At 36.2% G+C, this 72089-nt stretch overlaps 4 protein-coding genes and 1 long non-coding RNA gene across 5 annotated transcripts; 3 read left to right on the forward strand and 2 right to left on the reverse strand.

Moving 5' to 3' along the window:
- The first annotated feature begins 2627 nt into the window (after positions 1–2627).
- LOC107816848 (uncharacterized) lies at positions 2628–3787 on the forward strand. Its single transcript, XM_016642593.2, has 2 exons — positions 2628–2919; positions 3020–3787. Exons 1-2 carry the CDS (start codon positions 2755–2757, stop codon positions 3626–3628), a joined length of 774 nt encoding a protein of 257 aa, XP_016498079.2. The 5' UTR covers positions 2628–2754; the 3' UTR covers positions 3629–3787.
- Positions 3788–4641: 854 nt separating this feature from the next.
- Positions 4642–8585, reverse strand: LOC107816855 (uncharacterized). The gene is made up of 4 exons (XM_016642598.2): positions 7760–8585; positions 7077–7337; positions 5988–6860; positions 4642–5396 (listed from the first exon to the last, which is right to left on the reverse strand). The coding sequence occupies exons 1-4, from the start codon at positions 8187–8189 to the stop codon at positions 4915–4917; spliced, it is 2046 nt and encodes a 681-aa protein (XP_016498084.1). The 5' UTR covers positions 8190–8585; the 3' UTR covers positions 4642–4914.
- Positions 8586–31143: 22558 nt separating this feature from the next.
- Positions 31144–39849, forward strand: LOC107816853 (uncharacterized). The gene is made up of 3 exons (XR_001655061.2): positions 31144–31636; positions 38406–38473; positions 39571–39849. It is a non-coding gene; the product is annotated as an uncharacterized LOC107816853 (long non-coding RNA).
- Positions 39850–56088: 16239 nt separating this feature from the next.
- LOC107816847 (uncharacterized) lies at positions 56089–56873 on the reverse strand. Its single transcript, XM_075250900.1, has 2 exons — positions 56562–56873; positions 56089–56415 (listed from the first exon to the last, which is right to left on the reverse strand). Exons 1-2 carry the CDS (start codon positions 56871–56873, stop codon positions 56089–56091), a joined length of 639 nt encoding a protein of 212 aa, XP_075107001.1.
- A 3502-nt stretch (positions 56874–60375) lies between these two features.
- On the forward strand, positions 60376–63338 carry LOC107816852 (small ribosomal subunit protein uS15). Its single transcript, XM_016642597.2, has 5 exons — positions 60376–60547; positions 60654–60726; positions 60821–60959; positions 61061–61247; positions 62855–63338. The coding sequence occupies exons 1-5, from the start codon at positions 60525–60527 to the stop codon at positions 62886–62888; spliced, it is 456 nt and encodes a 151-aa protein (XP_016498083.1). The 5' UTR covers positions 60376–60524; the 3' UTR covers positions 62889–63338.
- Positions 63339–72089: the final 8751 nt, after the last annotated feature.

Consider the following 72089-nt stretch of genomic DNA (forward strand, 5'->3'; position numbering starts at 1 on the left):
CCCGAAATCACAATGTCTATGACAACAAACAGCTCCCAGTACACATCCCCTCCCTACTTACTATTGCAATCCAAATCAATTACCTTAAATATGTACCCCACTACCAAAAATAATAAAACTCAACCTGTTTCTTGGACACGACCTCCACCGGCTAGCTATACGCTCAATATTGACGGAGCTTTTGATACATCAACTAACAAAGAAACACATCACATACAAAATATATACAAACTATATATAAAATATATACAAAAAACATATTTGTATAAATTTGTATGAAAATTATATTTAAGTTATATGACGTTGCAGTTATTTTTAATGGGGTAAAAATAATGTATGAAAATTATAGATAAATTGTATACTATATAATTAGTTGTATAAAATTAATTACTATTAGTTTATATATTGCTGTAGATGTATCGAATTTGAATATTTCGGCATTCAACTTGTTTGGTTTAGGTGCTGTCTATCGTTAGTGTCTCTATTGCTTTGGTTTGGCGCTACTTTCTGATTCAAGCTATTAAAACAGTTTTATAAGATTTGGTTCTCAATTATGTTTTGAACTATTTTACGTCACAGTGGTTAGACATTATTGGAATTGTTATACTATAGATAAGGTACTACTGGAACGAGGAGAGAAAAAAGATAAAGGTATAATTGAATCTCATAATTTAAGGCACTGATATGGATTGTATATGGAGAGAGGTGGCAGTGAATAGGGAAAGAGGAGATGAGAGGGAAAAAAAGAGTGTAACTGAATCTCTTAATTTAAGGCACTAATAATGAATTGTATATAAATTATAAGCAATTTTTATTTAGGGCGGGTAATATACAAAATTAGGACAATTTTAGTAAATAAGGGTGTGTTTGGTACGAAAAATATTTTCATGGAAAATGAGTGATTTTATCACTTATTTTTCCTTGTTTGGTTGGTGAGTTTAATGATTATTACTTGAATTCTACTTTCCTTATCCTTCTTTAGCTTTTGCTAATTTATCTGCTAATGTTAACTTTGAATCCAAAGTACCCATTGCCGGAAAACGAAATCAGACATCTTTTTAAGCTAGCGTTTGGCCATAGATTCCCAAATTTATTCTGAAAAATCTGATTTGGGTGAAGTTTGATTTGAAGATGAAAATGTGTTTGGACATGTGCTTTGAGTGAAGTTTGGTTTGGAAAAATATGAAACATGACTTATACCCACAAGTTCTAAAAATTATCACAAATATCCAATAATATCATTATCAATAACATTCATTATATTATCTCAAACCATAGTCCTAAACATAAATAAATTTGATACACAATTATCGTTTTTATAATGAACTACATGATACACTATCTGATAACCGAGAAGACGAAGCAACATCGTTACAAAATAATAAATTGTGGGCTCTTTTATAAAATACAAAAGTTTGGAGCAATTTTAAAAAAATATAATAGTGATATTTTGGCCCAAAACCAGCTATTGAGCTGGTTTTGGGATTTGGGATTTGGGGTTTGGCCAAAATGTAGGCAAAATCTATGGCCAAACATGTGTTTGTCAATTAAAATCCAAGTTTATTTTGGCAAAATCTATGGCCAAACGGATCCTAAAAATTCACACAAACCCAAAGGAACTAATGTGCTGCTTTACTTTTTTACACAAAAATAACGTTGAAATTTGTGCTCCATAACTAAATAGAAACTCTTTCTAAAACATGAAAATAAAGTATTCATTTTATTGAAATAGAAGAAAATATTTTTTCTACATCATGAAAAGAAAATACTCATTTTGTTGAAATGAAAAAAAATACTTTTTACTACATTATTTTGTTGAAACGAAAGAAAATACTTTTTCTACATCATAAAAGAAAGTATTTTTTTTTGTTTTATTTAAGGTGGAGAGGGTGGGGTGGGTTGGTGGGAATGAGGAATATGATGGGGAAGGTTGAGAAAGAATTTTGGAAAATATTTTCCCTTCGCTTGATACGGAAAATATTTTCTTCCAATTGGAGGAAAATGAGTTCACGAGAAAAATATTTTCCAAAATATTTAGGCCAACCAAACATTAAAAAATTGGAAAATATTTTTCGAAAAATATTTTCCTTCATATCAAACACACCCTAAATTTCCAATATTGTATAGGAATGAAAAAATCACTAAGTTTTTATCCTAAAATCCCTTCACTATAATTGGAGTGGTATTACAATCCATCAAACTTATCTATAAACCCAGCAACCTACAATATTGAATCTTCAAACAAGAACCTGGTTTTGGTTAGCAATTAGCACATTGTTTATCCCTAAAAACATGGTAATACTGCGTAATGAAGGAAGTTTCAACTGTCACCCCCTCTAAGTACATTACAGCTAATTAGCACAATTTATTCCACACCAAGCTTTTGCATCTGAAATGTAGATTAAAGGAGTCCATGTCATTCTTTTGTGTATTTTTTATTTGTTAATGCAGTCTCCACGAAGGTTGCCTTAGGTCAGTCATAACATGCTGTTCACGTTACTTTATACCAACAACTTGTAATAATTGAAAATAAATCTACATAAAATAATTGAAGCTCAAAATCTTACGACCTAGCACTATTTTCCAAAATTAAAATCTTCTATTTCTGAATCTAGAATTCCATGAATATTAAAGAAAAAGCCGTCCTTTCTTATTAATATCCAGTATATTTTATTTTGTAACACCAACTTGAGAGTTTTTACTAATTAAATTCCACATGGACATAGGTTCTACCTGCCCTATATATAAATGTAGATGCCTTACCAAACTAACCCAAGCAGGCTTAAATACATCTCTAGCTCTCTGCTTCTTTCAAAAATTGGAAGAAAAAAAAATCAAGAGAAAATTACAAAGAAACAGAAAATGGGTTGTTGGTCTGCTGAAAATGCCACTAAAGCTTTTCTCAAAACCATGAACATGGTAAGTACAATTATGAACTTATCATATCTGAAATCTGATATACATTTCAAATGATTTTTTCTCCTCAACTTGTTACTAATGTTATGTTGATCTGATTCAGGGAAAGAGAGCTACAGAACCAAACGGAGCAGAGTTCATCTCCGCGCTCGCAGCAGGAAATAATGTACAACTTATGGTAGTTGCTTGTGCAAATGTTGCAGATTCCACCACCCTTGCACTTGTGGCAGCAGCTCAACAAACAGGAGGACGCGTAATTTGCATCCTTAACGGCGTAGAAGAATTATATCTCTCCAAAATGGCACTAGGCACAAATTCTAGTCACCTTGAATTTGTTGTCGCTAATGCTCAGAGTCTAAACATGCTGCTGCCAAATTACTACAAAGATGCTGATTTCATAGCTGTGGATTGTAATATCCAAAAACATGAAGAGATTCTTGAATCGTTGCGAAAACATAGGAGGGAAAAGAATACTATAGTTTTGGGATATAATGCATTTTGCAAGGAGTCGTGGAGGAGTAGCCCTTTGCGTACGCAATTGTTGCCTATAGGAGAAGGGCTGCTGCTGACCAGAATTGGTGCAAAAGCGAAAAAGGTGACGGCTCAGGGGATGGAAAATAGAGGACATTGGATTGTAAAGGTAGATAAATGCACAGGGGAAGAACATGTATACAGAGTAAAATCACCTCGAAGGAGAGTGGTTGAAGCCTAAATCTATTGATACATTATAACTAGTCTAATTTTAGTAGATTGGAATTGTAAATAGTTATTTGATGTACAAAACTTCAGCTATCATGGATAATAACCAAAGATTCAAATATGCGGGAGGAGAAATTTTGATAAATATAAAATGTAATCCAGTATTCTAATCTGATAACTTTGTGGAGACATAAATGTAATTACCCAAATCAGTTAATATTGATCCGATGCTAAAAATGGAGAGGAAATTAGGAAAGAGAACTGTCAATATTATTATAAGTATCTGCAGTTTGACAGAATTTCTAACAGATTTCTGAAAAGACTCAGCAAATGACAAAAGATTGATCAAACAAGCTCAAACTTTACTCAATTCATTTCAATCTTCAATTCGAGTAGAATCACTCAACTTTGTTAATGGTATGAAATTTTACCTCTTAGATCTATCATGTGAAAGGCCTTGACAGTTTTCATTAGAAGGACTGACAGGGTAATTGCATTAAGTAATCTCTTTTCTTATGAGAACTACTAATCATCCTCATGAATAAGCTCTAGTCTACCTTAAGAAGATAAGGGGTCAATAGGTCTCGGTGCAGCTTAGGCCCCATATCCATTAAAGTATTAGCCAGTGTTTCTTTCCGCCGATTAGATCTGTGGAATCCAATCTTAAAGGGAAACTCCACTCTAGGATCGAGATGTTTTGACCCACCCGGATATTTGGGCTAATCTTTTCGTGTGGACTGTGGAAATTAATCTTTTCAGGTTATCTTAGTGAAAGAAGTATAGTAGGAGCAAATCTCCACATCATATATTTGTTTGTACGATGACAATCACTGAATTCAAGCACAGCTTTATTGGGCCAAAGTGTGCCCAAAGCCGCTCCAAACGATATGGTAGTCCAAAAAATGTTACCACGTCAGTCATCATATATTGAATAATTGAACCCCTTGCATATGAGACTCAGGGCACAAGATTTCAGCATATGGACAAACGACAAATGAAAAGTACAAAGCAATGATACTAGGTAAATGGAGGAAAATCCTTCTTTTTACAAACAGAATAATAATAATCCATGAGAAAGACAGGAAATTCCTCCAAACTGAGAAATTCTAAGGTTAAATGGCATACAAGATACAGACATTCACAAAAGAGTCGAGGTTCACGTTCAAAGAACTTCACGAACTATATGTGTAAATCCACTCCACCCCAATACTCGTGCAAGGTTAGTAGGAACCTATCTCCAGCTAATAAGTTAGGAAAGAAAATTTGCCAGAGCCAACAAATGGAAGAAGTTCATTAGCATTAGGAAAAGATAGCTAAATTACCAAGTTCTCGTACGATTGTTTCCATGGTTGGTCTCTCCTCTGGACATTCATGTGTACATAACAAAGCAATATTTGCTAGTTTTACTGCTTCGGGGTCAGAGAACCTTCCACGGAGATTCGCATCCATCAAGTCATGGAGTTTGCACGACTCAGCAGCAGCACGCATTGAACTGGTGAATTTTCGCTTGCCAGAGAGAATTTGAAAAATTAGCACTCCAAAGGCATAAATATCACTCCTCTCCGTAAATCGGCCTGTAGTAGAGTACTCTGGAGCTAAATATCCCATGGCAGCACTGGCCTTGAGTGCTGAAAAGACGATATCATTTGTGAGAAGCTTATGCAGGCCTGAGTTTGAAAGCAATGGTTTGAATCGCTGGTCAAGGAGCACGTTCTCAGCACAGATATTTTGATGCACTAGAGCTGGCTTATTCACCTTGCACCCGTGCAAATACTCGATCCCTGCTCAAGAAGATAACAGATGGATTAAAGGGCAGCCCCTTGTTAGATCCACTCTACAGTAAAGTGCCCAACTCGAGAGTTGTATTAAGTATTACGCTTGTTTTTAATAGCACAAATCAATATAAGAGAAAAACCTTACACTTTAAGGTACGCCCGTGCTAGTAAGACAGATAGATAAGACTTGAAACACATAGTAAAAACTACATCTATGATCCAACACAGTCCTGTATAAAATCTTGATATGCAACTAACTTCCTTTTTGTGATTTTTAGCTGAGCTAAATAGTACAGGGGGAGCAAGTCAGAAAGCAGCAACAATAAAGGATCTCAATGTTTCATGATCTGGCTGGACAAGAATACATATGAATGCTTATTCTTTATCCATTAAGACATGAAATGCCTTTTCTGTTTTCTTGGGTTTAACCAAACCGACTTTTAGTAAGAAGCATGCTTAACATCTTAAATGTTAAACAGTTTCTGCTCATAATACCACTCAATGTTGAATTGTTGATGCTAAGTACTCAAAAAGTAATATAATTTCAAAGTGATGCACTTTAAATATAACAAAAAAAGAGTTTATTCAAACACTAACCTTTTGCGGTGCCACTTATGATAGATACCCTGGTGGACCATTCAAGTGCACGAGCGTCATCCTCCTTCACATCTAGGTAATGCAACAAGTTACCTCTTGGAACAAAATCATAAACGAGAAAACATTCTCCCCTGCTTTTAGAGCAGCAGAAACCTCTCAACCTAACTAAATTTTCATGTCTCAGAGACGTCAAAATGTTTAGTCCTCTTAAAAACTCGGCTTCCTCTGACTTGCAGCTAATTTTGGTAAGTCTCGTAACAGCAACAAGTGATCCATCTCTTAGAGTCCCTCTATATGTAGTCGAAAAGTTGCTCTTAGCCAATCGATTCTTATCAGCAAAATACTGTGTAGCTGACTCCACCTCTTCCAAATTGAATCTGTAGCTCTGCAAAACCTCTTGGGAAACTCCACCATAACGCCGACCCTCAGCCAAAGGATCCCAACCACTCGAGTACTCAAGACTAACTAGTGGAGAACCGTTCTTCCTATTAACCTCCTTAGCCTGGTCAGTACTGAGACGGCTATCACACATATCAAGTCCACCTCTGAGTTTCTGGTTTCGCCTTCTATAGTGCGTGAAGGTAAGAACTCCAATAGCAGATGCAATAACAGTAACCACAATAACCCCTACAACAACAGATGCCTGTGAGGTTTTAGATGACTTTGCACAGCCATTTCCGCTGCAATTTAGATTGAGATTAGCTGTCTCTGGAATATCTCTTGTTGATAAACCACTCGAGCCACCTCCATAGGGCTCTGGTCTATTAGGATTTGAGCGATCCAAAGAGGTACAAACCCTCAAGGACGGGAAACCTACTCCGCATAGTCCTGGATTGTTCTCATACTGAAATCCTCCAACTAATCTCTTCAAAGCTGCAGAAACCAGAAAATAAAATACCAGATAAGATATAATTTCACCACCGCCAACAACAACAACAACCTAGTATATTCCCACAAGTTGGGTCTGGGGAGGAGGGTAGGATGTATGCAGCCTTACCCCTACCCCTTGAAAGACAGAGAGGTTGTTTCCGATAGACATAAGATATAATTTCACCAAACAAACATAATGTAGGGGAGAAATTTTATTACCAAGAGGCACATTGCCAGAAAGCTTGTTGTTTCGGATATCCAAGGCTTCAAGAAGGGGAGCATCCGCGAGTTTTGAAGGAATTGAACCAAAAAGATGATTAGAACTCAAGTCCACCCTCATCAACACTCCTAACTCCCCCAAGCTAGCGGGGATCGCCCCAGTTAACTGATTTGATTGCAGAGCGAGGACATTGAGCTTCTTTAGAGTCCCTAGTTGAGTGGGTATGCTACCACTGAACTGGTTATAGCATAGTTGCAAAACTGTACAATCCGAAACAAGATAATAAATTGATAAGAAACAGACTCCATAATCGAAATGAGGATGAAAGTAAACACCCAAAAACCAAGATTGATGCCACCTTTACAGTGGATAAACTACTAGAGTGAACTTTTGGGGGGGGGGAAATTAATCTTTAACAATTCCAAAACTAGACCAAGTTTCAACTTGTGAAATCAAGAATTTATATTTTAAAATGAAATAATATCAAAAATTTCAGTGAGAAATCAAGTATTAACAGCAAAGCTCCTAATTTTTCCAGCATGAGCTCAGAACATTAGAAGAGAAATATAGATAACTAACAAGGAAACGTAAAAATCGTTTCTTTTTATCACAATGCTACTTAAAAAATGCTAAAAAATCAAACAAAACATAAGGCATAAAGAAAGAAGTTTCTAACACTAACCTTGCAAGCTGGACATATTACCAAGTTCAGAAGGAATCTCACCAGAGAGATTATTGACATTCAAATACAGATCAGTAAGCTCAATCAAACTTGAAATTTCTCTGGGTATTTCTCCATACAAAGAATTATAATGCAAGTAGAGTCCCGTCAAGTGAGAAAGCCCACTAATGGCTGGCGACAGTTTCCCAGAAAGCCTTTTACCTTGAAGTGAAATATTAGCCACTTGACCTTTTTCATTACACGCAACACCTTCAAAAGAACCATCACATGGATCACCAGAAACTGTCCATGAAATGAGCAAAGCATTTTCAGGGTCAAGACTTGCCTTTAAGTCCATAAGAGCTTGCAATTCATTGTTTCCATATATGGGTTGTGGAGAAAAGAATGCGAAGAGTGTTAGGAGAAAGCAGAGAAATGGAGGAAAACCCATGTTACTCTTTTGACTGAAAATGGTGGAGAGTGAGGTTTTTTGTGGGTTCAGAGAAGTAGTACTTGTAAACCTGAGTCACTGACTCACTTGGTTTCTTTTTCTAATGTTTCTTTGAATGTGTCTGCTTTAGTAGAGTAGTATAGTGTTTTGGTTTTAAATAATGTTGCTTTTTGTTCTTCTGCTGCGTTTGTGGTGTTGTCCTATGTTCTTGGCTTTTGATAGAAGAGGGAAGGGACCGAGATGAGGTTCGTATATCGGCGTTAGAAGCGTGCAGCAGTGCAAGTGAAAGTAACTATTCCAACAGACACCAATATCAACATTAATACCAAAAATAAAATAAAAAGTGAAAGAACAAGGAGAAGAGACAAAAGTTATTGGACGCCCACATTTGCTATTGGTTAAATAATAGTAAGTGGTTTTGTTTTATATATAGTGATGTTTAAGTCGACATTAATTTTTTAAAATATCTTAACACATAGATATATATTAATGTTGAGTTGGTTGAACTCGATCACAAATAGATATTAGCTCGCCAGGGACAGGAGACAGGGTTTATTCTTGAGTCTAACAGTCATTATCACAAAGAGCTTAATGGCCAGCCGGTGATTTAGTAGGCTTTTGGAGATAAAAATTGTGATCTTAAAAATAAATAAAAAATCAAGAATTAAGTTAAAAAATAGTATTTAAAATTTTGAAATATATTGGGACGTGCATTTTACTTGAAAAAATATTATAATTTTTTTTAGTGTGGAAAAATATTTTTTTTGGAAAACTTGAAAAAGTGATTTTTGGTTAATGAAAAATTCTTTTTCAAAAAATCTCCAAAAATTTACAAATTTTCATGAACAAATACATTATTTGAAAAAAAAATCCGAAAAAAAATCTACGTAAAAACGGGTCCTTGACTTGTAGTGGATAGACCAAAATACAAACAAAATTACTATTGTAACTGAGATTTTTACCGCAAATACTCGATCAAATACGTACGTAATAGCTTTAACATACACTGAAGTGTAATAAATCTCGGTCGAATGCTATCTTCAACATGATTAGCCGGCATGCAATGAAGTAAAAATTATAACCTTTAGCACAATAAAGTAGTGAATTCGGCCTATTAACGGCTAACTTCTTACGAATAACATATCTAGTGATATAATTTAATATACTCATATAATATAACAAATCTATTTAGGTTAATTCAAATCAATTATTTTTTGGACATTTTTTATTATCATTATTTCCTGCTTTTAATCACTCTCTTTTACTGTATTTCCTATACTTTTCTAGCTTTTAGATTAGCCCGTGTCTGCCTAAGTTCATTTTCTGGCAAAATGATTTCGTTTGTGTCAATTTTCATAACAGTATGTTATCATTTATGATCAAATTAAAAGGAAAGGATATTATTATGAAATCAAATAGACAGAGTACGAATACAACTATTGCAAAAATTAGTGAAAAATTACGGAATGGTGGAGATATACCCAAGTCAGCAAAATCTGCAGGGACATGGCATTATTTTATTTCGAGCAAACTGAGAAATATTCTCCTAAAGTTGGCACTGCCAATAAGCCATATATAGCACATAGAGAAAATTGTAGTTTTGCATGTTGAAAATACGTGGCAATTTTGTTGTGCTGTTAAACGGCCGCTGCCGTGACGTTGAAGAATCTTTAAGTTCAGCTCAATTAGTTTGAACTCTTCTTCAACGGACAATTTAATTTCCTCTTCTCGTACTATTTTGAACAATTTACTAAAATCTTGTACTATCACTTCTTTTTTTATTCCTTCCCTGATTTAAGCTCTAAAATATTTGAGAAATCGACAGAGTTGTCTAAGGTTTGAAAGCAGTAGACAATTACCATATTCAAATTGTGATTAAATGTTTGTTTAATTTTCTTACAAGTATCCGTAGTATCTTATTATTTACTAGTAGTAACTACAATGAATAGTTTATTCAGTTTGTACTTTGACTGTTGCAATTATGTCCTGATACTCTAAGGTGCATCAACCAAGTCACCTTAATCACAAATTTTGCTGCCGATTACTATACACTATCACATTCTCTAGGTGCGTCGTCAAGATTGCTTACTTCCTCCGGTAATTTTAATTAATTTTTTGATTGTTTTCATACATATTAAAACACTTATTTTTTAATTTTAATTAATAATAAAATTGACCATATTAACTTTTACTATCTCTATAATTTGTTCATTGAAAATATAACAGATATTTCGAGACTTTTTACTCCAACGGCAACTTTACAAAAAATAAGTTAATTTCTTCTTGATTACTAAAAAATTAATATTGTGCACTACAAACAAAATTAAAAAAACTTAATTAAAGTGGATCGAAAAGAGCAGCTATTTAACTGTTTTTGCTGATATTTTTGTTTATTGTAGTTAAATTCGAACCCACGACATAACAAACTTAGTTTCCCTAATTGCTGCGTAGTCCTTTGCACAATAAGTTATATGTGGTTGAAGTTGGTGGTCCTCCAATCACCAAGCTAGAACAGTTCTCAGACCTATTGTAAATTGTAAAAATTGAAATGCTTTAATGGGAGGGGTCAGCGGTTTTCTGACAATCAGAGTTGACGGGTTTTAATTGTCTTGTTCAACTCCCTTTGCCCCCACTCGGTTTATTGCAATTTTAAATTTATAGGCCACCTCGGCGAGGAGATTCCCATTTCGTAGGGCCAATGAATTTAATCAATTCAAGCCTGTAATAATCTCCTGCAACAAATGCTTAACTTACTTACTGTGGTCACTCCTCAACTTTGGTGATTGTTTGAAAATCTGTTATACAATTGTTACAAATTTCAAGAATCTGAATATACTAGACTTATTATATGATGTGATAATATCTTCATCAAATTAAGGCTCGAACGAAATGCTCGTCACCGGGCCCGACAAGACAATACCCCCGAACCCAGTACTACAAACGGTTGCATGCGACTAACAGATGGTCGTGATATCCTTACCCGACCGGATATCACGGCGCGGATCTCGCCCGATGTCGGTAGCATATCAGTAGTTGATGTACAAGAAGGATTTTTTCCTTTTTTAGAATTGTACTAGAGGTAAAACTCAACTACTATATAAAGGGGGTTTCTTATTCAATGCACACAGGGTAAGCGGCATTTAAAAGCAATACAAGCTTGTTTCTCTACTTTCTAGTTATTGAAAGGTTCTTAATTTAATCATAGCTCTTCATACACATCTCGCTCCGAATCGGGGGCAGAACAATTGTCAAGCTTAGATCCGAGCCCGAACTCAACGTCACAATTGGTTTGGTTATTTATTTTATCTTTAATTCACTTATCTAAGATTCTTGATATTTTGTATTGATTCAATCCACATATCTTTAAAACTGCGTATAAATTCAATTGTTATCCATTTTAAGGGTAAACAGTTTGGCGCTCACCGTGGGGTTAAGGATAATAACGGTGGTTTGATACAAATCTCCATAACACACTTTCTTTTACACTTGTTCTTTAAGATCTCAATTTCAGGTCAGTTTGAAAATGTCAAATTCTCAGTTTGCTCACTTGAACGTCGAGGCTCAGTCTGGCAATCATGGCGAAAACAACAATATGGTACCTAGCAATGAGGTGCCCCATGTTGATCCCAACGGAGTCCCAATTGCAAATCCAGTCGATGCTAACTTGCATGTGGCTATTGACACCAACCTGCCTACCGACCCCGAGAACAACGTTCGCGAAGGAGCCCGACCAATGGCTCGAGGAGCGCCCGAAGGCGAAGGCGACGGGGTCAGTCTACGAGTGATCTTCAAAATGTTGCAGGCCCAACAAGCGATGATAGCACAGCTACAAAATCAAAGTCGTACCCCCAGTAGGGTCGAGCCCGAACCATCCCGGGAAAACACCCGAAGAAATGAGCAGATCACTGAAAGCCCAGCTGAAATTGAGACCGGTGTCAGCCCCGAAGTAATGAAAATGCTTGAAGCATCAACGAAACAGGTGGAGTTAGGTGAAAAATAATTGAGGCAAACGACAAGAAGGTGGAGACATATAATTCTCGGGTCGATCAAATCCCGGGAGCGCCTCCGATATTGAAAGGCCTAGACTCCAAGAAATTTATCCAAAAGCATTTTCCTCTATGTGCGGCACCGAAGCCAATCCCGAACAAGTTTTGTATGCCCGATATTCCAAAATGTAATGGACCCACGGATCCAAATGAGCATATGACCTCCTACACATGTGACCTCAAAGGTAACAACTTGGAAGACGATGAAATTGAGTCAGTGTTATTAAAGAAGTTTGGGGAAATTCTGTCAAAAGGAGCAATGATATGGTACCACAACTTGCCTCCAAATTACATTGATTCGTTCACTATGCTCGCGGATGCTTTTGTAAAGGTGCATGCCGGGACCATCAAGGTCGAGACAAGAAAATCGGATTTTTTCAAGGTTAAGCAAAGGGACAACGAAATACTGAGGGAGTTCGTGTCAAGATTTCAAATGGAACAGAGGGACTTACCTCCAGTTGCGGACAATTGATCCGTTTAGGCATTCACTCACGGACTTAACCCCCGAAGCTCCTTGGATTCGCAGTAGCTGAAACAAAATTTGGTAGAGTACCCGGCGATAACTTGGGTCGACGTCCACAACAGGTACTAGTCAAAAAACAGATTCGAGGATGACCAACTCAAAACCCCTTCTAGGTCCGTTTATCCCATCAGAACCGACGACAGGCCTAAGAGAGTCGTCGATCATGAATCAAGGCCGGTTTGAGATCGGTACCAACCATACAGTACAGATTAAAGGGGAAACAGGTCCGGGCACAACTCTACAAGGAACGAAAAGAGAAGCGATCGAGGGCCAAATAGCCGAGGCCTTATGACCAAAAATGGTTTCGATAGGCCGCTCGGGGGAAGGGAAGCTCCAAGATTGTTAGAGTATAACTTCAACGTTGATGCAGCCAGCATTGTATCAGCCATTGGGCACATCAAGGAGACCAAGTAGCCTCGACCATTGTAGTATGACCCCACGCAGAGAGATCCTAACCTGATATGTAAGTATCAAGGCACTCAAAGCCATAGGACCGAGGACTGCCCACAATTGAGAGAAGAAGTTGCCCGATTGTTCAATAACGGACATCACCGGGAATTCTAGAGTGATCGAGCCAAAAATCACTTTAGGAACAGGGACTCCAACAAACAGACCAAACAAGAAGAACCTCAGCACGTCATCAACTTGATTATTTGAGGGATCGATGTCCCCTAGGGACCGATGATAAAGCGCACTAAAGGATGTTGAGCGCATCATGCAACCTTATAATGTTGCACTGGTAATATCCGTACTTATCAATAAATCTATAGTTAAATGTGTGTTGATTGATCTAGGTAGCTCGGCCAACATTATCAGATCAAGGGTCGTAAAGCAATTGGGGTTACGAGATCAAATAGTTCCAGTAGTCCGAGTATTGAACGGATTAAACATGGCATGTGAAACCACTAAAGGGGAAATAACCCTACTGGTGAACACCACCCGGACCATCTAGGAAATAAAGTTCTATGTGATCGAAGAGGATATGAGATATAACGCTCTATTCGGAAGACTATGGGTTCATAACATGAGGGTGGTTCCTTCGACCTTGCACCAGGCACTGAAGTTCCCTACACCAGGAGGAATCAAAACGGTATCCGAAGAATAGCCGATTGCGAAAGAGATGTTCGCGATCGATGAAGTACTCTGGTACCCGCCGTTTCAACATCAAAGTGCACAAAGCCGATCAGAAAGGCAGAAGTTAAATAGAAATCACTGATGCCGGTCCCGGTCAGATTTGAGGAACAAGGAGTTGAATGAGTAGGATGATTGCGGAGTTCCGAGATCGTTCATAGCTTTGATGATACTGACGCCACAAAATCAACGGTTGAAGAGTTGGAGCAAGTTATATTGATCGAGCACCTGCCGGATCGAAAGGTATACCTGGGCACGGGGTTAACCATCGAGCTCAGGAAAAAACTTATTAATTTTCTTAAAGCTAACATAGGTTCTTTCACTTGGTCCCATCTTGACATGACATGGATCCCACCAGGAGGTAACCACTCATAAGCTGAGTTTGGACCTGAAGTTTCACCCGATTAAACATTAGAGGAGACCTCAATCCGAGGTCAAGAATGCATTCCTCAAAGACGAGGTATCTAAACTCATTAAAATAGGGTCCATTCGGAAAGTTAAGTACCCGAACTAGTTAGCTAGCGTAGTAGTAGTACCTAAATAAGGAAATAAGCTAAGAATGTGTGTAGATTGTAAGGACTTGAACAAGGCATGCCCTAGGGACTCTTTTCCTTTGCCTAAAATCGATCGCATGATCGATGCGATGGCCGGGCACAAGATATTCAGATTTCTCGATACCTATTCCGGGTACAACCAAATTAAAATGACCCCGGATGATCACAAAAAAACTTTTTTTATCACTATATTTGGCACCTATTGTTATAATGTAATGACATTCGGATTAAAGAATGCTGGTGCCACATATCAACGCCTAGTAAACTAGATATTCAAAGGACATATAGGAAATTCAATGGAAGTTTACATTGACGATATGTAAGTCAAGTCCCTGCGAGCAGAGGACCATTTGAAACATTTGCAGGAAACCTTCGACATATTAAATGAATACAATATGAAGTTGAACCGAGAAAAGTGCGCATTCGGGGTAGGATCAGGAAAATTCCTTGGGTTCTGGTGTCCAACCGGGGAATCGAGATCAATCCTGACAAAATCAAAGGCATAGAAAACATCAATATGATGGATAATGTTAAGGCCGTTCAGAGGCTGACCGGGCGCATAGCCGCCATGGGCCGGTTTATATCGAGATCCTAGAATAAAAGCCATCGGTTCTTCTCACTATTAAAGAAGAAGAATAACTTTTCCTGGACTCCGGAGTGTCAACAAGCTTTGGAAAACTCAAACGGTATCTATCAAGTCCGCCTTTGCTCCATACTCCGAAGGCGGATGAGCAGTTGTACCTTTACTTGGCGGTATCTGAAGTGGCGGTAAGTGGAGTCTTAGTCAGGGAAGAGGAAAGTACGCACTTGCCTATTTTTTATGTCAGTATAACTCTAGGCGAGGCCAAAACAAGGTACTCTCACCTGGAAATGTTGGTGCTCGCTTTACTAAGTGCCTTCTCAAAACTAAAACCGTACTTTTAATGTCACCACATATGTGTCATAATATCTTATCCATTTAGGAACATTATTCACAAACCCAAGCTCTCGGGCTAATTGGACAAATGGGCCGTCAAAATCAGTGGGTATGATATCGAGTATCAACTCCGAACCGTCATAAAATCACAAATTTTGGCAGACTTCGTGGCCGACTTTACGTCGGCCTTAATACCCGAAGTCGAAAGGGAATTATTGTTAACCTTAGGGACTTCCTCGGGAATCTGGACCATTTTCACGGACGGAGCCTCGAATGCAAAAGGGTTCAAACTCGGCATTATGTTGAAACCACCTACGGGGAGTATAATTAGGCAATCTATTAGAACAATGAAATTGACTAACAATGAGGCCGAGTATGAGGCCATGATTGCAGGTCTCGAATTAGCTAAAAGCCTTGGGGCCAAGGTGATTGAAGCCAAATACGACCCTCTCCTCATAGTAAATCAAGTGAATGGAACGTTCGAAGTGAAAGAAGAATGGATGTGGAGGTACTTGGACAAATTACAGGTAACGCTGCATTAATCCAGGGAATGGACCCTGCAGCATGTGCCCCTAGATCAGAATAGTGAGGCCGATGCTCTGGCTAATTTAGGGTCATCGATCGATACCGATGAGTTCAGCTCGGGAACAATAGTATAGCTCATGAAATCGGTGATAGAAAAAGGCCACGCCGAAGTAAACTCAACAAGTTTGACTTGCTATTAGAGGAACAAGTACATAGATTATTTGAAGAGTGTGAAATTGCCCTCAGACACCAAAGAATTGAGAGCTCTGCGTACGAAGGCTGTCAGATTTAGCTTGGTCGAAGGGACTTTGTTGAGAAGAACAATCGACTGCCTGCTAGCTATATGTTTGGTGCCGGGAAAAACCGAATATGCCTTGAGAGAAGTTCACGAAAGCACTTGCGGGAACTATTTGGGGGCGGAATCTTTGGTTCAGAAATTAATCAGGGACGGCTATTACTGGACCGAAATGGAGAAGGACGCGAAGCACTTTGTACGAAAATGTGACGGCTGCAGAAACACGTACCGATAATCCATCAACCGGGAGAGCTACTCTATTCGATCTAGTCCCCATGGCCATTTATGAAAGGGGAATGGACATCGTCGGTCCCCTATCGTGGACACCCGGTAAGGCTCAATTCATACTATTCATGATCGATTATTTTTCCAAATGAGTCGAAGCTCAAGCGTTCGAGAAAGTCCGGGGAAAAGAAGTCATTAACTTCATCTGGGACCATATAATATGACAATTCATCATACCATCCGAAATCATTTGCGACAATGGGAAACAATTCATCGGTAGCAAGGGAAATAAGTTCTTCGAATAACACAAGATTAAGAAGATACTATCAACACCTTACCACCCGAGTAGAAATGGACAGGTAGAATCTACAAACAAGACCATACTCCAAAACCTGAAAAAGAGTTTGATCGACGCCAAAGGGAAATGGAAGGAAATCCTGCCCGAAGTTCTGTGGGCATACCGTACAACCTCAAAGTCTAGTACCGGGGCCACCTCATTTTTATTGGTCTACAGTGTGGAAGCCCTAATACTAGTTGAAGTGCGAGAACCGAGCCTCTTGTTCTAATATGCGACTGAAGAGTCGAATGGCGAGGCCATGATCATGAGCCTAGAACTATTGGATGAAAGCGTGAGGCCGCCCTAGTCCGGTTGGCCACCAAGAAATAGCATATAGAAAGATACTACAACCGAAGAGCCAACCTCCGACACTTCAAGATCGAGGATTTGGAGTTGAGGAAAGTAACATTATACACCCGGAACCTGAACGAGGGGAAGCTGGGATCGAATTAGGATAGACCATATAGAGTCATTGGAATTACCAGCAAAGGCTCATATAAGCTCCAAACAGGAAAGATGTGCTATTACCGAACAACTGGAACGTGACACACTTAAAGCGGTACTACTGCTAAGGTACGATTTCAATTACTCTTTAATAATATCATGAATCGGACTAACACTTGCAAGTAACGGACAAGGGTGAATGTGGCTGTTAGGTCTGAAAGCACGCCTTGCACTCTTTTTCCCTTGATCCAGTTTTGTCCCAAAAGGGTTTTTCGGCAAGGTTTTTAATGAGGCAATAGTAAATCTTGCTAAATTAGAATTGAAGGCCGGTATCAATAGTATTCGAGCCCTCTCAAGCTCGACCTCGAATACTGGGGGCTATTATCCTCAGGTTAAGGTTCTTAGCAAGGAAAGAAGGACACTTCGTACTTTAGTAGCTAAAGTTCGGTAATTAGGATTCATTGTAAGGGCCAAACGGTCGTAAGAACCTTCCCACGTAGCCCACCTTAGCCATGATATAAATTTATATCATGTACTTTACACATTGAAATGAAAGAAAGTTTCGCCTTGCTATTACGCATTTTCTTGCCTCTTAAAACCCGAATCATAAGGGCCTACGGGCTACCCCTATTCGGGGACTATCCCAAGGGCTACCCTTACTCGGGGACTATCGTCCTACCCCTACTCGGGGACTATCATTCAAAAAAGGTTCGGATAAATCGGGCTACCAAATCCCGGGAGCACCAAACCTATTAGGCGGTGCCCATAAACAAAAGGCTACGGCCACCCAAAAAATGTCTCGGAAACGTCCAAAACTCATAATCAAAAGTAAGGCCTTCATAAAAATTCAAAAACTGCTAAAAGGTTACCCTCGATAAAAGCATAGTCTAAAATCACTTAAGCATGTTGAAAAAACTTCTGGCCACATGAGTTTTCAAAGCCTCGAGCAAACAAAGTTGTATCGAAGTCAGGCTCCGTTCGAACCTCTAAAAAAACGAATGCCCTATAACTTTATTTGATTCTATGCTAAGGCATTAGAAACATTGCAAGAATAGAAATTATGAAAAGATGCTGAAAACGTAAAGACTCAAAATTGCCAGAAAGGAAAAATTTTATATACATATATACTTACAAAGCCCAACAAAAATGGCCTCAAAACAAACAAAAAATATACATAAGACAAAAACTAAAAATGTACTAAGGCATCTACGCCTAATCCTCATCAGGGCCCGACTCGTCGCAAGAGCCGTCGAAATCCTCCGAACCCTCAGAGCCTTCGGTACCTTCAGGCTCGTAAAGCTTCTTCGCCTCGTCCTCAGATTTTTTGGCTTTCTCGATTTCAGCTGACATGTCAAAATCTCGGGCGTGAATCTCCTCGAGGGTCTCTCTTTGGGATAGTCACTTCATATATTTAGCCTTTGCCTTTAGGCGAGCCTCGGCTGCCTCTACATCGGCCTTGTATTGGGCCACCATTCTTCGGCATCGGCGGAGGTTGTATCCAACTTGAACATCACTGCCTCGTATTCTCTACCAAGGGCATCCCACTTTGTGACAGCCGAGCTCAGCTGTGCTCGAAGATCGTCATTCAACTGAGACCACTTGTCAGCTTTCTTCTTCACTACCCGGAGTTGGACCTCCACCGATGCTAGCTTTTCCTTGGCAGTTTTCTTCTCCGAAGCCAGCATGTCCATTTTTCTTTTTCACTCATCGATCATGACTTGGACCTCGTTCATCTCGATTCAGAGTTGGTCGATCTGGTCGATCTTTTGTTGGACCTACGAGGATTTATCGTTAATCTCCACGACTAGCTCCTCATTTTTAACTTCAAAGACCTTTACCTTTTCGACAAGGTCAACACGTTCCCGCCATAGGGTCGAATCTTCCTTTTGAGCCTTGACCAGCTCGGCCTGAAGGTCTTTGATGGCCCCGTCTTGTTGCTCACTGAGAAGCTTATACATGTCCCTTTTTGGGCCTACTCCTTGAGATCGAACTCGAGTTGGCTTGTTTCCAAGCGGTATCGGAAGAAACTCTTGTGGTGAAGCACTGAGGCCTGTAAAGAAAGGGAATTAAGTAAGAAACATCAAAGGAAATTTTTAAGTGATTCATAAAAGGAGCTCGAAGGTATTAGAACCTTACTCGATTCAACGCCTGTTGTGCCTCATTGATGAGGTTCGATGTGCCCACCTCATTCATCTTTGTCTTGTCCTCCTCGGTTACCAGACGTCGGAGGTAACTGGCTATGCCTGCCAGAGCGGATAGAACCTGGGCATCCTCCCGGACCATGAGAATAACCATCCTCTTATGCTCGGGGTACGCACTCGGCGCAGGGAATTGCTTAACCAATCGTGGGCTCATGCTCGACCCATCAGCTCATGAAGGCACATCTTTCTTCGGTATCTCCATGTGGCCCAACCCAGAGAAATCTTCTAGTGTTGACATATCCATGCCATCGAAGAAGGAGATAAAAGGGTCATATGCACCTTGTGCTCCTTTATTTGATTTTTCTTTGCTCGCTTGGGCCTCTTCGAGCATAGACTCGGTGTAGGAGGGCCTCTCAATGATGCCAATCATACCGATCAACTCCTTCAAGGCAGGAGCAGTTTCTTGAGAAGTCGCAACCTCCATCTTTACTTCGGCCTCTCGGACCAGAAGGGGATCGACCTCGTGACCTTTCTCCTCGGTTGTCGCATATTCCACAACAGGGGCCGAACCGTGGGCGATAAAGATACTATCTTCTTCAGGCTCGTTCCTGAGCCGGTAAAGCAAGTCGGAGTCCGGGACCCGGCGTTCTTCTTGGGCTTGCGAGCCCGAGTGGCCGACCTCTTTTTTATCTTCACCTCGGGACCCTATGAGCCCGAGGATTTCCTTTTTCTCTTCTTCTCCTCCGCAGTTACCTGGGGTTGCCCCGTAACGGAGGGATCAACGGACAAGGACACATCCTCATCCTCTTCCAACGGCCTAAGTTCGGTGGTCTTAGGCAAACCTACGAAAGAAAGAGGAGAGGTCGGCGTTATGTAAGTTTAGATGATAGTAATAGCTATTTGGAGGAGAACCTTACCATTAGAACGAGCCTCCCATTGGCCTTTCGAAAGCTTGTGCCACGAGCGCTCGAAGTATGACATCTGCTTGCAAATGCCTTTGATCCACTCCTTGAGTCGGGGGATTGCATTAGGGACCTGGGCAACAGCTGCACAACCACAAATACTGATGGTGAGATAGGAAACAAATGAGACTTGGCACTTAAGAAAACACTACACTTACGAGATGCATTCAACTTCTCGGAAAATGGCACGAGTTCAAAAGGGATCAAATCTTCGTTTTTCACCCAAATAAAGCATCCCTGCCAGCCTCGGTCTTGATCCTCGTTAATGCTCGAAAAGGAGGTCTTGCTGGCCCCGTGAGGAAGCTTGATTAGTCCCCCTCGAAAAATCTGGGGACTGTATAGACAGAGTAGATGGTCGATGGTGAACCATGGGGACTCAGTGTTGTTCACAAAATAACATAGGAGGGTCACGATCCTCCAAAGAGACAGGTAGATTTTCCCAAGGCACACCTCGTATCTCTTACAGAAGGCCAAAACTATTGTGTCTACTGGGCCCAGCGTGAAGTGGTAAGTGTAAGCACTTAAATATCTCTCCATATTAGTAGTGATATCGTCCTCTGGCCCGGGGACAACCACGTATTTGCCTTCCCATTTACAGTCCTCTCGAACTATGGGAAGTGTATCCTCAATAATGGAGCATATGCATCTCCATGCCCCTTTACACCGGTCATGTTTGGATGAGGCTTTCTCGACTTTGAAGTCGTCTACAGTTGAACAGCCCTCAAATATAAAACTTTTCATGAGGGGATCGGGGCAGCCTCGGGAGCAGCCGCCTCGGAAGCAGCTACCTCAGCATCTCTGGCCGGGTGGGAAGATGAAGGGGCAGCCTGCAACCATTATAATCTGGAAAAAATGTGAAGATTTGAAGAAGGAAAGATGAAGATTTGAAGGAACAAGTATGAAGGTTAAAGAAAGAGTATGAAGGTTGAAGAGAAGAGTATAAAGGTTGAAGAGAAGAGTATAAAGGTTTGAAGGTAGGATAAAGACTTAGGTAGAAGCCTAGGAACAATTATGAAGATTTGAAGATCAAAAATGGAGATACAAAGATTTGAAAATTTTGACAGTCGCTAGTGGATTCGAAGGTGGAAGTTTGGATCAGAAAGTAGAAAAAGTACAAAGGGTCAAAGCTTTTATAGGAGGAAATTCACGGCGTTTCACATTCGGAGGAAACCAGCCGTTGAACAACACGTGTCCAAAGTCAGAACGACGTGACTGATGGCATATTTCGTCTTATCCTCCATCTCGGTTGTAACGTGCGAAGGAAGGAACCAGGATTCATCTATCATTTTCCATCATTTCGGCAAATCTGCTCTCTGGGAAACGAGGGGAATAGTCTGTATACGGGTAAAACCGGGGCTAATGAGCACTCCATACAATTGTTACAAATTTCAAGAATTTGAATATATTAGACTTATTATATGATGTGATAATATCTTCATCAAATAAACTCTCCAACTATTACATTAATGTTTTACTTCACAATTACAACGATAATATATGATCATGTTCGCATTTTAAACTTCGTACATAAATACACCATTGCATAAAAAGGAACATAATTTAGTAGTACCTCGTATAAAACATTAGGAGTACTCGCCATTAAATCAAAGGTTAACACCATCAATGTTGAGACGTACTGCATGATTATGGGGATTAAGTGAAAATCTAATGGCTGTCTTGCAATATGTGGAGGGATATCATTTCGTTACAAGTATGTATCATTAATAACATAATAGTAACCATGATTATGAAACTAATTAATAAAAAAACAACGTAGAAACAAAAACTTTGTACCAAAATAATGGAAGACAAGAAAGCCTTTAGCCGTTGAAACAACCGATGTATTGATCGAAGAAACAAGGTAATGAATAGTGACAAATTAAGAAAAACAAGGTTGATCATTCCAACAAAACAAAGTTTAAAACTTTATGGTACTGCATTATATTCTACATTTGAAGATAAAGTAGTGCACCGTCTGTATATTCATCTCGCCTGGAAAACAATTTACTATTTTTGTCACAGTAAATTAACAAACATATTCATTGAGATGATCGAAAAAGAAGCTTTGGGTGAACTGTTAAAGATAAAAACCTGGTTTTAATTATGTTTGGTTTTGTGTCGTGGTTGCTTTTTAGGCATGCTTAGATAGCTGTGCCTAATGTTATAAGATCTGATAATTCCAGGATAATATTGTCCGTGCCCATGCTTTTGCATGGTCTCACTAAGGTAACCAATTGCCAACGGATTGCTTTTTTTCAGTTGCCAGCACAGGTTTGGTTTATATCCCAAGCCTATCCAAAACTTGGTTATAGCAAGACTAAATACTGTAATCTTTGTCCTTGGACATAATCAACTACATTTGGGTATAGTGTGTTATTCTAATATACTAAGATATGGAGTTGTGGCTATTTCTTGTTTAAAGCACAGTTTTACATTTTTGGTGTCAAGATGGGGGACAACACATTAACCAACTATTGTGTCCTTCCATAACTAATAAGGTGAAGGAAAATCGATACATTTTCCATATAATTCCATCTGGCTAGTATACACAATAAGTGTCAAGAACACACTTTCTAAACTCCAATATGATCAATATAATCAACAATAATATGTCAAGCACTCATTCTCTAAACACCAATTTTCTTTTTGTCGTCATCCTTTTTTAATTTTCGCAATATCTCAATTGGTAGAGCATAAAGTAGGAGTACTAGGTTATACTTCGTCCGGTCCTTTTATATCTATTGTTTAGGTTTTGGCACACTCACCGAAAAGAATCATTTAAATATAACATTAATGATAAGGAGTATTTCGACTAAATTATATAATTTAAATGAGCAAGTAATGACTATTTGTCGTCTTGGAGTAGTAAGAATAAGTAAATAATGACTATATATCTTCTAGGAGTAGTGAGAATAAGGGGGGAATTGAAAGGGTAATAGTACTAGGGATTAATATTTTTTTTAAAATGACAAGTATTTTGGAAAAAACGATAGAAAAAAAGGATTAGAGGGATAATATAAATTCGGTTGAGGTATGGAAATTTTGCTTTTCTTTAAAGAAACCGATGAAAATGGACTTGTCATGGATGTCTTTATCTATTTGAGGTCAAGTATCATTCTTGGTTGTATTATGCAAAGGTAATTTTGTAGAAATGGGAAAGGCGATAAAGGGGTCGCACTTAGTTCACTCTTCCTTTTCCATTTGCATTATGATACTTTTCCCAATGCCTCTGAAAAAGAACTAAGGCATCTAATTCTAACCCCACTTTAGACAGTACCTACCTTTTTGGGAAGTGACACATTTTGCTTTTCAACCTTTTTTTTGGTTCAGGGACCCTCTACCACGCTTAAGAAAGATTCTTCAGAACCACTCTCTTCTCTGTGTATCAACAATTTGAATTCAGCAACAGAACAAGCAACAAACAGCAAAATCGCTTCAGTTTCCACTGCTAATATCTTTTTAGTGTCAGCAATTTGAATTCGTGAGCATAGCAAAACATTATATGCGGAAGATGATTATGTTTTGATGCACTGAGTTATTCGATAACTTAGTTGGTAGAACGTTGTAGGTACCTAATAACGGTAGGTCTTTTTATTTGTAAGGTTACTTGGATTTCTTGTTATCAGTTACTCCATAGCTTTTAAGGCTTTTCGTGTGACATTTAACAAAATTACAATACCGACACACTATAATAATATTACTTGACTGGAAAGATGAAATTGGCATGGGAATTCTTGGAACAAATTTGTGTCTAATAAAAGTTCGACTAGGATTTTTACTTTTAGGTGGTTATCATACAAGCAAGCAAGCAAGATCAAGATATACTCCAGTTCATGTATTCGTTAGCCCCATTTGACTGTGTCATACAGTACAAGAAACAGGAAAATCCAGTTCCAAAATTTTGATATTTTAAAAAAATCACTATGAGAATGATGAACAATAAAAGGACTGAAAGACAGAATCCTTGGCAGATAATGAAATGCAGTTGTCCTCATGTACTAGTTCAACTACCTAGTGCAGTAATAGCCGGGGCGGAGCTTGTCGAAAACTTACATATACGTATATGTAAGGTGAAATTATTCTTTATGTATATTTATTAGAGGTTGAATCCTCTTACTTTCTTTGTGTCTCAACTTCTTTTATTTTTTAAATCATTTTGGTGAAAATCCTACTTCTCCCACTCCACTGAGTAACACCTATTCTAGTTTGGGTATTCTATCATCTTCACTCTAGGCTTTCTTGTTCTGGTCCCAACTCCCACATATCCTTTCTGTAATGGTAGCCCCTTTCTTCTTTTTTAACTCTGTCAAAGTGTGGTACACGACCTCGAACTCTATTGAACTAGAAAGTATAGTCGGCAAATATGTAAAATTTTCATTTGCTAGTTAAATAGTAGTATCATCGTTGATAGCACGAAAAGTCTCTATCTATTTTGATTGTAGCACAAAACCATTTGACCCGTCCATATCTTTATCTTTCTTTTCAATTTAAGCACTGCTTAGTGCAGAATACATTTTTGGAAGAATATTAGGAGTACTCTTTATCGGATCTTTAATCCAACAAAAAGCTAGTGAGCGATAGTAATTAGCTAGGCTTTGACTTTTTGCATTTGGCTGCAATAAACAACAACGACGACTTTACATGGTCACATCTCTTTTAGATAGCAAATTAAAACAGATCCCTCAACTTCAGACACCTTCTCGTGTATCAGTCACGAGTGGAATTACCAGCATAATGACAAACTAAACCAAGAATTCAAAACAATTCTTTAAGTATTATTATTATTTATTTTATGAGAAAAGAGAATGGTTGCAAAAGTTTGTTGCTAGGAGTTGGAGTAGAAAAAGCATCTTGCTTTTTTCAGCATTATTGGGTAAATACCCCTTGTTGCTGAATATACCTGAGAGTGATTTATAAAAGCGAAAGATTTGCTTTTTGGTCGTCTTTAATTTTGTGCATTTGCAATATCGCTTATCTTATGGACCTTACTTTTTACACTGCTTTCCCACCATCAAAGTCGCTCTCCTCAGTCCTTGCCTGCTCTTGTCACTTTATATCTACTTATTAGTATTATTATTATACATAGAGCATTGAACTTTATCTGATTTTCCCTTTTTTTTTCTCTTAGGTTGGGTTCGTGTAAAAGAACAAGGAAAATTCAGCAAGGGCCAAATTTAAGGCGAGTCCGTTAAGATGCCTAGCATGGAATATGGGCTTTATAATGTGGTGTCAGTTCTCCTAGTCCTTTAAGGCCATTAATTAATAAAATATTCATTTAATTTAAAGAAGAATTAACTCAAATAACCGCTCACCCTACCACTTAAACTAAAAATAGCCGATGAGTGTATAATATATGCATAATTTATGTATTACATGTGTATAATCTATGTATATGGCTAGAAAAAGTAAACAATTAATATGGCCGGCTATTTGTGTAAAGATCCGTAATTTAAATTCTTTGTCATAACACATTCAACATTTTAACAGTAATTACTTTGCAGCATTCTTATTTAAAATTTAACTAGTTTTGGTAAACTTCATATTGAATCTGTTGCCGCTTGTTACTATTTTTTTCTCTTCTTTTTCTTCTTCTTTCGACCTTCGGGAATAAAGTTAGGCTTTCTGAAGTGGACTTTACCAAAGCCTTAACTTACCCGAAATTTTGAAGTCCTAAGAGCCTAAGTTCAAATTTTAATCTATGAGTTTAAAGTTGTGTTTTGCAAAAAGCCTAACTTCTAACCACATGTCTAAATTTGAGCTTCATTCGGTTACGTCAGATTGGTTTTACCAATAGCTCAACTTCATATTCGTAGGTCTAAAGTTGGAAACTTCATACTTGCATACTTAAAATTGATTATGAGGTGACTAAACTTTAAAAACCTTGTAAATATTGGATGTTTCCTTAAATAGATGTCTTTAAAACGGCTATTTGTGCACTTTATGCTATCTTCCAATAGGCCCCCAATCTGGACCTAATTTTGAGGGGCATTTTCATATATACCCACTTTTGGGGTTACCATTGAAGTTATACCTGCATTGCACAAAAATTTGCAAAGTGTAATCGCTCGGAGCTGAAGCAGTTCAATCTCTTCTATTCAACTTTAGAAATCAAATATGAAAATTTTCTATCTTTCAAATACAACTTCAGAAATTCGAATCTGAAATAGTTCAATCTCTTCAATGCAATTTTAAAAAAATAAATATGAAGCTCTTTTATCTTTCAAATGCAACTTCAGAAATTCGAATATGAAGGATTTCAATCTCTTCAATGCAACTTTAGAAATCAAATCTTAAGTTCGTTTATCTTTCAAATGCAACTTTTTAAATTCAAATATTAAATAGTTCAATCTATTGAATGCAACTGCAGATTTCAAATCTTATATTCTGAAATATAAACTTGTTCTTCGAATCTCAACAATACAATAAACAATTCAGTGCCCAAATCTGTTTCCTTGAGCTCATGTCTATACACCTCAAGCCTGAACCATTTGATCGCCAGCTGCGTGACGCGTTTAAGGTCCTAGATGAGGACAACACGGGTTGCATTGTGGTTGTGGATCTTAGGCACATTCTTACCAGTATTGGTGAGAAGCTCGAGCCTTCAGAGTTTGATGAGTGGATCCGAGAGGTCGATGTTGGATCCGATGGAAAGATTAAGTACGAGGATTTCATTGCTCGGATGGTTGCCAAGTGATTTCGCCTATGAGTTTTCTTACCATTTACAAATTCAATGCTTTAAGAAGATTGTTAGTATTTGCGAATTTAAGGTGGTTATTTGGTAGATTTTACCTTTAACGAGAAGTTTCAGTATTTACCTGAAAAACTAATATCCATTGCTTCGAAATGTTTAAAATTTTAATGCATAGTGTAAAAATTATATAGTGAGTATATTTTTGCTTTTGAGATTATGCAATTTTCAAATAAAATTTACAAACAGCTACGAGGAAATATTTTACACGCATACAAATTTATGTAAAATTAACATTAAAAATGCACTCATAAAGTTGCGTGCTTTACTTCAATAGTTGCATGGGAGAATTAAAAAGCATTGCCTTGAAATATATAAGCATTTTGCATTTTTGGACATTATTGAAAATTAAAAACTTTGCTTTTGAGGGCAAATGCAGTTGTCGAATAATTGAGAGTTTTTTGTTATGTTCAAAGAATGAAGAATCTACTCCTTGGTTTATGACTGTTGAAATTAAGTAGAGAGAAACATGGAGTAGAAATCTAGAATGTACATTATAGAACAAGGTAGATAGAATGTAAGCGACAAAGATGTAGTTAGAAGTTTTCGTATTTTTTATCTTCATTTTCGGCCATTCTCGGAAGTAAATGTAGGGAAACGACACGGGAAAATAACAACAATAATATTATTTGTAAGCAGATACACGATTTGGTTTGAATTGTGCTGGGCACTGTCTTAAGAAACTATTTCAGTAATGTGAAATATTTTTCCATGATTAAACAAGCTCATCTCTATTTATTTAGAAAATATATGAATCAACAAAATTAATATACCATCAAGTTGTTAAAGGAAACAAATAAAGTATCTATCGAAGATAGAAATGAGTGGAAACTTAAAAAGAATATTGGAATGAAAGAAAGAGAGCAAGTAGTGAATTGAAGCTAATGATTAGCTTTTCTCTTGGTGTTTCATCCGTAGAAATTGAAAGCTTATTTTTAAGCTCAATAATAATAATTGCTTAAGACAAGTGTTATGTATGTTCTACCACTTGGTACTTGGCTTATGCCGCTTAACCAAAACTAAGAAAAAGGATGCCACATGTTAGATATTGAAATAGCCAAAGACACTTGTGGAATTTCTCACATGCATAGTAGTCACTTATCATACTTCTTTTGCCACTTATCACAGGATTCTAGAATGGCTAAGACATTTGTCATTTAGGCTTTAAAATAGATATGACATTTGTAAAATAAAAGGACACTTGGCTATTTAATTTTTAAAAATACTACCACAATCCCCACATATTTTCAAATATTTATAGGAAAAGGCTAAAGGAATGGAAGAATTAACAACTTGCTAGATTTGCATGGTCCAAATGTAATAGGTTTGGTGTCTTCTGGACTATGAACCAAACTTAGACCAATAAAATTTAACTCACAGAATTACTGGTGAAATGTAATATTTCTATGAACCAATAATTATTATTGTAAGTCGAAGATTTTATCAATCACATTTTGACCCCCGGTAATTTTGCTGTTAAACGCGGTTTTGCGCCCAGTAGGCCATGCGCGTGCCTGGTTATTCATGAGAGCTCTAGGGACTAGGCTAAATTTTATAGCATCGGCCCACTCCACTCTCATATAGGTGAATTCATCAAGTGTATACTGCTTTTAAATACACCATCCATACGGACTATGAATTTCATTAAGAGTTATAACTCAACCTCTCAATTGGTAGCAGTCAAACACTCCTTTTTAGTGCACCAGTGCCAATATCGACTTGTTATTACCCATATGAACATAATTCATGGGATCTCAAATCATATAGGTTGGGTTACCATCTTTATTGACAACATGTCGGCCTTAAACCCATCTCTTTTGAGGTTTGAAGAATTAGTTTTCTCCCCACTGGTTTAGTGAGAGGATCGACCAAATTTATCTCTGACTTCATATAGTCAATGGAAATTATTCCATCTCTCAGCAGCTGCTTTATGACATCATGTCTCAATTTCATGTATCTACTTTTAGATTTATTCTTTGCTATAGCTATTGCCGCTTGGCAATCACAATGTATAGACACATAAGACAATACGTCCTTTATTAAAGGGATATTAGCTGAGAAGTTTCTAAGCCACGCAGCCTCAGAACCAGCTAATTCCAGAGCTACAAGCTCTGATTCCATAGTCGATCTAGCAATGATCATCTGTTTAGATGATTTTCACGATATTGCACCACCACCAAGGGTGAATACATAACCACTAGTGAATTTTGTCTCATCTGAATCAGAGATCCTGTTTGCATCACTGTACCCTTCTAAAGTAGAAGGAAATCCACTATATAGGATACCATAATTCATGGTTCCTCTCAAATATTTCATTAGTCTATCTAATGCAGACCAATGATCTCTGTTGGGATTATGAGTATATCTACTCAGTCTGCACACAACATAGGCTATATCAAGACTTGTAAAATTTATTAAATGTATCAGACTCTCAATAATCTGCGCATATTTTAGACTGAACAATTGGGTCATCATTATTCCTTTTCAACTGAGAGTTAGCATCAAAAGGAGTGCTCACAGATGTGATATTAAAATATTCAAACTTTTTAAGAAGTCTCTCAACATAATGTTCTTGTGACAATATTATTCCATCTTCACTTCTTATAACTTTAACTCCCAATATTATATTTACTTCACCCAAATCTTTCATATCAAAATTAGCAGACAAAAATAATTTAGTACTTTGCACAATATTTAAACTTGTACCAAATATAAGCATGTCATCTATAGACATATTATCACATAATTATTATTTACCACTTTAGTATAAACACATTTATCTACCTCAACTGATGAAAAATAGTTTCTCAGTAAGACTTGTTCAAATTTCTCATACCACTGCTTAGGAGCTTGTTTAAGGCCATAAAGAGATTTAATTAATTTACAAACTTTATTTTCTTGTCCCGAAAAGAGACAACCTTCAAGTTGAACCATATAAATTTCTTCTTCTAAATCACCATTTAGAAAAGCAGTTTTGACATCCATTTGGTGGATAAAAAGCTTATAGATTGAAGCTAAGGCAATTAAAACTCGAATAGAAGAAATTCTAGTCACTGGTGCAAATGTATCAAAATAATCTATATTTTATTTTTGAGAATTTTTTTTTTCTACTAACCGAGCTTTATATTTATCTAAAGATCCACCAGGCTTAAATTTCTTTTTGAAAATCTATTTACAACCAATAGGTTTTGCACCAGGAGATAAATCAGTTAAAATCCATGTGTTATTTTTTAAAATAGAATCGATTTCAACTTTTATTGCCTCTTTCCAATATTTAGCATCTGAAGAAGATATAGCTTCAAAATAATTTGATGGTTCATTATCGACAAGAAAAGTTTGAAAATCATTTCCATAAGAAAAAATATTCTTTTGTAGGCCTTTTGCTCTTTCTCAGTTCCTCATTAGAGATAATTTCACTATTTGTTTCAACAGGTGTATGAGAAATTTTATCAGACAATGGATAAATATATTCAAAGAACTCAGCATTCTTTGTCTCAGTTATAGTATTGCAATCAAGCACATCACTTTTTAAAATAAAAAATCTATATGCAACACTATGTTCAACATATCCAATAAGCATGCAATCAGCAGTTTTAGAACCTATTTTTTCCTTTTTAGGTTCAGGCAAAATAACTTTAGCAAGACACCCCCACACTTTTAAATATTTCAAGTTAGGTTTATAACCCGTCCACAATTCATAAGGAATTTTTTCACTTCTTCTGTGTGGTGTGAGCACCTAATTTTTTACCATACTTGTGATTTTTCAACACTTTTTAGTATGTAAATAATTTTAAGTTTAATCTACATATTTTAACCTTAACTTCATTTTTAGTAGGTTTTATTTAAGAAAATTAAAAATCACAAAAATTATATGTTCTTGATTTTAAAATATTTAGCTAGTATTTTTATTTTACACTCTTAAAAAAAATATATTAATTAAAGCAAGAGTCAATGAGTCATTTCCATGTGACAAGATTCTTCCTTATATTTTGTAACAAACTCACATACTCTCTCAAAAAATGCACATGCCCATACACCTTCTATTTCTTGGCCACCAATTAATCTCTATACCTAGATCTATGTATTTAACACTCACCCAACACACAAAGGGAGAGAAGGGGGAGGGGGCAAAAATAGAGACAAAAAAGAAAGAGAGATAGACGGAACAGACCCCTCTTCGACAGAGAACCCTAGCGCCGCCCCTATCTCACTCTCATTCTTTCACTCCCACACCCTCCTCTCATCACACACGCGAAAAGGCACTCAATATAGGCTAGAAACAAAACTTTCAAAAGCTCAAAATTCTTAAAGTGCTATTTGAAGTTCCGAAAAAAAGGAAATTAGCTAAAAATACATAGGATTGAGATCTGAAATAAAAAAAAAAACAGTAATGAAAGGGAATTTCAAAATAATTCTATCTCCTACTGTTCACTCTGCATCTCCTGGGCTATCAACGCCTCGAGAGTTGTTGTGGGTTTTTTGAGCTTTTCCGATCTTAGTCGTCGGTTCGAGTTCTTGTCGCAGTTCGACTTGCCGTTTCTGAAATTTTAAAGCTCCGGTGGAACTTCTAATGTTATTGAAGAGAATTGTTCAATAAAAGGTTCGTTTCTTAGTTTTTTTTATTTTTCTTTTTGGATATTGATTCATATAATGTTTCGCTGTATTTTTTTTTCTTCCGAATTTTCTTCTTTGTTATCTATTCATTTTGGTTGATGTTTGTCTTATGCGTATTGGTGTACTGCTTTCATTTGGTTAATTATAAAGGTTATAATGGTTGCCATTTCATCTTTCTTCATGTCGGCTATTTTCTTTCATTGATTTGGTTTATGTGTGAGAATATCTCTACTTATTTTTTTTTTTAGTTCAGAATGTATAATGTCTTGAGTCTTCCAATTTTGATTAGAATTTTTATTGCTCATTTGTGAAAGATTTAATGGCAGTAGGTTGTGTTTTAGTTTGTGCTATAACAAAGTGAGTTATGGGTTTTAGCTTAATTATTCATAGGTTGTTCGGGAAATATTTGAGAAAGCCATAGGATTTGTTTGAGAATTAATTTGGGCATGTGAGGTTTTAATTTGATGTAATAGACCTAATGGTTTATTTTCGTTTGGTCCAATTTAATAAGGGTAAAATTGTTGTTAACATACTTATTAAGGATGTGTTGAACTCATAAACCTTTCCACAATAATACTTTCTTAATGGTTTATTTTCGTTTAGTCCAATTTAATAAGGGTAAAATTGTTGTTAACATACTTATTAAGGATGTGTTGAACTCATAAACCTTTCCACAATAATACTTTATTATAAATCACGATCTCAAAACAATCTCAAATGTAGCAATTAATTATGAACATCATAGCTTGCTTTAAGACGCAAATAATAAATCATAGTGGCCATGGGTACGGTTCCCGTGGCATGGTCACGATACGTAAATCCTAATTCGAGTGTGCGTTTCACATGACTAGATCAGAACTTCAAACAATAATAATAAAAATAAACATGTTGTAAATCGCGGGTGCATTTCATGTGGCGCGGTTTGCAATGTGTATCAAAACGACAAGTGTACGACATCGTGACTTGTTCCACAAATAAATTCCATAAATATTAAAAGCGATATAAAAGCAGTAATGCACAAAAGGTTTCAAATATATATAAATCAGATAATTAGGCCAATTATTACTAGTTAAGCGACCGTGCTAAAACCACGGAACTCGGGAGTGCCTCACACCTTCTCCCGGGTTAACAGAATTTCTTACCCGGTCTTCTGTGTTCGCGGACCATAAATAGAGTCAAACTTCCTCGATTTGGAATTTAAAATAAACCGGTGACTTGGGACACCATAAATTATTCCAAGTGGCGACTCTGATAAATAAATAATCCAATTTCGATTAATGTCACTTAATTTGGAAAAACTCTCTTATCCCCTATCCCCCTCGGGAAAAAGGAGGTGTGACATGTGGTATTCTATTTTGCAAGTGACAAACAGATAATATAGCTTTACCCCACAAATTATCAGGAGCATTAAAACTAACTAACATAGAGTTCATCATCTCTTTAAATGTTCTATTTTTCCTTTTAGCTACTCCATTTGACTCAGGTGAATAAGGCGGAGTTACTTCATGAATAATTCCATTCGTTTCACAAAAATCATTTAAAGAAAAATATTCTCCACCTCTATCAGATCTAATTCTCTTGATTCTTCTACTAAGTTAATTTTCAACCTCAGTTTTATAAGAAATAAAAGCATTAAATACATCATCTTTATTTCTAAGCAAATACAACTTAGTATATCTAGAAAAATCATCAATAAAAGTCACATAATATCTTTTACCACCTCTAGTCATAGTCTTCTTCAAATCACCTAAATCGGTGTAAATTAAAGATAACAATTCAGTTTCTCTACTTACAGAAAAACAAGTCTTTCTAGTACTTTTAGCTTCAACATATGTTTCACACTTATCAATATTATTTGAGTCTAAACCAGATATTAATCCTAGTGATTGTATTTTCTTTATATACGTGACATTAACATGTCCTAGTCTAGCATGCCACAAAGAAATTGACTCAACCATATAAGTAGAAGAAGATGCATTTTTATATCTAGTATCAAAAATATTAAGACACAAATAAACTATGGTTACAATATCCATTGCCCACAAAAATATTATTTTTGGTCAATATGACCTTATCATTCTCGAAAGAAACCTTTACTACAACTTTTTCTAATAATCCCACAGAAACCAAATTGGTTTGGTTATTAGGTACATGCAATACATCACTCAATTCTAGAGTTTTACCAGATGTGAGTTTGAGAAATTTTTTTCCTTTCCCAAGAACGCGAGTTGTTCTTGAATCACCAAGATAAATAGTTTCTTCTCCTTCCTCAACTTGGGTGTAAGACAAAAATTTATTTTTATCTGTACAAATGTGCCTAGTAGCACCAGAGTCTATCACCCAATTTCTCACATTGGCCACATTATTTATTTGGAAAATGACCGCAACAATTATATTATCCGCTTTAGTCAAATTTAATTTTGACTTAGCGAAATTGTCATTTATCTCAACTCTTCTCTTGCATTGAGGTACATTTTTCTTGAAGGTTTTAATATTAGCATTGGATATATAACCATATCTATTTACATACCTCCATTTTGATATCAATGTCTGCTCAAATTGTAGATGCAATAACGTATTTGCAACACTATGGATATCTGGCAGGACAATTGGAATAGTAGCAGCACAGATAATACCAAAATTGGTAGCACCATCAAAAATTTCCGTAGTAGTATTACTTGCCATAGTTTCATAGATTGTAGGAAAATGACACCGAAAAATAACAATAATAATAATAGTAATAATAGTACAATAATATTATTTGTAAGCAGATACACGATTTGGCTTGAGTCGTGCTGGGCACTGTCCTAAGAAACTATTTCAACAATGTGAAATATTTTCCCAGGGTTAAACAAGCTCATCTCTATTTATTTAGAGGATACAAAAATCAACAAAATTAATATACCAGCAAGTTGTTAAAGGAAACAAATAATGTATCTATTGAAGATAGAAATGAGTGAAAACTTAAAAAGAATATTGGAATGAAAGAAAGAGAGCAAGTAGTGAATTGAAGCTAATGATTAGCTTTTCTCTTGGTGTTTCATCGGTAGAAATTGAAAGCCTATTTATAAGCTCAATAATTACAATTGCTTGAGACAAGTGTTATGTCTCCTCTGCCACTTGGTACTTGGCTTATGCCACTTAACCAAAACTAAGAAAAAGGATGTCACATGCTGGATATTGAAATAGTCAAAGACACTTGTGGAATTTCTCACATGCATAGTAGCCACTTATCATACTTCTTTTATCACTTATCATAGGATTCTAGAGTGGTCAAGACATTTGTCATTTATGTTTTAAAATAGATATGACATTTATAAAATAAAAGGACACTTGACTATTTAATTTTTGAAAATACTACCACAGTAAAAAGGGAAGATTTTTCGTCCATTTGGGTGAATGTTGTTACTTTTGGTTCTGCTTAAGAAACTCTTTTCTCTTCGTTAGCAATATCAGTCCTTGGCCTTTGTTTTCGTCTGCCACATTCATGAGTTATTTATGGCCTTCATATTCATCAAGAGTTTTTGAATATTTTAGAAATTTTCGAGATGCAAGTTACATTTGAAATATAGTCGTAATTGAGTTGGGATTGAAATATTGACTGTCATAAAAAAATATTGTACAAAAGGTTTTTAAGGAAGGTCATGAGCTTACTTGAACATGATATGTCTATAAGCTTGTACAGTCGTATTGTATCTTTGAGTTCTAAGGAGATGGATTTTAAACTGTGAAAACCGGTAGAGTCCGGTGTAGTTTTTTGAGAGATGGTTGAGGGAGATGATGATGAGTTACAATAACGTATGGTGATTTTGGTCATATATGATAATCAAGGTAGCAAAGTGTGACAAATTTTGCTTGTCGGTAGGACCAAATGGTATTTGATGAAAGGCAGTTGTGCTCTGATATTCTTGTAATATTTTCCTTATTTGGTTTATCAAAGTTTCATTTCTTTGCAAATTGTGCTTGTTATTTTGATAACAAGTATAAGCAACTGGGAATATGTTAAAAATATTTTTCATCTTAATTAAGTGGAGCTTTCAGTAAACTTTGATGCACTATTTCATTGAAAAGTAATCAATAAGTATATAACCCCTGAATGTGTTTTGGCCAGAGATATGTTGAGAAAATTGCATATTGGGTCAAATTATTTTTATGTTTTCTTGTAAACGAAAAGAAGAAATTTTTAATGTGTTATAACTTAGTGACAACGCCTTCTTAATTGCAAGTCTGAGTTTAAACTTTCAGATCAAAAACGTTTTTTTTCATATGCAGCAAGTTCACCAATTAAATTCTTCTAAATGACTTCCTTATAAATCTTTGTCTATTCTGATTCATACCCAAATTATAACTTAATGTATTTTGTATTTTCGAAAGACCTCTTCAAAGTTGGTTCTTTTCATACATCCCATTTGCCAAAAGAATATCAATAAAGTAAGTTGAATTGAGAAGATAGGATTGCTCTAGTGGTAAGCACCCTCCACTTACAACCAAGAATTTGTGAGTTCGAGTCACCCCAAGAGCAAGATGGGGAGTTCTTTTCGGGAGGGAGCCCGGGGGTCTATCGGAAACGGTCTCTCTAGCCCAGGGTAGGGATAAGGTCTGCGTATATAATACCCTCCACAGATCCCACTAATGGGATTATACTGAATTGTTGTTGTTGTAAGTTGAATTCAGTAGAGATTGCAGTCTAAACTTTTGAAAATAGAAAAAGAATAGGATCGCTCTACTTCCATCCTAACTGAAAGATGTTTCATGATCTAGATGTTGTGTCTCATGAAATTGTTCATTCCTCGTAGAGAACAAAGATTAATTGTGTCTTATGCCTCCGAAGAATAAGAAAGCAGTCGTGTGTTGTCTGTTCATTCTAATTTTCTTTGGCAATCAGATCTTATCAATTTTATTAGTTATAGATTATTTATTTTAATTTGCATAATACATTACTCATGTAAACTTGTTGTTATGTCAAAATCTTATATTCGCTCTATGATTGTAATTAATTGGGACAAACATGAGTTTTTGATGGCTCATTACATTAAATCAGAGCGCTCGAAATACTAGGTCAAATTTGTGAAAGTGCATTACTTTGTCGATCCAAAATACAGAAGATAATGATGTTATTTTATAACGGCTCGGCCGGTCGTTTTGAGTATTACAACCTCGTTCCCCCATTTACTGTTTATCCTATGTCAAATTATAATTATGTGACTTATCGGGGAAGTTTCAGAATGAATTGGAATACTTAGTTCCAAGAATTAAAGTTTAAGTGAAAATAGTTGACCGGATGTTGATTTATGTGAAAACGACCCCGAAATAGAGTTTTGGTGATTTCAATAGCTCCGTATGGTGATTTTGGACGTCCGAAAAATTATTTGGAAGCCCGTAGTTAAATTAGGCTTGAAATGGCAAAAATAGGAAGTTTAAGTTTGGAAGTTTGACCGTGGAGTTGGCTTTTTGATATCGGGGTAGGAATCCAGTTCTGAAAATTTTCATAGGTCCTATTATGTCATTTATGACTTGTGTGCAAAATTTGAGGTCAATTGGACTTGATTCGATAGGTTTCGGCATCGAATGTAGAAGTTGGAATTTGTTAGTTTTTATTAGGCTTGAATTGTGGTGCGATTCGTGGTTTTTGCGTTGTTTGATGTAATTTGAGGCTTCGACTATGTTCGTATCGTGTTTTAGGATTTGTTAGTATATTTGGTTGGGGTCTTGGGGGCCTCAAGTGTGTTTCGGGTATTATCGAATCATTTTTGGGCTACTTTGGATGCTGGTTTTCTGATGTCTGGTATTGTGCTTCGCGTTCGCGAAGAAGGATTTGCCTCCTGGGATTTTGTTCTTCGCATTCGCGAAGAGACTCTCGCGTTCGCGAAAAAGGAATTCCTGTTGTCCGTTACCCGACTTCGGAAGCTTATATCTTGCAATCTATAAGAATTTTGGCGATGATCCAAAAATAAAAGTTGTAACCCTTTGTGTCTAGTTTTCGGAAAAGCAAACTATTTATCATTTGGAGTTGTGTACAAAATGTTAAGGTGGATACACTACATGCTGTCCTGGAAGAGTTTGGAAATCGCGAAGAAGAAATTTTCGCTGCACAGGGTTGACTTTAGAAGCTTATATCTCTAAATCTATAAGGAATTGGGAGATGAGCAAAACATGAAAGTTGTAGCCCTTGATGTCTAGTTTTCAGAAAGTTAAACCATTTATCATTTGGAGTTTTGTACAAAATGTTATGACCATTAAATTAGAGGCTATCTTGTAAGAGTTTGGAAATGGCTGTTGAGGAATTTGTTCATCACGAACGGGAGAGGATGATCGCAAACGCGAAGAACAAACCCCTAGGCAGCAAATTTAAGTTCCATTTTTAATGATTTGGAGCTCGGGGAGAGGTAATTTTCAGGAGATTTTTAAAAAAAAAATAATGGGGTAAGTGTTCTTAACTCAAGTTTGGTCAAATTACCCGAATCTATTGCTATTTTTAGCATTTAATTGGTATTTTAAGTTGAAAATTTTGTGAAAACCCTTAAGTTTAAATTGAAGATTTGAGGATCGAGTTGATGTCGGAATTTGGTAAATTTGGTATAGTTGGACTCGTGGTTGAATGGGCGTTTATATTTTATAACTTTTGTCGGGTTCCGAGACATGGGCGCCACTGACGATTTTTGAGTGGAATTTCGAATTTTATTTGAAAATTAGTATTTTCACATGGAATTAATTCCTATAATTTACATTGACTGAATCAAATTAATTGTGACTAGGTTCGAGACGCTCGGAGGCCGATTCGCGAGGCAGGGGCATATTGGAATAAAGAATTACACGATTTGAGGTAAGTAACATTTCTAAACTTGGTTCTGAGGGTTATGAATCCCTGAATTTTATGTTATATCAATTGTTTGTAGGTGACACACGTGTGGACATGCACCGTAGAAATTGTGATTTAATTGATTCTGTGGAGTTGCATAATTAAATAAATGTCATTATCCACATATACTCCACGTGTTAGAGAAATTGAGCTGAGACTCATATTGAAGATCATGTTCAGGCTACGTGCCGATATTTTTAGGACCCACATGGGTCGTATTGCTGTGGAATTATTTGTTTAAACTGTAATTGTGTACTCAGTCACATCCATCATTTGTATATCATATCTCAGTCTCTGTTGTCATTCATTGATACATCATATCATCATGTCGGGTTGATTTTCATGTCATTGAGAGCCCGAGAGACTGGAAATTTTTAGTGATATTTATGGAATCGGGTTGCACGGCACAACATATTTTATTTATTTATGCCTGGATTTGGCTTATTATGGAGTTTGGGTAAAAGGAGTCCCTCTGGAGTCTGCACCCCCACAGTGAGCGCAATTTATTTATATTAGGGATGGAGTTCCATAGGCATAGAGTTGTCTTATTTATTTATATTAGGGGTTGAGTTCCCTAGAAATGGAGTTGCCTTATTTATTTACATTTGGGATGGAGTTCCCTAGGCATAGAGTTGTCCTATTTTTACTTATACTTGGGATGGAGTTCCCTCGGCTAGATTGGTCTTGTACAGTACTGAGTGACTAATTGTCAGTTGATACATATATATATGGGATGAAGTTCCCTAGGCTGGATTGGCCATATACAATATTGAGTGATTGAGTATTTTAAGAGTGTGAGTACACGATGTTTCCATTGTGGTACATCACATACAACATATATTTTGGCATGTAGATATAGAGATGTCATATTCCTCATATCATGCAGAATTTATCTATTTTACTTGTACTGAGTTTAACTGTTGAATTGGAAAGCATGCCTACATTTCTGTACTAGACTATACCCGTTGAGCTCGTCACTACTTTCAGCCCAAATATTAGACTTGTTACTTATTGAGTTGGTTATACTCATACTACATCTTGCACCTCGTGTACAAATCCAGGTACTTCCGGAAATGACGGTTGCCAGATTTGAGGATTTATCTGTTGGAGACTATCAAGGTAGTTGCTTGGCGTCCGCAGGCCTTGACTCTCTTTCCTTTCAGTTATTGTACTGTTCTATATTTTCAGACAGTATTTTTATCAGTCAGACTTTGTTATTATTTTGATACTTATGTACTTAGTGACACCGGATTTTGGGAGTATTTTATATTAGTATTTGTGAGATTTTTATATTGAATGTAAATATGATATTTTCAAACTTAAAGAAATTGTAGTTTATTGAGGTTGTTGATTTACCTGGTATTAAACGCCATCACGACAAGTGTGATTCTGGGTCGTCACACATTTATAATTGAAACAGGGCTTCCCTTCGGATTCCCCCTTGTTTCTTGGTAGTCCTCTATGCATCCAGAACTTCTGTTTAATGATGAACCACAATTAACTATTAGAGTTCATGAACTATAAAAAGAATCCAGCAGTATTAGAAGAAGTGTCTATCTCTCCACTCCTTACTCTACCCCAAACACCTTAATCAATTTAGTCCTGTTAAGTTTAACTAGTAAAGAGGAAAAAGACAGTCTTGAGGCTCCATCTTATGTGTTGCGTGGTAGTCTTTCAACTTATACAACTTTGTTATGTGAAAGTAGATTGATGTTTTCCTTAATACCACTGCAAATTTTCCTTGTTGTATGTGGACGATTAAGGGAACAACATGACTTATCTTTTTAAATAGCTTTTTTATTTCAGCTCCATGTTATGTACTTTACTAGAAAAATTTGGCTATAATGAACTCATGTTCTCCCAATGTTGGTGTTATGAGAGGATAACGGGAATGAAAGTGCTTATTAATTCAAGCAAAGCATAAATATTTTTTCTTCCGTCTCAAAAAGAATCACCGGGTTTGCAGGTACGGGACAAGTTGGCCCGACACCACCAATATCCAAAAAAAACTTGAAAGCTCTTTTACATGACTTGTTCAAGCCTGTAAATTGGTTGCTGAAAAATTAAATGGCAGCCAATAAGACATTATAATTTTGGATAAAACTTGATGCATTTTATGTCATGCTATCATTTTGAGCTTCAACTCAGTACAGAGTGTTTGCGTTTGATAGGAATTACTTTAATGCTTCAAAAATCAACTAATTCTCTTTCTTTGGAATTTCATATGCATATGATTGTGATCTTGGGTTGTAACATTCATTGCACGAAAGAAAGCACATGACTTCGCGTATTTGTAGCTTGGTTTTTCATTTGTCAGATTCAAGTGCATCTGATTTACAATTTTCATAGTACCGATTTTGTTGTTTTCACTTGTTTACTATATCATTGAACAATTTCTGATTCAGATGTCCATAAGGCATCCTGTGTGTGATTTTTGGTATCCTGAACCATAATCTTCTTGAACCTAAAAGTACAATTGCTTCTTCCTTTGTGTATAGTTTAGATGCCTGGTAGCTTAAACTCATCCTTTCAGTGTTTCTGCTTTCGTTTATCCTAATGAAACCTTTAAAATATTTATTGAAAATGACATTATTGTGCTAGTTAAAGAAAACTTTGCAGTGTCTCTTGTGACATTTAAGAAGGAAAAAATGATAGATGGACCGTCTTTTTTTTGTGTGTGGTTATATGCTATTTCTACTTGTAACTCAAAAGAAAAATGGAGATCTAATATTGAGCAGGACTTGATAAACAGTTAAGAACTATCTGTAACAGATGGTTTTTAATTTATCGAAATTATGTATTTCTATTGAACATTTGTGATTCAGATGCTTGATAATTATAATTGGCTTTAGGCAAACGGGAAAATTACAAATGGTCATTTTTAGCCCCTGCAACTGAAAAATAGTCAATGTTTTGGAGTTTATTTGGTGGAATTTGAAACTTAAGGACAATGCTTATTTTACAAAGACGGGGCCCAAAAGTGCTCAGTTGGTGATTGAGAGCTACTTCTAATCGGCAACTGACAAGCTAACAGACAATGATCCAGGTCCAGGTCCATTTTATGGTCCATCTTTATTGTAAGTGGCACCGGCCAGTGTTTTAAAAGGCGTGTGCATAAGGCGGGGCATTTTATATATGCCTCAGCGGGGCGTAAGCCCTATAGGTATTTAATTTTTAATATTTTATAAAATAATATAATGACAATTAATATTTATAAACAAGTAAAATTGCATAAAAATTAAAGAAAACTATATATGTGTGTGCTCCATCCCCACAAAAAATTAATCAAAACAATTTATTATACGTTACTTACAAGCACAAGTAATTTGAGTCTAAAAGAATAAAGTTTTCTATATGGAGGAACAAAAAGGATGATTAACCTGCAATTTGAACTTTGAATTTGCTGCTATGAAAAAAAAATGTAGCTCTCTTTGTATTTATAAAAAAATATTTTAAATATTCGTTGCTTTTGGGAGATATTAGCAGACTAGCGGACAAGATAAAAAATTGAGAAAACCATGAATTAGAGCTTAAATCAATAAAAAAAGGTCTTTACTTTTAAATTTAATACTTTTGAGTTCCTTTTTAAACCTTTTGAGTAATTACCAAACTCACTTTTGAGAATTTGGGTATTATATGAAGGACTAATTCAACAAATTTTATTTTAATTTGAAAAAGTCTCTGGGGCTTACTCCTTACTAAAAAAACGTGCCTCGAACGCCCGGGCGTACACCCCTTGAGGCTTACTCCTTACTAAAAAAACGCGCCTCGAACGCCCGGGCGTACACCTCTTGAGACTTTTGCCCCACACCATCGCCCCGAGGCTCGCCCCCGAAACGCTTTTTAAAACAGAGGCGTCAGGTAGCTACTTTGAGACGCTCCTATTTAAAATATATCAAACTTTTAAAAATTACTTAAAGTTTAGCTAATTTTAAACAACTTCAAATTGCTCGTTACTACAACTTTTTCTTTTTCAGTAAACTCGCCAACAAACATAGCAATTACTGAATCACCTCCTTTTCTGCTTAGCCCATCACTAGCGGAGCTTTTCTATATTAAGTAGAATTATATTATGGCAAAATTAGTCACTCTAAAACAACCTTCTCGAAAAAGAATTGTGTTATCCCTTCTCTCCCTTCGATCCCTATAGTGCAAAAGAGTTGTTAGTGATCCCTAAGTCGCAGCATGCTCGATTCTTAATCATTTCGGTTACTCCCTTTCCTGAACCATAAATATCGCGAAGTATATAATATTAAAATCTTATTACTAGGCGAGACCAAAATAAGGGTGGAAATGACATTACGTAGCCACTTTCACGCATGTTATTTAAATACATCCATATTTTATAATATATTTAAAGATTAGTCAATTTTCTCAAACTTTAAGGCACGTCGTCCTAAAGTTTAAACCTTAAAATTCAAACTTCAGGACAACGTGTTCTAATGTTCGAAAATTATGTCCAGAAAATAAATCTTATGTCCTAAATTTCAAATTATGAGTTCATAATAAGCCTGTGAATCAGGTCGGGCCAGCCCAATCACAGCCTGGTTCGATCTGGTTCAGCCCGGATCAGCCCGGTACGCTAGGGGTGGGGACGGGTTCGGGAGGGTTGGGCAGGGATCCGGGCGAGAACGAACAAATTTTGGTAACCGGTACCCCAGAACCCGGTTAGACCAGTTGCTCGTTACCGGGTTTTTACCGGGCTACAGCCCGGTCTAGTCCGGTTACCATTATAAAAAATTTTAAATTAATTTTTGGACTGTTGCCAACGGTCAAATTCAAAAATGATCGTTGGGCAACGGCCATTGTTTGCAAAAATAGTCATTTCGGACTACCCCTTAAGAAAATAGCCCCTTCACCCCTAATAATTGATAAATTATAATTTTAACCTTTTAAAAGTTATAAATAGCCCTCCTTCTTCTTCGTTTTTCCTCACAATTTGCTCTCACTACTCTAATTCTCTCTCACAATTTGCTCTCTTACTACTCTAATTCTCTCTTAATAATATTGCTTATTGCTCTTATATTCTCAATTACTTATTATTTCAAGTTTCATCAAATATTTACTTTAGTCACTATAAAATTTTAATTATCAAATATCAAGTATTCAAGTGAAGTGTGGTATCAATAATTCAATATTCAATATCATCAAATATCAAGTATCAGTCTATCAACTGAAGTTTAATATTAAATTTAGTGCGGCATCCGGAATCCCGGTACACTCATTCCATCTCTTTCTCTTCTTTGGTGTATATTTTTATTTTATTATTTAGAATTACTAATTTAATTTACATAATGGATATATTTAGAGCAGCCAAAAAAGCGTGTACTAGTAGGGGTGGTAGTATTAAGAGTAAAACTTCTAAAAAAATTAATAAGTGGTACTGGTTCTTCTAGTAGCTTTACACATATTTTTGAAAGGTCACCTAAAAATTTAAATGTAGATTATGAGTGACTTCAAGAAAATTATGGTATAGATGATAATTTAGATGATATCCAATCACATGATAATCTTGAAACACCACCAGCTACAACTGATAATACTAGTCAAACTCAAAATACTATGGGTGGAGGTCGTGGTAATACATGTAGGCCTCCCCTCCCTATTAAGAGAAATCGAAGATTAAGAAGTAAGTGTTAGAATTTTTTTGAAAGACTAGAAGAAGATAAAAATTATGTAAGATGTCAAATTTGTAAGAAAGTTTATAAACATGAGATCGGAGGTAAGGCAGAGGGAACGGGTCAACTTCATAGGCATATGGTAGATAACCATCCTATTGATGCTGATGAGGAAGGCGGGCAACAAAAACTTAACCCGAGTACTGGCGGTTTAATGGGTAAATATGATATAGTGAAATATCGGGAAGAATTAGCTAAAATGATTGTTTTAGGTTGTTTACCTTTTAGTATTGCTGCTTTACCATGCCTTGTTACTTATATTCAGTGAATTTATAACCCTTTGTTTAAAGGTATTCCTAGAAGTACTTGTAGAGCTGATATCTTTAGGCTTTTTGGACAATATTAGACATATATCCGTTACTTGTTCGTCAGTCTTTCTTGTATGGTTTCTCTTACTTCTGATATTGGTCGTGCTGTAAATGAAAATGATTATTTGACTGCTATATACCATTGGATAGATGATAATTTTTGTATGCAAAAACATATTATTGCTTTTAAATATGATGAATATCAAAGTCATACTTGTGCATTTATAAGTAATACTATCCATGAAGTTGCTATATTTTACAATCTTGCAGAAAAAGTTTTGTATATGTCATTTGATAATGCTTCTAAAAACAATGTTGCTATTACAATATTAAAATTGCATCCACACCCACCACTTCCTGAAATATTTCATGTTAGGTGTGCATGTCATATTTATAATTTAATTGTGAAGAGCGTGACCTTGAATTATTTAGAAATGAGATCACTTTAGTTAGAAGAGTTGTTGGTGTAATTCAAAGAAATAATAGAAGTGCTAGATTAAATGCATTTAAGGATAAATGTGTACAATATGGACTAAAACCAAGACTCATACCTCAAGAAATAGTTACTAGGTGGAATTATACTTATTTATTCTTAAGATGTTGTTATAAATATAAAATGCATATAACTGAAGTTGCTAATTCTTATTGTACTGATCCTAACCATTTGTTAACATCTAGAACTTGGGATGTAATTGAAGATGTTGTAAAAAATTTACAAAACTTTTATGTGGCTACACTTGAGTTTTCTGGAGCTTGTTATCCTACTATTGCAAATGGTTTAGTTCATATTGTTGAAATTTCTATTTTACTCCATAATTTGAAGAAGAAAGAAGGATATACTTCTGTTGTTGAATTTATACTAGATAAATTTAAAAAAATATTTTTACCAAATTCCTCTTATTTACCTAATTGGTACTATTTTAAACCCTTCTATTAAAATGGCCACTTGTCGCCAATTAATCATTGCTTTATATGTTTATATGAATATTGCACCAACTGAAACTCCTGATATTGAAACTTGTATTTCTGATCTACACAAATATTTATAAACTTTATATAATTATTATGCTAATATTGTTGATGCTTCTGTTGTTGTAGATGCAAATAATTCTTCAAGTTCAGTTTCAACATTTGCATCTGGTGCTTTGGAGGATAATAATGGTGTTGAAGATTATTTGATTTGGTCTGCACTAGGAGAGCATCAATAAACTAGTAGCAGGAACATTGATGAACTCCAATTCTACTTGCAAAACTCACGAGAGCCCCGCACAAAGGCATTTCTACTGCTAGGTTGGTGGAGGAGCAACTCAAATCAATTTCATGTTCTTTCGGCCATGGCTCGAGACGTGCTAAATGTGCCGATTTCAACAGTCACATCAGAGAGCGCATGTGATGACCCAAAAGGTCATCTTTAAATTTAATAATTAATTCTATATTCTAAGATCTCAAAAAGCAATATTTATCATTCCTCGACTTGCGTGCAGTCCGTATAATTTTTCGGAAAGTTTTTATATGAAAAATTGATTAAAATGTGAAATAGAGCTTTAAAACTCAACTGAGTTGACTTTGGTCAATATTTTGAGCAAACAAACCCAGATCAGTATTTTGACGATTTCGATAAGTCCGTATCGTGATTTGGGACTTAGACGTATGCCCAGAATTTATTTTGGAGGTCCCTAACTCAAGTTATGGCCATTTAATGAAAACTAGAAATTTAATGGCTAAAGATTTCCAAAGTTGACCACGGATTTGACTTTTTAATATCGGGGTCAAAATTTGATTCCAAAAATTGGAATAGCTTTGTTATGTCATTTATGACTTGTGTGCCAAATTTGAAGTCATTCTAGATTCATTTAACATGTTTCGGCACAAGTTTTGTAAATGGAAAAGTTTGAAACTCTTAAGTCTGAATAAAGGTGTGAATGGTAATTTCGATGTTATTTGATATGATTTGAGACCCCGAGTAAGTCAGTATTATGTTACAAGACTGGTTGGTATAATTGAATAAGATCCCGAGCGGCTCAGCGAGCTTCGGAGTGAGTTTTGAGCAAGTCCGGGCATTTCGGTACTCTAATGTAGTTCTGAAACTTTTGAAAAAGTGCAGACCGCAGAGGAAAAGTGCGGACCGCACAATTTTGAGTGTGGCCGCACTTCAGAGGAAAAGTGTGGACCGCAGGGGAAAAGTGCTGACCGCACACAATTTTGTGTGTGGCCGCACTTAAGGGGTTCTGTAGGTTCGATGGTCCGAATTCGGAGGCCTATATCTTTTAATCCACAACGAATTTGGAGATGATTCAAAAATAAAAGTTGTAGCCCTTTGAATCTAGTTTTCATAACAGTAAAGCATTAATTATTTGGACATTTATACAGAAAGTTATGGATATTTTACTGAAATCTAGTAAGCTGCCACAGTGAAGTGCGGCCACACTCAAAATTATACGGCCGCGGAACTTGAAAATGTGCGGCAACACTTGAAAATGTGTGAACCGCACATTGGGAAATCAGAATTTGTGTACTATATAACCGAGGGTTTGGGTATTATTTCATATTTTGGACTTTGGGAGCTCGGTTTGTGATAATTTTTCGTAGGTTTTCAAGAAATTCATTGGGGTAAGTGTTTCTTATCCTATAGTGATTATATTCTATGATTCCATACTCATTTACATCATGAATCCGTGAATTTATGGAAGAAAAATCAGATTTTTATAAAATCTTCCAAAAATATAAAATTAAGATTTGAAGGTCAATCTGATGTCGGAATTCGATAATTTTTACATAGTTGAACTCGTATCGGAACGGGTGTTCGGATTTCATAAGTTTTTTGGGATTCGAGACGTGGGTCTCACTGTTAATATTTGAGATGAATTTCGGATTTTAATCCAGAAAATTTATAATTTCATATGAAATTAATTCCTATGATTTGTATTGAGTATATTGAATTGTTTATGACTAGATTTGAGGATTTCAGACATGAATTCACGAGGAAAAGGTTTATTTGTAAGTGTCGTGGTTAACCTTGACTTGAGGGAATAGAACTCTTGAATTATTTGTTATGTAAAATTCATGTGAACGACGTATAGGCGAGGTGATGAATGTCTATACGTCGTCAAATTAATTGGTTGCCTAATTATTCGAAAATCACATATTGTTTTAATTTATGATTTAATTATTATATTAATTATTTCTCTCATATTCCTTGCTCAATATTATGCCTTGAATCCATGTTATAATTGCTACGTGCTTATTTGATTTATGTGACTTAATTGCTACTTGACATTTAGCATACTAATTATTAAATTGCCTATTTCCTCCTTAATTTTCACAATTAATTGCTACTCTCATCACTTATTTCTAAATAAATTATAATTATTGTATGCTTGTTGTCTTATAATTTCATATTAATTATTGTATTTATTGGAGTAATTTCTTTTATAAGAATTGGTAAATTATATTAATTGAGGAGCGGGTTGCACGCCGCAACAGAAATGAAAGTGAATATATTGGAGGAGCGGGTTGCACGCCGCAACAGAATTGAATGAAAAGATATATTGAGGATCGGGTTGCACGCCGCAACAGAATTGAATGAAAAGATATATTGAGGACGGGTTGCACGCCGCAACGAATTATATTTTAAGTTTATATTGTTGGAGCGCGTTGCACGCCGCAACGGAAATTTATTGAAGAATTATATTGTTGGAGCGGGTTGCACGGCGCAATGAAAATTGATTGAAATAATAATTGGTTATGATTGCCGAGTAGCTTCAACTGTTGAAATGAGTTACATATTTTATTTATATTAAGATTGTTATTATTATTATTGTGTACATGTTAATGTAGGTGACATGCCTTAACCTTGTCACTACTTCATCGAGGTTAGGCTCGGCACTTACAGAGTACATGGGTCGGTTGTACTCATACTATACTCTGCACTTCTTGTGCAAATTTCGAAGTTGGTCCCAGCGACGTACTGTAGATTGTGCTCGGATTCAGCTACCAGTGGAGACTTGAGGTATAGCCGCCCGACGTTCACAGCTTTGAAGTCCCCTTCTACTTTATTTTAGTTGTGTGTTTTCTTTCAGACAACTTTATTTTATTCAGGCCATTATTTGTATTATTCTAGAAGTTCGTGCACTTGTGACTCCAGTTTTGGGATAGTCACTTTATTTCAGACTTTATTTCCGCATTTGTTTCTTTGTTATTAATTAATTCAAATTGCGTTAAAATGGCTAATTATATTCTAATGTTGGCTTGATTAGCAAGTAAAATGTTAGGCGTCATCACGGTCCCGAAGGTGGAAATTTCGGGTCGTGACAGCGCATTTAGCCAAGCAAGGCGACAACTAGGAGATACCCGTCATTAATTGGGCAGCAACGTTTTGGAAATTCTAATGTGCTTCAAAGATTAGATAAGATCATAACGGCGAAATTAAGGGCGTGAAGAGGTAGATAAAGCGGAGGACCAAGAAATTAGAGATATAATGGTTTATGGTTCCGATTCAAGCAATGCAGAAAATCAAGAACCTCATGTTGACATGGATGAACTTACAAAAATTATGCAAAGCATGTGATGTACTCTTTCTTATTTTTTATAATTGTTGTGAACTTTTCATTTGCAAGTTCAAAAATAAAAAAATAAATAAAATATAACTTGCAAATTAATTTGAAGTATTATTTATCATTCAATAAAAATATAAAATGAAAGCCTTCGAAGTTTGATCCTTACATATTGCCTATTGGTTTTATTTCATAATTTTTTGTAGCCACTTACTTCCAAATTTTAATTTTAAAATTCAAATTTCAAATTTAAAACTTTAAACTTTAAAGTTTAAAGTTTAATTTTAAGCCTTAAAAATTTGTAAACACTTAAGTATCAATAACACTGAATAAGAAAAATTAAATATGCTAAAAAAAAAGTAACCCAGCCCGGTCCGGACCCGTTAAGCACGAACACGGACGGGCCCACCAAAAACGAAAAAATCCCAGCCTGGAACCCTAGCCCACTAACCATCCCGGAACAATAATCGGACGAGCTATTTTTTTCGTGTCCAGTCCGGACCATCCCGTCCGATTAACAGTTATAGTTCATAAATTAAGTACACTTAGTCTTGAATTATAAATTAGCAGCGCAAAAATTTAGGATGCTAAGCCCTGAATTCTAAATCAGCAGCTCAAAATTCAGGATACGTAATCCTGAAGTTTGGATTAATTGACTAATCTTTAACAAATTATAAATGCATTTTAAACAGCAGGCTTAAGTGGCTATTGGTGCACTTCACCCAAAATAGGGATTTAAATGACTAGGTTGAACGTACAAGGGCTATTTTCATTAATAGCAGACTATTAAAAACATAATACAAAAGATTAACATTAATTAATGATTAACAAGTATGGTAGTAAAATATTTATATATGTAGCATATTTCATTCAATTCAAATTAGCAAGAATCAAGCTACTTAAAAAGACAGCTCTAGTATTTAATATATTTTCCTATTTTTTCTCTCAATTCCATAACATATTTTATGTTTTCCTATTATTTTCTTACGAAACCAATATATTCCATAACAATTTTTTTTCCTTTCCATAATGGACCTTTTCATACAACATAATATAGTAAAAATTATACATTTGTATATTTTGATGAAGTAAAATTCATATATTTCATGAAAAAAAATATAGTGAATGTTTGTGGTATATATACATTATAAATCATGTATTTGTTTAGGACAAATCATGTATATATGCATACTAAAATTTCAACTTGTCAGAAAAAATTAAGGAATTTTTACCTTCCTATACACTATTTGAAACTTTATTACCCTCCCTACTTAAGTTTCAATTTAATTACATAGGCATATACAATTTACCAATTATATACATTTTAGGAATTTAATGAGAATCAATTAACTCCTATAATCTCGCTAACGTACATAACCCACTCCCCCCACATTTCTTTGTCCATACTCCATACCACCCACGATTCTGATACTCTCTCCCTCCATTAACGCATTCTTCCATTTTTGTTCAAAAATATTTTATAATCTCTCTCAAACTTTCTGATTTCTCTCTCAAAATCCTACAAAATCAGTAACAACTTAAAATTGTCCTTCCCTTACGATGAAGAATAAAGGATTTCCAAAGAATAGCCCTTAAAAAGCTAATATTGGTTATATTCTTACTTTTGATTTGGGTGTTTTCTCACATGATTCACCCCAAAAAGTAGTGAAATCGACATGTAAAACCAGAGACAAAGTCCAAGCTTTTTCCTCGTGAAGCTAGGGCAGAAGCTCGAACAAAACTCAAGCATGATAGGGGTGCTGGTGAAGTTTCGACATCTGCTAAATCAGTAAAGTGGAAGGGCAAAGAAATTGCTCGTGATGATGATTTCGTCGAAGAAGAAGTTATCCTGAAACCTGCAAAAAAAATAATTATAAGTTTCTCCTACTATCAAACCTTCAAAAAATAAGAAGGTTCAAACATCTCCTAAAAACATACACATCCATTGGAGAAGGTAAAGTTTTAGTATTTATAATTTTTGTTCTTTCTTTTTTTCTAGTTACAAAACATGTTTTCATTCTCATGACTATACCTATTTTTTATTTTTCTGTATTTGTAGAATTTTTGTCCACATAGTGTATATTTGTTGTTGGTTATCAACCTTTCTATATTTTCCTAGAAATTGTAGATTTCTTGTATATTATTCGAAATAATTTTGTTAGGGAATGTACTACATGATTTAGTTGGTTTTATTGGTTATTATTTGCTCTATTTGTAGATGTTAGTTTCATTTTCTGTGAACAAATTGTATATATTATATCTAGTTGTTAGTTTCTACTTTCTTGCTCTAAACATAATTTTGTTAGTGCATTTGTAGCTTCAATATACTTCAGTTGTTATATATGTTTACTAATTTTGTAACTTATTTGTATGCAATATATTAATGTCTTTCTGGTTGTAGCTACATTGTAGTATAATTGTTATTATTTTATTTTTTGGTATTTAAACATGTTTTAGTAACTTATTGTTTCGTTTGGTGCAAAATAGAATTTTTTTTGCACCACATAATGTTGATTATGGCATCACTAGGTTCCACACATTATCCGACCCTTCCGTTTTTGCCCAAATCAAGGTGTTATTATCTAAAACTGGGTTAAACTCGTTTAAGAAGACATGTTTTGGGCACTTTCTTTGCATGCCCAAAATATGTATCCAAAATCAGGTAATTCACCTTCCCATGAAGTATGAATTGAATGCATTTGTTTTTTTTTTTTTTAACAGCATAGATAAAGGGTGAGAGGTTGAACTTTAGGTTGAGGGAGTTTTCCCCTATCACTGGCCTTAGATGTTTTACAGAAGTAACAAATTTTGGTTACACAACTAAGTATGACAGTAAAACAATGAGGAGTTATTTTCCGAATAAGGAAGAAGTTGAGAAGTCGTACTTGAAACAAATTGTAAACAGCCGTAGTTGGGTGAGTGATGAGGATGCAGTCAAGTTGTGTATTCTCTATCTGATAGAATTTTTCCTCTGTCCTTCAGAGAAATATAATGCTTTGATGGACTATTTTAGGTTCTATTTGGTAGACTCGAGACAGTATGCGAATTTCGCATGAGGTATTGAAGCTTATACATAATTGCTTCTGTTTGTTAGGCATAAGGTGAACTCTTCTGTGCATTTTTATCTCATTCTAAATTTTTCACTCGCTATGCAAATATAGTTGTATGAGTGTTGTTCTACAGTCAATACTTATATAGCTACAAGGGTTGGTAGTTTGATCCCTCGCATACTTAGCTGGATAGCTAGTAAAGACAAGATATGAATTTCTGCATTGGAAGAGAGGATGATCAAACCATCATGGATCAAGTAAACGTTTTTTCACTTATGTACAAACAATATAAATATAATTTATCTACACATTTTATACATATGATGACTAGGTCCCTCACATTTTTATTTCACTCAATTCACCAATATGATTGAAGTCCTAGAAGAGCTTTCTAACATGACTTTGCTAGACAATGTTGAATACATCCTTAAAGAAGCTAAAACATATGCCGAGTTTCCGAATGATGCTCCATCTCCATCTGGCAATAAGCATGCAATGGGAATAGATGACAAGAAAGATATTCTGAAATAACTAAAAAAAATTAAGAAAAGATGTTGATAAGGTAACAACTAATGATATTCCTAGCTGGTTTCTTTAATTCATGTTATGCAAATTATTTCTTTAACTCTATCTATTTTAATACATAGGTCGGTTCAGACCTTGGATTGTTCAAGAAAGAGGTATAACTAATTCTTGATTTTTAGTCTTCTTCATATATCTGTAAGCCTCTAATTTTCAGATACATTATAACCATTTTTTGTTCTTTAGGTTTTTCAAGAACTAGGTAGCATTCGACTACTACTCAATGATTCCATCAGGTCTGTGTTACATGCAATTAAAAGTCAACATGATACTAACATTGATGCTAAGGTTTCATTCAAAATATATTCATTTTGGACAATAATTTTTACTATGTTTATATTTATATTAACATTCATAAAGTATATAGCCTAACAAATCCTACTTGCAGTTTACTGGCAGTTCTGCGAAAAACGATGAGCATTACAAAGAAAATAACAAATAACAGTATTGTGGAAGTAGTGCTAAACCAGTGTTGGCCAGCAGCAGTAAAACAAGTATTTTAACAATTTTAACATAATTTTATGACAAATAATCTACATTATATTTACATTATATCTACATATAGCCTAAATTACCAACAAATAATCTAAATTGTATTTCGAATTACTGTCTTAGATACAAGACACATGCCTAGCATTCAAAATGAGGAGAATGTTCCTATATCATGCCATGTAGGTGTTGACTTATCTTCCCAATTTCAAGGGGCATTAGAGGAAGAAATTGCATGTATGATTTAATACATTATATCTACATATTTCACAATACATATTACATCTCAACTACAGGACATCATTTCAACAAATTAACCACAATTAAAATATAATTTATCTACAGTGTTGTTTCTGTTTACTATAAATGATCTACAATTTTATTAAGTTGTACGCATTTATTATAACAGAGAAGAAAACTTGGCATACAAGGAGAGCATATAAATGAGGAGAAGGAGACTATGCATTTACAATCTCCAATTCAAGAAGCAAATGTTATACAACAAGGAGACGATTGCAATAAAGATTTCAGTGGTATATTACAATATAATTGTAGGGAAAAAATAACAACTTTCATATAAGCTTTAGTTTTCCCAAAAGAACTGATGCAACTAATATATAATGTTGTTCTTTTGTTTTTAATTTTGTAGGTAAGCCAGCCGACTACATCAATGTAGGTGATTCAGACAATGACTCTATGTCTGAAAAAAGGACAATAGTAACACTTGATGATTTTGAGCTGCCAGAGAACTTCTCACAGATTGTTAAGTTCGGCGAGGTTAATGAAGATGAAACAACCCCTGTGCATCAAAAAAGAACAAAGGTTCTTGGAAAGCATGTCAGATCCCCATTTCTTTCTTATTTCAGTTCTAGGGGAAGCACTTCTGTTGGACCTCCTCCAATTTTTAATATTAAGCATCCATTTACTGGGGTTATTGGCGGCAATGTTGATCCTGACTTGTTGAAAAAATTCAATAAATGGTTATACTTAGGTACCGACACGGTTTCAAAGAGGTTAGATTTTATATTTTTTTTCTTCATATTATCAAGTGCATACAATTTATGGATTTTCAATTGAAACGACATAATAATTGTACTTGTTATGTCTTTAAATAAGAAGAAGGCGTTTTATACTTTAAAAAATAACCAGCTCAACCCGTAGTTTGATCTTGGAGTGGAGAAAGTTGATAAAAATGACTGAGTTTATACTTTGGCATATCCCGGGCAAATCCTCAACAATACGGTACACACATACTCTGGCAGAATTTAATGATTATCTGTAGTATTCTGTTATTTTAGATATCTATAGATTTTTTGTTTGAAAATTGTAGTTAAATTATATTCAGCATTGAGAAATAATGAAATCTTTTTTTTTTGCAACACATTGATATTATTTTATGCTATTTGAGGAAGAGAGGAAAGTACGGGCCTGAAAAAAAATACGATTTACAATCACTGAATGTATCCTCAAGACTAGAATTGAACAAATTTATGAGAGGTACATTAATGCTCTTGCTGTTAGGAAGCTTGTTGTTTTCAAACCCCAGGACGGTATCACAATACATATTGGGGTACCGATTACTTGCAAATATTGCATGGGACAAAGTTGATTTTGTTATTATGCCCATAAACATTGTGAAAAAATTTCATTGGTTGTTGGCTATGTTTGACATTACCGATAGGGTTCTATATGTTTATGATTCTATGGTCTCCTCACGAAATCACAAACTTGTTGAATCTGTTATCGACAAATTTGCTATTATGATCCCCCTCTACTTGTCATGCACCGACTTCTATGGCAAGCGTCCAAACATCAGCTACAAGAACATAAAGGCATACATTAAAAAATATGTTACCGACCTTCTTGAAATTCAGTGGTTGGTCGACGAGATACCCTTGTAAAAAGATGGATCGATGTATGTGTTGCTTTTCCTTCTATTTAACCAATTGTATTTTACATTAAATGCTAAATCTTTTCCCCTATTATTTTTTGCAGTGATTGTGGTGTATACATGATGACATTTGCAGAATATGTCAGCATTTGAGATATATCGATTTCAAAGGAAGACATGTTGACCGTAGACGCTATGGAGCGCTCCTTTGGGATTATGCTAGGAAAAATCAAGAGTTTGTTATAATTAGTGAAAGTGAGGTGACTGACAAATCAGCAAGAAGAAAAGGCGCACCAGCTGTGAAGGAGATAACACGAATCCGGAACAAAAAGAGTTAGTTTCCCTTTTCAGTAGAAAAATTACAGTTAAAGTGTTTAGTTGTAGCTGGATTGTAGTAAAGTTGTAGAAAAATTATTTATTGAGAACAAGTCACCTATAATTTATCTGTAGCAGATTTGTGCTACAGTTGTTTTACCTTTTGTTTTGTTATTTTATCCAGAATTCTACTACTTAGGATAGAAAACATTTGTGGCATTTTTATTGGTTGAAAGTTGTTAGTACTTGATCTCGATATTGGTACGATATAATTTTTTTACAGCATAACTACAACTATGTCTACAACTACTATACAAAAATACATAATATATTCAATTTTAGTAATGTTGTTAGGAAAGACTAAAAAGTAATAAATAAACTCATTATTTGAACAAAACAACTACAGATCGATTGCATTAAGAGTTGAAATATATTTAGCAAACATTCATTATAGGAGACAGTCTTTATTCAAATTAGCAACACAATTATACCACAACTATAATTCTTCAGAACAGAACAAATACAACTTAATATGTCTTAAAGGACAGATTATCATCAACAGTACTCAGTGTAAAAAAATCTTTAAACTATATTAACTTTTATTTCCTTTTCGGAGCATTCCTACAAGATCTTTTGTTATGCCATTCTAGTCCGCAGTTTCCACATAAAACCTTGTACTTCTTTGCATTTACTTCATCATATGATTTGTATCTTTATTTTTTAGGTCTCCCTGACTGCCTTTTCTTAGTAGGTGGCATTACAACTTCTTCAGCTATATGTTGTGGCACATTCCATTTGCTTTTATCAGGTAGCGGGTCTATTGGTATTTTATAAGTCTGTAGAAGTCTCTCCTTCGTGTAATAAGCAGAACAATAGTTTTCATATGACTTGTTCATGTGCCTCAAAGCAGCCAAAGCATGTGGACATGAAAATTCATCAAGTTGGAATTGTCCACAACTACATCTCTTGTTTTGAAGGCAAACAATGAAGCACTTCACACCATCTATCATAGCATGGACGTAATCTGTTGAAGCCCTCACCTACAATTTTATTATAAACACACAACAAGTTGTCAACAACATATACAAAATAAAATAACTACAATTATACACCAACATTTCTACAATTATCAGTATATATTTAGTTTGATGAAATCAATGATCTGATGTTATTGTCCATAACTTACTATCATCTTCTGCGATAATGTTATGTTGTCCTCCAACTCTTTGTTGTATTTTTTTCCAAGGTATGTGAACGTACCCTTTGCATTTAATAACTTTTCATTAGTCCAACGTTCAAGAAGAGTCCTCATATACTCTAATAGTTCTACTATGGGCAGCTCTCTTGTATATTTGATTACCGCATTCAATGACTCTGCAATGTTTGATATCATCGTCCATGTTTTGTTTACTGTAGCATGTACCCGAGACCATCCGTGATAGCCAATATCGTATAGGTATGCTTTAACACGTGTGTCGATCTCTTTAATCTTTGACATTCTTTCATTAAATTTATCATGTGTGTATGATCGTGTCATGGCAAAGTACAATTCACTTAATTTTAGATGACCTTTCTTGAACTTTGACCTTATATTTATCCAAATATGCCACATGCAAGCATAAATATGGTATGCCGGTATAAACAGTAGATGTTGCCTTCAATATACCCTCATCCCGGTCCGAAATAACACACATATTTTATTTTCACCATATGCATGTTTAAATTTCTCAAAAAACCATCTCCATGATGCGTCATTTTCTGAATCAACAATTGTGTATGCTAGTGATAATACACTACTTATCACATAGGTAGAAAAAATAAATTCAATTTTAGTAATAAAACTTGAAAATATAAAAAATACAGTCTCAAAAATAACTTTATAATAATTTTTTTTACAATTAATCTACATTACATGCTGCATCCATTATGCTAGCTGTTAGCATGATTCCCCAATATGCTTACTTCAAGAAGATGCCATCGACTACTACAACTGGCCTACAATGCTCCCAACCCTTGATAGACGTACTAAGTGCAACAAATGCATACAAGAAACAGTCATCTTCAATCTTCTGTAATTTCACTACCGACCCGGGATAAGTCTTCTCCAGAATATACAAATAACTCGGCAAGTAGGAATTAGCAGGATGACCTCTCAAAAATTTCAAAGCCTTTTCCTTTGCTCCCCGGGCTTGCATGTATGTTAAGTTCGCACCATGATATGACATGTCAATTTGTATGTCTTTTGGTGTGTATATTGTCTTAGGATCCGCATATTTTGGCATCACCATGCTGCCAACTACCATGGCAGTAGGTTTGCGTTGTATATATGTGTTGTCCATCAAAGAGCATGTGTGCAAGTTGTTGAATTTTCGAACCTTGAACAATACTGATTCATTTATGCTTATGGACTTGAAGTGCTACGCACAATTGTCCCCAACACATACGAGGCAGTAGCTACAGCATAAAAATAATTCAAAAAATATTATGCAAATTGTAGCTACAGAATACGAGGTTGTTTATGCATAACAATTTATTTTAAACAATTTATATAAAAAAAGACTACAAGTTATACACAATATGAATTTGACAAATAAAATATTCCTATCTTCTTGTACTAGACCTTTTCACCCTAAATTGAAACTTATTTATGACAGGATAGTGCTTCATTACACTGACAATTGTTTGCTTGTCTTGGTAAACTTGGCCTACTTCAATTACATTTGACGTATGTTCTGTTATGATGATACATTCATATTCAACAATTGCCAGATATGTTTGCATATCAATCAACTTCACTATTCCTGATACTTCTCTAATTATGTTACAATTGCTTGACAATTGTACCACGTTAGTATTATGATAATCAAAAGGACCTACACTCAATTAAAAGTATAGTAATTCAGACCTCTGTATATTCATGTGTTCAGTATTTGACAGAATACTCTTAGACACATAACAATTGAACTACATTTGTTATGTAGTATTATTATAGATAATTTGTAGTAAAATTGTAGAATACTTGAAATTGAAAAAACATCAGCACTAGAAAAAATATAGCAAACCTGTAATTGTGTTCGCATTAGACATATTGCAATCCAAAAAATCACGCATTGTTATACATAACGGATACATTCCTAAATTTTTATTTTTATTTTTCGTCTCCATATACACTCGAACTCCCATATCGTTCCAAATTTCCATTAGAGGACAACGTTCGTTGATGGTGTATTTGATTTCGATAATTTTTGCAGAGGTATCGATCACTAGATGCTCAGTAATTACGGAATTCAATTTACTATAATTTGAATCTTCGTTGACTACAATTCTGTCAACATCAAAATCTTTGTATCACCCAACGCTATCCCACCGACCATTGAGCTGAAGTATAATCGCTAATTTTAACATTATGTGGCGAAATTCAATTCAATTGTAGCTAATTATTTGCAATTATTTTCTTCAAAACCTTTAATTATGGAAAACTAGAAAAAACAGAGAATATAAGGATACTACAGATATGTTGCTTTGATTATGGTGCGATGATAACTAGAGAAAATTTGCGTAATAGAAGAATTCTACAAATATGTTGCCTTGATTATGGTGCGATGATTGCGTCAGTAAAATCTCTAACTGAAATATAAGCGATCCCAAAATCCCGATCTAAGCGGGGACATTTTTGATAATAAAGTTTCAAATAGTGTATATAAATGAAAAAATATGAATCTTTTCATATATGGATCTTTTTATTCAACTTAAACCTAGCAAAATTATATACCTATATATTCTAATGAAATAATACCCACCAATTCCTCTCATGAAAACACTAACTTCCCAAGATAAGAGATGTTTCCTTCCTCTTACTTCCTTTATTCGATGTGTTGAATCTATTCATCTAGTTGTGTATATAAAGAAGAGTTCTTTCTTCATTCAAGGAAGGGTTCCAAACCTTTTATAAAGAAGGGGTATTCCTCTGATTCCTCTTAGGCGATGTCTGGATCTCAGTCTATCTCTTTCTCTTTCAGTTCTTTCCGTGGTGGAAAGGAAATCAATCCACTCGTCCTAACTAAGTCTTTGTTTTTCCTTTTTTTTGACAAGAGTGGGTTGCTCTAGTGGTGAGCATCCTCCACTTCCAACCAAGAGGTTGTGAGTTCGAGTCATCCCAAGAGCAAGGTGGGGAGTTCTTGGAGGGAGGGAGCCAAGGGTCTATCGGAAACATCCTCTCTACCCCAGGGTAGGGGTAAGGTCTGCGTACACACTACCCTCCCCAGACCCCACTAGTGAGATTATACTGGGTTATTGTTGTTGTTGTTTTTATTTATTTTTTTATTACATTATTAGTGGCACGTTAATATTTAGATTCATTTTTATGTAACGTATATGCTAGCAATATACTTTGAATAATATCAATATAATAATAATATCACGGGTCATTTGTGTTTCAAATTAGTTATTACATAAGCACTTGTATTATTAATGGTATATATAAGAATGGGAGAATATATGGCGATTGACTAGGGGAAATCTACTTAAGAACAACTTGCTATATTTAAAATAGTTCATCATTCTCTCTCCACTTTACTTGTGTTGAAAATTATATTACGCTACTTTTAATTCAAATGAAATTGTTACCAAATATTAATTTATTCCAGCATGAAATTTTAACCTTCACATAATAGAATCTAATTTTTTAGCATAAATATATAGCAAAGAGAAGAGGAGAGAGAGTGACAATTAAGATTAATTCCCTGATTTATGCCTTCGCTTGACTAATTGATTACGCCCATAATCTTTATAACATGCTACTATTGTAAGATAATATGCTATTTATGGAATAAACAAGAAATGATATTATTTTTAAAAAGTGCTTAGCAGTGTAGTTTTCTCAACATAGAATTCACTAAGCTCAATCCTAGGCCCACCTTCTGTCAAATAATTTGTCAACCCAGCCCAGTAAAACAAAACATTCTTTCTCAAGAAAAACAAGGCCCTGAAAACTGGGCTACAGAAGCCCAAAGTAGCACCACCGTAACACTAAACCCTAGTAAAACACCATAGATTGAAGAAGAGAGTCAGGTTCGTAAACAAACCATCCACACAACCAAAGCTAAGCCTCGATTGCTGACCGCCGGTAGCCAATCCTCACTCCGCCATCATGGGTCGCATGCACAGTCGCGGGTTCGTCATTCTCTTCTCTTCTTTAAGCTCTTATAATCAGCAATTAATCTGCATTTTTTCTTTCTCTGACCATCAATTAATCTAACATTTTTGTTGTGGGTTTCAGTAAGGGTATTTCAGCTTCGGCTCTTCCTTACAAAAGAACTCCTCCTAGTTGGCTCAAGATCTCCGCTCCTGATGTAAAATCATCCACCTTTGTTTGTCACTTATAACTTCGTGTTATTTATGTGTCTAGAATATTTATATAAATATGCTTGATTTGTATGATTTCAGGTTGAGGATAACATTTGCAAGTTTGCAAAGAAAGGATTGACTCCTTCACAAATTGGTGTGATTCTTCGTGACTCACACGGAATTGCACAAGTCAAGAGTGTCACTGGCAGCAAGATCTTGCGTATCCTCAAGGCTCACGGTATTATTGTTATTATGTGTGTGTTTTTGGCTATGGGAATAATTGCTTAGATGAGTCTAGTTTTTGAGATATGAGTATTTTGTTTGGGCAAATGGATTTAGGGCTTGCTCCTGAGATACCAGAGGATCTGTACCACCTGATTAAGAAGGCAGTTGCTATTAGGAAGCATTTGGAGAGGAACAGAAAGGATAAGGATTCCAAGTTCCGCTTGATTTTGGTGGAGAGCAGAATCCATCGTCTTGCTCGCTATTACAAGAAAACAAAGAAGCTCCCACCTGTCTGGAAATAGTAAGCTTCTTTCCCTCTCTCTATCTCTTGCTTTACAATGTATGTGCTCTGCAAATAGTACTCTTTATTTGTTTCCATTAAGATTGTCAGATGATTTGGTTATCTGTTAACTTGTTTAAGTATTTGTGTTTTGGTTTATTCTTCTGGAAACAAATTCTTTTTGCAAAACTATTCTGAAACTTAGGTTCCTTCCTAATGATTGTCTTACTAGAGTTAGAGACCAGTTACTTTTATTCATCTGGAGCTATAGTTTTCTGTGAGATTTCCACAGTTGGATAAAAAACTGTAATGGACTTGCTCTTTCCATGGCTTCGACATGAAGGTGGTTCATATGCCGCTTATGCTTACTTGACTCAAGTGAATTGGTGGCCCCAAAAGAGGGGCAGTAGTTAGTAGTTGTTAATGTTAGAGTTTATCACATCGTTCGAGGGAATGAGTTGTTTTTATTCCTTATATGGTCTTGGGCAGTCATCATCTCATGAGTTAGCTTTTGGATGAGTTGGACTCAAGCTCCATGTTCTTTACATTATATTAAAGTCAGGTTCATCCTTATTCTTTGTATGCCCAATGTTTAGCTTCCATGTTGTACTGTCCACGTTTGAGCATGCGCAGGGGAAGGGGGTGTTAGAGTGCCCTATATTTTTTGGGGGAGTGAGTCATTGAGTTGTGTCTCATTATATGATCTTGGGCAATCCTCACCTTACGAATTTGCTTTTGGAGCTGAGTTAGGCTCAATGTTCATCCTCTTTACAATTAAAAAGTTAGAGTCCACGTTTGAGCATGCGCAGGGAAAGGGGGTGTTAGAGTGCCCTACGGGGGAATGAGTCATTGAGTTGTGTCTCGTTAAATGATCTTGGACAATTCTCACCCCACGGACTTGCTTTTGGAGCTGAGTCAGGCTCAATGTTCGTCCTCTGTACAATTAAAAAGTTGGCTGAAATCTTTCTAATTGCTACAACTTCTGGCTGTGATAGGTTTTGTATCTTTTTACTTCTGATACCAAGACAAATTGAGCAAAATGGATTGTGAGGAATTGTGTGCTAACCGCAACTAAGACATAGTATATGTTTGTTATATTGTTGTTTACCTCTAGATTCTTCTTGGTATATACTCCATTGGAAATGGAATGTCCTGGTTCTGATACAGCAAGCTGTAAAGTTGTTGTAACAATTCCGAGTGTTATTCGTTTATTACTATCTTCTTTTACTCCTTTCCAGTTTAATTTATATTTTTGGTTTATCTAAATTGTGTTGGTGTTCATTATGAAAGCGTACCAAAGAAACTACTGTAATGTTTAAGGAAAGCTGTCCTTCAGATTTGGATATATTTATCTTTAAATACATCAAAGCTTTACTTCTTACCGTAATACTTTGATTTTGTCAAAGAGGAATACTTATACCGGGACGCACGAAGTGGATAACGCTTTGACATTTGTTCTTCGTTTTTTTTCGTATACGTTTTTGGTAATTTTCTTACATGGTTTTAAAACCAACGTATGGCGTACTATTTCTTTTTTGGCCGTCTTTACTTCTTTCTTGGTTTAATAGCAAGATTTATGCCATCTTTCTTAAAGGTTGCTGATTGTTTTTATTTCGATTTATGTGCAGCGAATCAACCACTGCCAGCACGCTTGTGGCTTAGGGCGAGCTTTGAGCTGGAGTAGTTTTGGCTGATGGCAATATGTTGTTTTCTCGTGTCATGAATTACTTGTTAAATCCAATTTTGTTTGATTTAGTCATGCTACTCAATGGAAATTAGTTTTCTGGATAGTACTTGATCCTATTTTTACAAAGTATTAAGCATTAGACGCTTTTATTTTGATATGAATGACTTGTTTCTCAAGCTCTTAGGCTAAAAGAATTGGAAAAGCCAATGTTAAGCTGGTATGGCTGCACTGTAATTTGGCTAGCTGGAAATTATGGTTTTGCCCTTCATTTTTCTCCACTTTGTATGCATGGAAGTGAAGTATTGTTTTTAAACATAAAAACCTATGATTATTGAACACAGATTTGCAGCATATTGATGTAGAAACACTTAAATCTGACATTGTAATTACGAGTCACAAACATTCAAGTTGCTGGTTACTCATTGTTATTGAAAATCTTGTAAACTGCAGTCAATTACCAGTACTTTATTTCCCAAAAAAGCAGCTCGAGTTTTAACTTCTATCAGTCAAATTTGAAGTGCTTGGCGAAGCTTTTAGGAGGAAAAAAAAGTGTTTCTGAGGAGAAACCGAAGCAGTTTTGCCGAAGTAGAAAAAAGTAACTTCTTTCCAAAAGAACTCAAAATAAGCTAATTTTTTCATCTTGGCCAAACGAGCTATTATTCTGCCTGTCGACACTAAACAATAAATACAACTTGTTTGGGATTGAAGTGCGAGTTCGATATCAGCTGAGGGACGTTTACGCCCATCCCTGTGCATAGAGGCGGGTTTATAAAATTTAATGAGTTTAACCATAAATCCAACTTGCTTGAGATTGAGGTGCGAGCTTAGATATCAGCTTAAGGACGTTTACGCCTCCCTGTGCATAGAGGATAGAGGGGGATTATAAAATTTGATGAGTTTAACCCTAGGTTCTTAGTACTAAACCTCCCATACTTTTATGAATTCAAAATTTGCTATCTGTTAAAGTTTAGCAAATTTTCCCGTATATACAAATGCTCTTATTTAAATTTTTGGGGTTCAGCCCATTGAACTTATGCATCCGCCTTTGCGTGTGTGGTGTTTAGATGCAATCTATTTATTGGGCGAAATTGATAAGTGCGGCTGTTCTTGATGTCTGCAGATTTTTCTTTTAAATGTTTATCTGACGGAGCTTACACTAATTCCCCGGATGCAATGTCACACATTTAGACGATTTACTGTTACCAAGATCGAAGTCCACAAATTATCTTTTCCTTTAAGAGAATTTCTAAATTCGAAACGTGAAGTTGTTTCTTTCATTAATTAAAGAGGGATTTGGAGATTAAATTGATGTTCTAATTGTTGATAGGCAATGAAAATAGTTGACACCAAGAGAAAACAAAACTAAAGCTTCTGTTGGTTATGGCGGTTAGTTATCTGTCAGATAAAGTGGATAATGGGAGGGGTGTATATTACGTGATGATTTTATTTAATTTAAGGTGGGTGATCGATGTATTGACATATTACTTTATCTAGTGCTTGAACTGAATTAAAGGTCAAAAAACTAAACTTTCCCACATCGTCCTCTGAGACTGCTCTTGTGTTATTTTAATAAGATTTTCAAAAAGTATACATCAATTCGACTGCAAGATGACGTGAATGGGCTGCGATTTATTCGATGAGTAGGTCAAGCCCAGGAAAGTCCCCGGGCCGCTCATGCAGAGATGCAAGCTTGGAAACCGAGCTAAGTTTCACGGCTTGGGAGTTGCAATCTCATACGTGAGATGGGCTGAGACGAGGTGGAGCCTATCGACTCCTGCCGGAAGCTCTATTGGCCGATAGTAGTACAGTTATTCACGTGGTCCAACTGGATTAACTGAACGGGGCTTACACTCTTGCAGTCACTTTTTTTTCTCTATTTTTTTCCTTCTTAAATAATCTCTTTCAACTTGTTCCCTTTGTCATAGTATGTAATTTCATCATTTCTTTTCCAAGTCATAATTTTACAATTCAATTGGTTTTGTGGTTATTTACAAACTTGTTTTTAATTTTATCACCTTATGTCTTTTTTTATACATATGAAATTTACTTTTATACGTAAAAAAATTATCTTTTACCCATAAGAGATCGATAAAGTTCATTTTTCTTAAATATAAATTATAAAGGGGCATAGATATACAAATAACATTAATTCTACTCCTCAACGACAATTACTACAACCATTTTTGAATAGGATTGTATAGCTTAAAACGTTAATGAGAACAAGTTGTTTTCCTAATAATATTTCTTTTGTGGTTCGAAAAAGTCTTTCCCTTTTTGATTACCCAACATCTTTCTCAAGTAAACAATATTTTTCTCTTATAAAACTATAGTATTTTTCAATAAAACGAATATTTATTTACCCGTAAAATGGTACAGTTGAATTTATATGTAGTTTATAGACAAGTGAATCGATTTGATCCCAAAATGATAAATTTTAAACAAGAATATAAGACTTAGCATTAAAATCGAGATAAGACAACAAAAACCCTGGTTTCGGATGCGGTAATAACAATATTAATAAGCAAGAAGAAGAAAAATTATTCAGCTTTGAACAAAGTATAGTATGAGCTTGTCAGAAAATTCGTGTCCTTTACAATGGTTGTTGAGCTCACTATTTATAATTGCACCTAGGGAAGAAGGTCCTAGGATCAAGCTCCTCTTAAATGACAATTATGAAGGCCATTGAAAAATATGTAACGGTAGACAGTGAATGCCATATTTTTTGTAACGGACTATATACTTAATGCTATAGAATATTCTCCATTAAATGCTACCGGGTGGCAGAAATTTATTTCGCCTTTAAGAACATTATTCCCTTCGGGAACAAACGAGATCGTTGCCTTCGGACTTGATTGTCTTCTGTCTTCGGCTCCACGTGTCGCTTTATCATGCGAGCATTTAATTGAACTCATTTTACCATATAAAGATAGTCTCCCTTCTTTTCGGTGGCATAACTTTGTGTCACCGAAAAGTTGGTAAAGATACCTTTCTTGGCGAAAAATTCTCTGACTCCCTCTGAAAAGTTTCTAACGGTTGATTAGACGCACGTTTCTCCGCATTTAATGCCCCGAACATGCGTCATCTCATGATTCAATAAATTTTTTTCCTGATTATCGAGGTAATTATGGCCAAGATTTTAGCCGCCTATTCCTTTACTTATACGCATCAACCTTCTCCTTTTACACTTCATAACTTTCCAAAATCTCTCAAACTCTCTTTACTCAACTCATACTTGTTTTCCACCTCCTCTAATCTTCTTCTTATGAGAAAAAATCCTTATTCTCTTGTGATAACAATGGCCTCCTTTTCTAGAAATTCTAGTGCTTCAAAAAACAAAGAAAGTGTTGATGATGTTGTTCCTCGCACGGTTCCCAGAAAGCTTATTACAACTAAGGACTTCAAAGAGAAGTACCCCTCTGCTAACCCCCGAACAAGGGTTGTTGGTGTGTATCCTTCTTTCATTCGTCCTTCTAGCATTCCTGTTGTGAAGGAAAATTATGGTTTTTAAGATTTAAACATCATCGCTCCTGACATGGCAGAGCGGGTAACCTTCTACAAGAAGGGTTTTACGTATGTTTATACGTATCCTTTTACTTTGGACCTGCTCTCATTGAGCGGGGGGATTGACTCCGTTATCTTAGAGTTTTGCCTTCATTACCAAGTCTGCTTAGCGTAGGTAGGCCCTTTTGTGTGACGGGTTGTTGCTTATCTTCGGAGACGGGAGAAGAGTTATCCTTGGCTCGACTGATAAACCTTTATTCCCTCAAGATTTTCTGCGGAGGAATGATAAATTTTAGCAAACGTGTCCACCATGCTTTGCTAACCAGCATAGATGATGACAACGATCGTGGTTGGATGGAGCGGTTTGTTGCAATTGCGACCAGGGACATCATTCTGGCCACGACTCCACCCTTTCCTGAATTATAGAACCATACTCGTAAGTTCATCATTTGTCTTTTCTTCTAGTTAAAGATTGTCCCATGTTGTTATTGATCCTTCTTCTTTCACTATTTCAGCAACTCGGTGGATACCACCTAGGATTGAAGACTTAGACTAGTGGATCCAGAAGATTTTGTATGCCACTACGCTTGAGACCCGCAAGTGGAAAAAACTGGCCTTTAAATATGGGTGGAAGGCTAAAAATAATGGTAGGTTGCACTTGTCTTGTCTTTACTTCTCGTATAGGAAAATTGGTTAACCTTTCTTCCCTGTTGAGTCCAGATCTTCCACAAGGCTTTGTTATCATCCCCGAGGAGGATATTTTGGCTGACCTGGCTAATGCAGCGAGGTTATTGCAGGAGGCTTTTACCCGAACATGTGTCACCGGGCCTGCTTCTAGTGCAAGTGCTTCTTCTCGGAGTCCCCCGCCAGAGAACAAGCAACAAATGGCGGCGTTCCTCTACGACTAAGGGCAAAAATAAAAAGGTGAAGAGCGTCGCGCCCGAACCATCCGCAGACGCTGTGATGATGAGCATCCCGCCCGAGCCAGCCATAGACACTGTAGTAATCGATGATGATAGAGGACCAGTGATGAGGTGGTTTCTCTACATAGAAGACGATGCTTCACCAGCTCAACATAATGCTCAATATGTTGAGTTAGTTATGCCAACCAAGGACAACGTCCCGACGCTCTAGGGAATATGATGTGGTAGAAGATGCCAACTCTCGCTTCTGAGTCCTAGTCATTGTACCCGGTACCGTGAGGCTGGGTACCGAGTCTCTCCCGTCTTCCGTTGATGAGCAACCAATAATTAGTAATGATTTTGCCGCAACTGCTTCTCAACCGACAATGTCATCAACTTCATCTCCTTCTTTGCCAACTTTGCCTTCGCCACCAGCAACTGCTACATCATCTTCACAGGCTGCAGTCGTCCGAGAGGAGGATGTCCCTCTTCCCCAGTCCCAGTTCACGGGAATTTGGGGTATAATTATTCTGACCCCTCTGAAGACCTCAGAGGAGGAGGAGTATTTCCCTCTCGGTTTTTACCGGAAGTTATCTGTTGTCCCGACCGGTGGAACTTGCTAATTATCTGAAGCCTCTGATTTCAGAAAAGGATAAGAATAAAATACAATCTCTCTCGGGATAGTGTTTGTTAAACAATGCCATGCACAACGCAGTGACAGTATAATCTTTGCTTCCTATGTTGTTTCTTCTATATTTGTTATGGCAGGTTTTTTTAGTTTGTAGTTGTACTTCTATTTTGCAGGTTAACTTTCTTTCTTCTGAAGGCCTTCAGAGGTTGATCCTTGACAAGGAGAAACTCACCTCTAAGCGGGATCAACTGTTGGCCGAACGAGATAAAATTAATGCTCATCTCCCGGTATTGGAAGCACAAGCCGATGAGGCCGTTGAGTTAGAGGTTCAGTTGCAGCAAAGCGAGCAAGAGGTAGTGACCCTCAGCCAAGAGACCGCCCTGTCAAGGGTACAATTTGAAGAAGCTAGGGCAAAGTGGGTCAAGGTCCAGAATGTCATTCTTGCTGCATCCGATCGCGAGGCTTCCTCTACTAAAAGATTGAATAATTTGGAGGCGGCCTTGAACTCCAAAGCTGAAGAAGTTGCTGGTTTTTACTTTTTGTAATGAAAAGTTGGTTAACCTTTCTCTCTCGTGGAGCACAATAAAGTTTTTAACTCCACTGTTCGTGACCTTGATGTCAGCCTCCAGGCCGTTAGATCTGAGTGGGATGACCTTTCGACCGAGGTTAACCGTCTTAAGGAAGAACTTCAGTGCCGAGCGGCTTCCCTCATTATTGAAAAAACATATTCTATGTATAAAATGAGGAGAAAAACCTTTAAAGAGGCCAAAGCGCGTGTCATTGACTTCGATGCCGAAATCGCTAAGGCCCATGAGCTGGAGTCAACTGCCCGAAGGGGTCTCCCGGTCCAACCTGATGTTGTCGACTATTCTGGTTCCGGTTTTGAGTTCTCGGGAACTAAAGAAGAACTAGAAGGGGATGATGATGAAGGGCAAGACATTGAGCCAGCGGCGGACCCGCCTACTTCTCTTGGGGTGCAAATGCTTCCCTTCCTCCGGATTCCGGGGATGTAGTAGCTTAGCTTTTTTCTTTCTTTTCACTTTGCTTTTCTTTTCCATATTTTTGTACTTGTGCTGCTTGGCATGTTTGTTGTTATAAAAGTATCTTTTCGTTTAAGTATTGCACAAGTTTTTCTCTTTGGGTCGGATTATGCAAGGCTTCGGATGTATTTTTCCACGATAGCATTTGGATTCCCAACATAAGCTCTTTTGAAATCAACCCTTAACCATAAGAGTTTCATAAGATATGGCATTTTTATGTTTACGATGCTCCTGAAGAGGACGTCTCATGTTCATTACGACACTAACATTTGAAGTACTTGTTTAACTTTCAAATGATAAAATTAATTCATCGATAGGACAAAAAATAAGATAAAAATAAAAAGGACTTCAATTTATTCCTTCCATTTTTAAAAGTATATAAGCATTCGTTGTGCTCAAAAGAAATTGCCATTACATGTGGCTAACTTGTACACCTTATTTCTACGGGGCTGGCCGCGTAATCCCCGGTGCCGATGATACAACTTTGTTTCCGAATTCCGTAGTCCCGATTGATGTGGCAGTCATTGTTACCATATTCTCATATCATCCCCCCCCCCCCAGTGTTCGAATGCGAAGAGTGTGAATTGGAATACTGGAAGTTTTGCACCTTTAAAGATTCCACTAGTGAATAGTTAGATAATCTTTAGTTCGATAGCAAACTTCACTTTCCCTTAGGAACTTTTGCTTTCGAGCCAAAAATTATCTAACAATCCCCCAGTGGCTTGCAGTTGTGAACGGTCGGGTAATATTTTCCCCGACAGTAAACTTTACTTCCGGATAGGAACTTTGCTACCGAGCAAAAAACTATCTAACAGCTCTGTAGTGGCTCGTTGCTTATATGCCTTATCATTTAGATGTCTTATTTCTGCTGACGAAGCTTCCTTAGTAGTATGCTTTCCGTTGTTGCCTCGTTAGAAGCCTTGCCAGAAAAACCCAACTGGGACAAAAACTGGGTGAAGGAAAAAATAGTATAGCACATACTTTCAGTATAGGCGAGGCTCATCAGCAATAGTATATTTTGAGGTGTGCCACATTCCAGTTGCTCGACAACTTTACTCTGTCTTGATTTTCCAACTCGTGTGACCCTTTCCCAGTGATAGCTGAAACCCGGTATGAGACTTTTCATGTTGGACCTAGCTTTTCTGCGCTGAGCTCTGGGTGTTCTGAGTTACTTTCCTTAAAACCAAGTCTCCTACTTTGAAATAATGAAGATTGGATCTTCGATTATAATATATTTCCCGGTGATAGTTAAAACCCATTAGGGGCTTTTCATGTTGGATCTAACTTTCCTGCGCTAAGCTCCTGAGTGTTCTGAGTTACTCTCCTTAAAACCAAGTCTTCTACTTTGAAATAACGAAGATTGGCTCTTCGATTGTAATATCTTTCCATTCTCTGTTTTTGGGCTGCCATCCTTATATGTGCCAAGTCCCTGCGTTCGTCGAGCAACTCCAATTTGACCAATATTTCTTCATTGTTAGTTTTTTCATCCACTCAAAAATATCTCAGGGTAGGTTCTCCTACTTCCACCAGGATCAAGGCTTCTGCTCCATACACAAGAGAGAAATGAGTCCCCCCCGTGCTTGATTTGGCCGTTGTTCGATACGACCATAATACTCCTGGTAGTTCTTCAGGCCATTTGCCTTTAGGTGTTTCTAGTGTCTTTTTGAGATTTTGGATAATCACCTTGTTTGTTGATTCTACTTGACTGTTTTCACTTGGGTGATATGGTGTCGACGTGATCCTTCTGATTTTCAGGTATTCGAGGAATTTTGTGACCTTTGCGCCTATAAATTGTGGCCCATTGTCACATGCTATCTCTTTTGGTATCCCGAATCTACAAATTATATTCTCCCACAAGAAATCTACCAATATGCATCCGCCGATCTTCTGATAAGGACCTGCTTCAAATCACTTAGAAAAATAGTCAGTAAAAATCAAAAGAAATCTTACCTTATAGGGGCCCGACGACAACAGACCAACTATATCCATCCCTCACTTCATGAACGGTCATGACAACAAAACCTTGTGTAGTGGCTCTACCGGATGATGTATCATTAGTGCATAACATTGGCATTTATCACATTTTTTAACATAAGCCTTGGTGTCTTGTTCCATCCGGGACTAGTAGTATCCTGACCTAATTAATTTTAACACTAAAGAATCCACGCCTAAATGATTTTTGCAGATCCCTTCGTAGAATTCTCGCATAACATAGTTAGTTTCGGAAGCTCCCAAACATCGATCCAACGAGCATTGGAAAGATCTTCTATACAATTAATCTCCCTTGAGACTGTATCGAGTTGCTTTAGTGCGCAGCGCCCGAGATACCTTGGGATGTTCATGCAATTGTCCGTTCTCGAGATAGTCTATGATCTCATTTCTCCAGTCCCAGACCAAATTGGTCGCATTTACTTCGTAATAGTTGTCTGCATCTAATATTGAATGCATAAGTTGTACGACCGTACCGGGGGTATGACCCGTTCATTTCAGTGGACGATCTCAAATTGGCTAGTGCGTATGCCTCCGCATTTTCTTCTCTCGGGATGTGTGTAATCGACCATTCCCTGAACCATGCGAGAAGAGCCTGAGCTTTCATTACATATTGTTGTATGCATTTCTCTTTATCTTCGAAGACCCCGTAGACATGATTTACTACCAATTGGGAGTCGCATTTGATTTCTATGACCTCGAAGTCCAGTCCCCGGGCCAGTTCGAGTCCTGCAATCAATGCTTCATACTCTACTTCATTGTTAGTCAGAGGAACAGTTCTTATGGACTGCCTTAGGGTGTCTCCCGAGGGCGTGATTAGCATTACGCTGAGCCCGGACCCTTTCACATTGGAAGCTCCGTCCGTGAACAAAATCTAGACTCCTGATGTCGATTTTGACACCATTACTGCTTTTTTGGTAGCCAAATGTAACAATCCCGGCCTGAAATCGGCCATTCAAAGTCTGCCAAAACTCGTGACTTAAGTCATAAGTTTATATTCTATGTCAAATTCACTCATTTCGACTGCCCATTTGGCCAGCTTACCCAAAAGTTGAGGTTTATGAAGGATATTCCGCAAGGGAAAGGTGGTCGCCACAACTATCAGATGATATT

Source organism: Nicotiana tabacum, chromosome 4, assembly GCF_000715075.1.
Source record: "Nicotiana tabacum cultivar K326 chromosome 4, ASM71507v2, whole genome shotgun sequence".
Lineage (NCBI taxonomy): Eukaryota > Viridiplantae > Streptophyta > Magnoliopsida > Solanales > Solanaceae > Nicotiana > Nicotiana tabacum.

Bases quoted from the DNA above. Each gene is read 5' to 3' on its own strand.
- LOC107816847 (XM_075250900.1), bottom strand. From the start codon at position 56,873: ATGTCAAAGATTAAAGAGATCGACACACGTGTTAAAGCATACCTATAC. The intron at 56,416-56,561 runs GTAAGTTATGGA...ATAAAATTGTAG, and splicing joins CATTATCGCAGAAGATGATA to GTGAGGGCTTCAACAGATTA.
- LOC107816855 (XM_016642598.2), bottom strand. From the start codon at position 8,189: ATGGGTTTTCCTCCATTTCTCTGCTTTCTCCTAACACTCTTCGCATTC. The intron at 7,338-7,759 runs GTTAGTGTTAGA...CGGATTGTACAG, and splicing joins TAATATGTCCAGCTTGCAAG to TTTTGCAACTATGCTATAAC. The intron at 5,397-5,987 runs GTTAGTGTTTGA...CTTCTTGAGCAG, and splicing joins CATAAGTGGCACCGCAAAAG to GGATCGAGTATTTGCACGGG.
- LOC107816848 (XM_016642593.2), top strand. From the start codon at position 2,755: ATGCCTTACCAAACTAACCCAAGCAGGCTTAAATACATCTCTAGCTCT. The intron at 2,920-3,019 runs GTAAGTACAATT...GATCTGATTCAG, and splicing joins TTCTCAAAACCATGAACATG to GGAAAGAGAGCTACAGAACC.
- LOC107816852 (XM_016642597.2), top strand. From the start codon at position 60,525: ATGGGTCGCATGCACAGTCGCGG. The intron at 60,960-61,060 runs GTATTATTGTTA...AAATGGATTTAG, and splicing joins GCGTATCCTCAAGGCTCACG to GGCTTGCTCCTGAGATACCA. The intron at 61,248-62,854 runs GTAAGCTTCTTT...ATTTATGTGCAG, and splicing joins CTCCCACCTGTCTGGAAATA to CGAATCAACCACTGCCAGCA.